This window comes from Microcebus murinus, chromosome 24, assembly GCF_040939455.1.
Source record: "Microcebus murinus isolate Inina chromosome 24, M.murinus_Inina_mat1.0, whole genome shotgun sequence".
In the NCBI taxonomy this organism is placed as follows: Eukaryota; Metazoa; Chordata; class Mammalia; order Primates; family Cheirogaleidae; genus Microcebus; species Microcebus murinus.
In genome coordinates, this window is record NC_134127.1 from 31,705,919 (window position 1) to 31,766,866 (window position 60,948).

Below are 60,948 nucleotides of genomic sequence, written 5' to 3' on the forward strand. Positions count from 1 at the left end.
CCGGCCTCCATCACCTACCCGCTGCCCACCCCCAGCCCGTCGCCACCGCTGACTGCCCACAGCGCGCCGTGCCAGATGCTCGCCCTTTGACCCCAGCCAGGGGCCGCCCTCCCCCACAACCCCTTTCAGCTGCGCCCCCCCCTCGCCCTGTGGGTGGGCTGCCGCCTATTCCCCCGGGCCAGGGCTGGGGCACAGCGCAAGGGGGAGGGGAGCCAGTGTATGGGGACTCTCTCTGGGGATGTGTCCCATGGGTGGGGTGGGGTGGGGTGGCGTGGTTTGTGGGGCGCTGAAGAAATCAGTCCCCTCCATCTCCTACCTCTGGAAAACGCCCAAGCCCGTGGAGAACTGCCGGCACCGCTTCCTGGGGGCTGGGACCCTCCTCTGTGTCCTCCTGTGGCCCGGTCCAAGGGGCCTGGGCCTGGCCGGGGCTGCATTGGACCCCGACCACCCTGGCGTGTGGACTCGCTAAAAATCGGCGATTAGATATTGGATTCCAGCTTCATTGAGGTCATTTCACTAATGAGTGCACCGGAAAGAGTTTCCTAATCCATCTCTGAGGGTGGCAACTGAAAGAGAATTTTAAAGCTGACAGAATAGGCGAGGAAAGGCATAGGAGATTTCCACACCCAAAAAGGAAGACTTTCCCGAAATGGAAGAAAGAAACGAGCAAACAGAGACACAGTTAGCCCCCCGGATCAGAGTCTGCCCCTGAGAGAAAGTACCCTGACCAGGTTCACCTGTGGGTGGGTCGCCAGCTGGCGGCATTCAGAAGAGCGAGGCCCGCAGTCTGTGCGGAAGACACCGGCACTCGGGTGTGTGTGGCGGCACAATTCACAAGCAGCTCCAGATGTTAAGCCAAGGAGAAGCCAGGGAGTTCCCAACCCCCCAGGTGTCCTCAGCCCACGACTGGCTGCTGGGGGAATGCGAAGCCCGGCTCCTTGTCTCAGAGCGGGGTTCCCAGGAGGATCAGGCTGAAGCTGGGACTTGGCCTGAAAGTGTCCCCTCGCATGGCCACCCCCTTCCCCTTCCTGCTCCTCTACTCCTGGTGCCCCTCCATCCAGGGGCCAGACCTTAAAGAGTCACCCGCAAGAGAATCCTGGTCCCAAAAGAGCCTTCTGGGGGACCCGTGCTGAGAGAGGTTGTGGGCATGGCCCGCTGGGGCTCTGCCTGACCCAGGGCTGAGAGATGCAACCTCCCAGCTCTGGGTCCCTGCAGGGGAAGCGTTGGCAAGCACAGGGCCAGTCCTCCAAAGGCCCAGGTGCAGGGAGCCCAGGCCAAGCAGCCACATCCACCGGACCCTCAATCTCAGTTTTCGGATGTTTTTGCCACTCTAAGGACCCGCAGGCCAGCTGGGCCTTCTGGCAGGACAGAGAGCCCCGGAATCCGATGTGGAGAGCTGGGTGTACGTCCCCACGAGGAGGCGGTCCCCACCTCCGCGGCTCTCCCCTTGCGGGGGGAAAAGCAGCCGCGGGGCCTCAGAGAAGACACCAGGCTGGGCGCCCACGGCACAGCGGGGGCACGTCCCCCGCAGGCCACTTAGCCATGGCCGCCACCAAAGATTCCTACGTGTAGCCCATAGAACCCCAAAAGCAACGGGACGAGTTCTGGTCACATACTCCCTCAAAATGACATCCTGGCCTTCTTCTGGAACTCCCTCCCCTCTCAGACTCTCAAGGTTTCCTCCAGCATGTCGGTTCCCACAGAGCAGACCTTTGGTCTGAGACCTGACAGTCCAGAAGCCACGCGTGCTGCCGCGTGACGGCGGTGTCGCGGCTTGGGACAAGAGGAGGCCCCACGGTGCGGGCTGGGGCGCCAGGCACCGCGGCGGGCCCTCAGGGTGGGGGTGACCCCCACCCCGGGCCGCCGCCTCGCTCCCAGAAAGGGGACAGAACAAGAGGCAAAACAACAACAACAAAAAAGAAGCAGCCTACGGCACCCGGTATTCCCAGGCGGTCTCCCATCCAAGTACTAACCAGGCCAGACCCTGCTTAGCTCCCGAGATCAGACGAGGTCGGGCGCGTTCAGGGTGGTGTGGCCCTAGACGGCGGAGGGCGCCCCTGCCCCGCTCAAGAAGCCGAGCCTCTCTGCGCTTCCCCACCGCCTCCTCCCACCCCAGGCCCCGCGCCGGGCCAGTCTGTTGAGTTCACAGGCCAGGTCCGGCGGGCTCTGAGGGACGGGGGTGACAGGCGGGGAGGGGCGGGGCAGGCAGGGAGCGGCGGACCGGGGTGGGGGGCTGTCTCTCTCTATACACACACACACACACACACTCACACTCACTCACTCACACTCACATAAGATGCGCCTCCACGGCTGGACTCGCCAAGGTGGAGACCTTCCAGCCCCCTTCCTCTCCTCGCCTGGCCTCCTTCACCTACCCGCCCCCCACCCCCAGCTCCTGGCCGCCGCCACCGCCAATTGCGCACGCGCGGGTCGCCCGCCCTTTGACCTCAGGCAGGGGCCGCCCTCCCCCACAACCCCTTTCAGCTGCGCCCCCAACCCTGTGGGTGGGCTGCCGCCTATTCTCCATGGCCAGGGCTGGGGCACAGCACATAGGGGAGGGGAGCGAGTGTATGGGACGTCTCTCTCTCTCTCTAGGGATGTGTCCCATGGGTGGGGTGGCGTGGTTTGTGGGGCGTGGTTTGTGGGGCTGCATTGGACCCCTCAGCTTCGTTGAGGTCATTTCACTAATGAGTGCACCGGAAAGAGTTTCCTAATCCATCTGTGAGGGTGGCAACTGAAAGAGAATTTAAAAGCTGACAGAATAGGCGAAGAAAGGCATAGGAGATTTCCACACCCAGTAAGGAAGCCTTTCCCGAATTGGAAGAAAGAAACGAGCAAACAGAAACACCGGTAGCCCGCCAGGATCAGAGTCTGCCCCCGAGAGAAAGTACCCTGACCAGGTTCACCCGTGGGTGGGTGGCGAGCTAGCGGCATTCAGAAGAGCGAGGCCCGCAGTCTGTGCAGAAGACACCTGCACTCGGGTGTGTGTGGCGGCATGATTCACAAGCAGCTCCAGATGTTAAGCCAAGGAGAAGCCAGGGAGTTCCCAACGCCCCAGGTGTCCTCAGCCCACGACTGGCTGCTGGGGGAATGCGAAGCCCGGCTCCTTGTCTCAGAGCGGGACAACCAGGAGGTGTGACGTACACCCCGGGGTTCCCAGGAGGATCAGGCTGAAGCTGGGACTTGGCCTCAAAGTGTCCCCTCGCATGGCCACCCCCTTCCCCTTCCTGCTCCTCTACTCCTGGTGCCCCTCCATCCAGGGGCCAGACCTTAAAGAGTCACCCGCAAGAGAATCCTGGTCCCAAAGGAGCCTTCTGGGGGACCCGTGCTGAGAGAGGTTGTGGGCATGGCCCGCTGGGGCTCTGCCTGACCCAGGGCTGAGAGATGCAACCTCCCAGCTCTGGGTCCCTGCAGGGGAAGCGTTGGCAAGCACAGGGCCAGTCCTCCAAAGGCCCAGGTGCAGGGAGCCCAGGCCAAGCAGCCTGTGGAAGAAGCCACCCCGGGAACACGACTGCAGGCCATGGCCCTTCCCACCTCCTCCTCCTCCTCCTCCTGCTCCTCCACCCCCCCCCCCGACCTCCCACCCCCCCCCCGACATGGCGCAGGGCTCAGAGACACCTCAGACACTTGCTACCCAAAGTGCAAAGGGCATCAGTTGCTCCTCCAAACCCCCCCCCCTGCCCAGCAGACCGCGTTGTCCAGCCAGCCCCCGGGCCTCCCTGGGGTGCCCAGCACAGAAGTGCAGACAACCACCGGACCCACAATCTCAGTTTTCGGATGTTTTTGCCACTCTAAGGACCCGCAGGCCAGCTGGGCCTTCTGGCAGGACAGAGAGCCCCGGAATCCGACATGGAGAGCTGGGTGTACGTCCCCACGAGGAGGCGGTCCCCACCTCCGCGGCGCTCCCCTTGCGGGGGGGAAAAGCAGCCACGGGGCCTCATAGAAGACACCAGGCTGGGCGCCCGCCCCAAAGTGGGGGCACGTCCCCCGCAGGCCACTTAGCGACGGCCGCCGGCCGGCGGACGGTTGGGTGGCGCGAGACGCTGCGGCCGCCCTGCTACCGGGTTCCTGGGAGGGCGTCCTGGAACCAGCGTCCACACCAAGCCCTTGGAAGGCCCAGGCGACGGAGGAGCCCCGTCAGGCAGGGGCCGAGGACGGTGACGGCCCGGGCGGGGAGGAGCGTGTCAGGCATGGGCAGAGGACGGTGACAGGAGACAGCCGGGCGGGAAGGAGTCAGTCAGGCAGGGGCCGAGGAGGAGACGGGCTGGGTAAGGGTTAGGGTTAGACTCAGGGCACAAGTCACAATCGCAAAGACCTGGAAGCGATCCGAGTGCCCATCGACCCACGAGTGCGTAAATGAAATGTGGCGCGTGGACACCACGGAGTGCTATTCAGCTAGGAGGAGCAGCGGTGAGAGGGCACCTCTCGTGGTTCTCCTGGCCAGAGCTGGAACCCGTTCCAGTAAGCCAGGTAGCCCAAGAATGGACACACGAGCACCACGTGCTCGTGCTCACCAGCAAATGGGTACGAATCGATGGACACCTAAGTGGACACAGAGGAATCACCTTCATCGGGTGGGTGTCGGGCGGGTGGGGGGAGGGGATGGGCATACACCTCCATTAGGAATGGGGTGAGTGCGCACCGACTGGGGGATTGGCGCACTTGAGGCTCTGACCCGAGGGGGGAGGCTGGGAGAGGGCAACGTACCTGACCTTAACATTGGTACCCCCACAATACGCTGGAACAACATCAGAGGTAAATGAATAAGAACACAGGGGGGAGGGGGGCGCGGGCAACACATGTCACCTTCATACTTGGACTCCCATCATCTGCTTGAAAAGAGAGAGAAAAGAAAATGCAATCATAGAGATGTCGACGGAAAAAAGCCAAACTCTGTAAAATAATTTTAAAGAGATTTATTCTGAGCCAAATTTGAGGACCATGACCCGGAGCCACTGCCAAGAGGCCTTGGGCAAGTGGACTCGCTGTGGCTGGGCTACAGTTCAGTTTTATACATTTTCAGAGAGGCAGGGGTTACAGGCAAAGTCACAAATCAATACATGAGAGGCATACATTGGTTTGGACCAAAAAAGGTGGGACATCTCGAAGCGGGGGCTTACAGGTTATAGGTGGGTTTAAAGATTCTTTGGCTGGCAATTGGCTGAGAGAGTTAGTCTTTATCTAGAAGACCAGAAAAGATATGCTTACTTTAAGATAAGGGTATGAGCACTCTGGGAGGTCCAGACAGGAGGACACTTTAAATTTACAATAGGCGCCTGCTAGGATGTTTTAAGATGGTTTAAATTTAAGAATAGGCATCTGCTAGGATGCTTGAGTTAAGACAGGGGCTTCTTATTTTTTAGGTGATGTTAATGCCATACCAGAATCAGGTCAGGAAGTAAACCACTGCTTCGTTTGGTTAACAAAAGCCGCTTAGTGGGAATTTACTGTTTGTCAGCCTAACCCTGCTGGCCTCCTTACCATTTGCCAGCCTAACCCAGCTGGCCTCCTTAGGAAGGAGTTTTTAGCAAAAAATTAAAGTTCAGTCCTCAGTTCCCCCTGTTGGCCAAAGATCATTCCATGGAATGCATATGTAGGCCAATAACTAGCATGAGGTCCCATGGTGCTAGGAAGGCTCATTCCTAGAGATGTCTGGTCCCACGGTGCTAGGAAGGCTCATTCCTAGAGTTGTCTATCTGGTCGCATGGTGTTGTGAAATAGGCGGTGTTATATCTTAGGGGGGGGACATGACTCCACTTGATTTAATAGCCAATTGTTAAAGGGGGCCAGATAGAGTCAGGCCTCCGGCCTACTCTGAAAAAAAAACATCTTGAACCAGATCTGTTTTGCGAGCTATCATGATCTGGGCCTTTGATTGATTTTTTTCCTTTTCCTGTATCTGGTATAGCATTTACAGGAAACTTAATAAGAGTCATAGGTAGAATCAGAAGGTAACAAGCAGCCTAACCAGCCAAAAAAATCCTTTGCATGCATCATCATATTTTTTTTAATCAGACTTACAATGCGTTTACCCTCTGTATCAACAGTCAATTGAACTTTATGGTAAATTTTATTTGAGGATTACAAAACTGATACCAATTCAGAATCTAATAAATTTAATTTTTCCTCTGGACAATTAGTCTCCATAGGTATAACATCCTGAGGAGGGCATAAATTAAACTTGAGAAACATTTGATCTTTAATATTTTAAAGGCAAAGTTATAAAACTAATTTACCTACAACTTGTAGCAAAATATAAGCATTATTAACAATTAAGCTAAGGAGGAAATTTAGTAATTTATAGTAAGGTGGCTGATAAATTACTTATTATATTTCTTTTTGGATAAATCCATAACTGATAAAAATTATACTTAGTAAGTTCTAAGTCTATAGGAAGCAGAGAAAGACTTTTATGATTGGGATGGCTATCTGCAGCATGTGGCCTGAAAAGACGGAGTATCTTATTTAGTATTCCTTTAGGCTTTTGTGTGTCCCTCCTTCATCTGGAGGGTCTAAACTAATTCCATCCCTCAGAATTGGCCCTTACAATCTGGCACGCCCCCTCTTCCACGATATTCCCTGGGCTTAGAGGGAGGACATTTGAACAGGGCTTTGGCAGATTTCTATGGTTTTAAGGTCCCAGAGATCAGGTAAACTTGCTAATTACTTAAAATTTGTCAGGACTCTGGAAAACAAAATAAAAGAGTTAGTAATGTTTTAAATAAAGAGTCTTTATATGAAAATTTAGTTCCGTCTCATGAGGTTTGAATTAGCTATACTCATGGTCATATCAGATTTTTAATTAAAGTCTTGGAATTTCGTTTTCTTTTAGTCCAGTGGTATATATAATCTCCAAAGTTATTAGAAACCAGTATTTAAGTGGATTTGTCAGTCCTTTCCATGGCCTTTACTTGAAGAAGCCAATTTTAGACTTAGCCAGAAAGAATCATTTTCTGAGATGAATCAAAGTAAAATAATAACTTAAAAGATGATAAAACTTGACCAGCCATGGTTACAGAGAGTCCAAATTGGTTATTTTGTGACATATAGCAATTTACCTAATAACCATAATTATTACTGATAACACATACCAAGACATGTCAATATTTTACAATACTAGTATATTAATAATATACTTATAAGTACAGCCCAAAGAAAGTTAAACACCATTTTATATTTGATAATGTTCCCTGGATAGTTTTGACACATTAAAATAAATCTAAAGTCTGTCTTAGACTTTTGGTGATCCTAATGTGTAAAAAGCTAGTTTAAGGTCAAAAGGCTGGATTCAGAATTTAAGTTTTGGAAAGGTTGTCAAATATCAAAGGCTTAAAGCATTTGTGCATATATAATCACAAACCACTATAAAATAATTTAACAAAGAGATAGATATCAAATAAATCTAAAGGTGATAAAGTTATATGGATACAAATCTTAACCCTTTTTTAGTTTTTCTAGTTAGTCAAAACCTAATAAAGAGAGCACAGAGATTATCTGACAAAGTATAAAATGTTTTACCAAAGCATAAAATGCCAATTACCAAAATTAAACAAAAACCTTTTGTACTACACTACCTTTTATATTAAGAGGAAAAAAAACATGTTATAAAATCAAAATGAGTACACATCATGTTATTTCATTAAGAGTAAATTAATATTGACAGAAATCTTTGTTTTAGCCAAAATTTTTTAATAAATTTTTTATAAACTTCATCCTCACCTGCACGTACCACAAACCATTTACAAAACATACCTTAAAACTTTCGATTTTGTCCTAACATTCCCTTTTTCTAAATAACCATTCATTTTAGGACAAAAATTTCATGCAAGATCCTTTCTTTACATTATTCTTTCTGTTTAACCTTTCTTACCAAAATATATTTCTATATTCATTGTCCCTTTACATCTTTTTCTTACACAAGTGGAATTTTGTATTTTCTTTCTAAATTTATTTTGATTCAGCCCTTATTAGACAAAGTTACACATTTTAATAAGAACATTCTGTTTTATATTCTTTGGTACACCTTATATGTAGAATTACATACAATGACTAGAATTTTTATTTTTAGTAACTTTAAATTTTAGTGAAAACTTTAAAAAGTAGGAAGTCATGAATTGTTTATCCTAAGACACTTGTCATGAAACAAGATTGTAGGTTACTGTAAAATTATAGCCAAATTAATAATTCAAATATATATATATTTTTTTAAGTGCCAAAATCCTATTTTTTTAGAGAAAGGAGACTCAGTGTCTCAAACAAGTATAAGACCTAAATAGACAGACTGCAGTACAAGTTAATAAGGAAGCTGAATCTGTGTCTTTTTTGCAGTTTATTAAAAGATGAATAAAAAATCTTGTTATTCCTATTAATATCATATGACAATCTAGTTTAAAAGAGAAAGCCAAATTTCATTGTGTTAGTGTACTAATCATCAAAGTTAATTTTAATAAAATCTTATAAACAAATCAATCTAATTTTAACCTATAAGACTATAAGACTTTTATAAACCTTTTATAACCTTTAACTTTTATATCTACTTAATTTTTAATGATCATTTACATATTGGATAAGTAGTTTCAAAAAACCAATTAAACAAAATAATGGACTTAAACAGAACTCTAGAACAATTGGGCCTGACTTACATTTTATAGGACATTCTACCTCAAAACCACTGAATACACATTCTTCTCATTAACTCATAGGTCATTCTCTAAGATTGACCATATCCTAGGACAAAGCATATCTCAAACAATTTTTTTTTTTTTTAAAAATAGAAATTATACCGTGTCTTTTTTCAGATCACAATGGAGTAAATGTAGAGATCGACCCTAACAGGAACTCTCATTTTTACACAAAATCATGGAAACTAAACAACCTTCTACTAAATGATCACTTCATAAATGAGGAAATCAAGATGGAAATCAAAAGATTTTTTTTTTTTTAACACAAGTTATCAAACACAAGTTGTCAAAACCTGTGGGACACAGCTAAAGCAGTCCTGAGAGGAAAGTTTGTTTCCATAAATGCCTATAAACAAAATTATCTTTTAACAAACTAATACTTATGCTGTATAACATTTTTTTTTTTTTTTTTTTTTTTTTTTTTTTTTTTGAGACAGAGTCTCACTTTGTTGTCCAGGCTAGAGTGAGTGCCGTGGCGTCAGCCTAGCTCACAGCAACCTCAAACTCCTGGGCTTGAGTGATCCTTCTGCCTCAGCCCCCCGAGTGGCTGGGACTACAGGCATGCGCCACCATGCCCGGCTAATTTTTTATATATATATCAGTTGGCCAATTAATTTCTTTCTATTTATAGTAGAGACGGGGTCTCGCTCTTGCTCAGGCTGGTTTTGAACTCCTGACCTCGAGCAATCCGCCCGCCTCGGCCTCCCAAGAGCTAGGATTACAGGCGTGAGCCACAGCGCCCGGCCGCTGTATAACATTTTATTAAAAGAATTTTTGTACAGAGTTGTTCTTCTTTTATCTAGAAGTTTTAATTACACGTACTAATCATAATGTCAACTCTTAGAAAAACTTAGGAAGTTAAATTAACTTTGAACTATTAGTCACCAATTGTATTAGTATTCCTAAATATAAGGCTATGAAGGTATAAACTTAAACTTATATTTAAGAACTGATGTTCTAGTACTTTACCTTATAAATGACCCATTTCTAAGGGACATATAATGACATTTTATGATTATTTTTTAACTTAACATGACTTTAAGATTTATTTGTATTTATTGCATTTGTATTTACGTAATTCATCTATATTAGCAGCTTACTTAGATCCTAGCTATTAAAAGTTTAAGTTACTTTATTAACCATTTTTATACCCTGTAAATTAGATATATATAACAGAACACGGATTAAAATACAAACTCAAATCTTATCAGAAACAATAAGCATTTAAATAAGACTTGTTATTTTAAACAAAATATAACATCACTTCTAAATTTTGTAAACATAGTAGTCATTTTAGAATATCTTGTTTAAAGGTATTTGCTAATTAGATCCTTCCAAAACATCACATCCCCAAACAAAATCTATTGGCATCATAGGGGAATGTCTCTGGCACCCAAAGTTTGGGAGCAAAGGCCACTGTTCTCCTAAAGGCTTGCTGAAAATCTACTGACATTAAAAGTAATAGGATTAATAAGAGAAGGACTTAAAACTTATACATGGACGTTTTTAGAATGAACACAAAGATGCAGGGGAAATTGTCCATTTTTTATGTTTAAAGTATGGACAGCTGTGTAGAAAGATGATTGGACAAAAAGGATATGAGCTAATTCTAACAGGCTTAGTGGCAGAACCAGCAAGGCATTTTATATTTAGATTTTGCTTGGCCTCTTGAGTGTGCATTTTTCCCTTTTGGGTGTAGGACAAAGCCCTTTCTGGCATGGGGTTTTACAGTAAAACAAAGTAAAAACAAAGTAGGTCAGATAATTGCTTTATGGGCATTTTACATGAATAATTTTAGGTTTTATGGCTAGCTTTAGGGAAGAATTGGCACAAGAGGTGAGCAAGGTCAGAAAATTTTGCTTTTGAAGCCTTTATTTTAAGCTAGTTTTTTTTTTTTTTTTAAATCCCATCAACATAAGATCTCCTGGCTGTAGACTGAGGAAAAAAACTTTCAGCACCATTTGTTAGCACCTCAAACAATGATACAAAGTGGTAACATGCTTTTTACATGAGGTTCAAGATTAAGCTGTTAAAAAAAACAAACTATCTAAATGATCTCAAAACAATGTTTAGTGCATAAACTTTAGCACATTTATAGAGTAAGATTACTTTGAGAGTCTCATGGATTTTAACCATCAGTCACTTTTTATCTTAAATTGCTATATAAAAATTAATAATTTAGAATTTTTTTTTAGGCAAAAACTCTATTACAGTAACACAATGTAATCATAACCAGCTAGATTGTAAAGAGTAGGACAAAAATGGACAAGACCAAGGTAAAACTAAAGCTTTCAATTTAAGTTCTTTACAACTTTCAGGACAACTTTGAATTCCTAACAGTACTGTTAAATGAGTTGAACACACCTTGTGCACCTCTCTACAGGCATTGAATGAGTGGAGGTAAACTATTTCTGCAGTTAGGATTAAAAGACCAAAACCAAAATGTTTTTTTTTTTATACACCTTTAACAATTAAATTTGGATTTTTTTTTCCTATACTTGGTGTTTTATTTATTCTAATTTGTTGACTCAGGTACATTTGCATTTTTACCTTAAAGTTAAACACATAAGTATTTTTGTTGGTAACCCAGATTCAGTTAATATCATTTGACCAAATATTAAATTTACTTAACAAAAATCACCCATTACATTTTTATCAAACCTTTACACCTCAAGAACTTAAAAATGTCCAGTAAAAGCCAGGCAAAAACAAATGTATGCTGACAGTTTGAAAGCATTTTTACTATTACTTTACTAATAACACCTTATTTATTAATAATAACACAGCTTATTTACCAACAGTTACTAAATTCACATGAAGCATTTGGGTTTAATTTATGAGCGCTTCCTTAATTTTAAAACAGTCTGAAACCTATAAGCACAAACATGTGATACATGGACAGACATAAAACATACCCAAACATATACACTCTCTCAGACGCATACATACACACAAAGTTTCTGATAAATTTTACCTTAGAATGTTAGCCATGAAATGGTAACACAAACTCACCAGTCTGTAACAGAAAGCTGGATCTAAATTTCTTCTGATGAGACTGGAACTTGTACACCTGGCAAACTTTAGTTGACCTGATAGGTAACTTAATTAGACCTGTGGATCAAAGTTTTGGGTAAAGCAGTTTCTATGGCAGTTTGATTTTTTTCTTCAGTGCAAAATGAGTATTCTGTGTTAGCATTTTAGCTAGAACTGGCTGCAAGGTCTCCAGGCAGCCTTTCAATTGTAAATACCACAAACAATGAGTTATCTTAACATCACTAGAAAAAGTTAGCAGATTTTAGAGTAGCCAGAAAGGAAGAGAGATAGCTTGAGACATTTTAATAGTGGGGGGTCGACCATTTCAGCTCTGAATTTTTCTTGATGTAATTTTGCCCTTTCTTAAAACCTTGTGCACAAGAATTAGCTATAACCAGCTGGAGCCCTAGAAAACCTGGCATGCCTTTGAATCTTTTTGTTTACAAAAATACTTGCAAGTAGAGGTACCACAAACCAACTGGGGTGCCCCCAAAAGAGTCATTTTCCTTGCCCTTCCTCTTCTTTTTTTTTTCTTCAAGGAACTGAACTGCGGTCTAGGGTTTGGTGTCCTGGATCACAGTGTGCTGCTTGTGGGTGGGGCTCCTCAATGTTTCACCATTGAGTCGGTCCCACCCTCTTAGGTCCCACCCTCTTACGTGTCTCAGTTTCTCTCTCGGGGGTCTAGTACCTCCGAGAGGGCTCAAAACGCTGAGTGATCAGCTCTTATGTGCGTTTCCTGAACGAGCCTTTTTTTAATTAATTTGTTGGGGGGTTCCCTGTGGGGCTACTCACGCCTTGGGGAATCGCCCCAGGCAACTCCCATTCAGGGCCCTGGTCACCCAGAGCTGCCTTAGGTCTGGGAGGAGAAAGCTGCCCCTTTTCTTCGGAGCTGAGAAACTCAGTCTCTCATCTATCTACAAATAGGACAGTTGGGTTCCTTGCCAAATGCGCAGACAAGCCAATTGAAACTAGTTTTGAGAGGAAAAAAAAAGGCAACGGAGAAAGCCCTTTAGAGTGCACCTCCAAACCTAAATTAGGATCCCAAACAACAATTCCTAGGAAAAGAACCAGCTCAGAATAAACCAAGACCATCAACCAAAAGCGGGAGGTCCGGATCTTAGGAGGACTTACCAGTCCCGCTGAAGGAGAAGCTCGGAGTCGGAGGCCTAAAAGGGCCGTGCCGGTACCTGGCGCCGAGTCCGCGCTGCTCCTTAGGCGGTCCTGAGTCTTCTCTGAGATCCTGCCGGCTACGCCAAAATTGTCGACGGAAAAAAGCCAAACTCTGTAAAATAATTTTAAAGAGATTTATTCTGAGCCAAATTTGAGGACCATGACCCGGAGCCACTGCCAAGAGGCCTTGGGCAAGTGGACTCGCTGTGGCTGGGCTACAGTTCAGTTTTATACATTTTCAGAGAGGCAGGGGTTACAGGCAAAGTCACAAATCAATACATGAGAGGCATACATTGGTTTGGCCCAAAAAAGGTGGGACATCTCGAAGCGGGGGCTTACAGGTTATAGGTGGGTTTAAAGATTCTTTGGCTGGCAATTGGCTGAGAGAGTTAGTCTTTATCTAGAAGACCAGAAAAGATATGCTTACTTTAAGATAAGGGTATGAGCACTCTGGGAGGTCCAGACAGGAGGACACTTTAAATTTACAATAGGCGCCTGCTAGGATGTTTTAAGATGGTTTAAATTTAAGAATAGGCATCTGCTAGGATGCTTGAGTTAAGACAGGGGCTTCTTATTTTTTAGGTGATGTTAATGCCATACCAGAATCAGGTCAGGAAGTAAACCACTGCTTCGTTTGGTTAACAAAAGCCGCTTAGTGGGAATTTACTGTTTGTCAGCCTAACCCTGCTGGCCTCCTTACCATTTGCCAGCCTAACCCAGCTGGCCTCCTTAGGAAGGAGTTTTTAGCAAAAAATTAGAGTTCAGTCCTCAGAGATAAGAGACACTTTTAAAAAATAATGAATCCGAAGAGAAAAGTAAAAGGAGGCCTGTGGAGCAGGTCTGGGTGTGACTCCGGATCCCCCAACATCAGGTGCCACCACCAAAGATTCCTAGGTGTAGCCCATAGAACCCCAAAAGCAACGGGACGAGTTCTGGTCACATACTCCCTCAAAATGACATCCTGGCCTTCTTCTGGAACTCCCTCCCCTCTCAGACTCTCAAGGTTTCCTCCAGTGTGTCGGTTCCCACAGAGCAGACCTTTGGTCTGAGACCTGACAGTCCAGAAGCCACGCATGCTGCCGCGTGACGGCGGTGTCGCAGCTTGGGACAAGAGGAGGCCCCACGGTGCGGGCTGGGGCGCCAGGCACCACGGCGGGCGCTGAGGGTGGGGGTGACCCCCACCCCGGGCCGCCGCCTCGCTCCCAGAGAGGGGACAGAACAAGAGGCAAAACAAAAAAAAAAAAAAAAGAAGACGCCTACGGCACCCGGTATTCCCAGGCGGTCTCCCATCCAAGTACTAACCAGGCCCGACCCTGCTTAGCTTCCGAGATCAGACGAGATCGGGCGCGTTCAGGGTGGTGTGGCCCTAGACGGCGGAGGGCGCCCCTGCCCCGCTCAAGAAGCCGAGCCTCTCTGCACTTCCCCGCCGCCTCCTCCCGCCCCAGGCCCCGCGCCAGCGCTGACCCGCACCGGGCGGGCCTGTTGAGTTCACCGGCCGGGTCCGGCGGGCTCCGAGGGACGGGGGGTGACAGGCGGGGCGGGGCGGGGCGGGCAGGGAGCGGCGGGCCGGGGTGGGGGGCTGTCTCTCTATACACACACACACACACACACACACACTCACACTCACACTCACTCACTCACACTCACACAAGATGCGCCTCCACGGCTGGACTCACCGAGGTGGAGACATTCCAGCCCCCTTCCTCTCCTCGCCTGGCCTCCTTCACCTACCCGCCCCCCACCCCCAGCTCGTGGCCGCTGCCGCCGCCGCCGCCCCGATTGCGCATGCGCGGGTCGCCCGCCCTTTGACCCCAGGCAGGGGCCGCCCTCCCCGACAACCCCTTTCAGCTGCGCCCCCCACCCTGTGGGTGGGATGCTGCCTATTCCCTCGGGCCCGGGCTGGGGCACAGCGCATGGGGGAGGGGAGCGAGTGTATGGGGCGTCTCTCTCTCTCTCTAGGGATGTGTCCCATGGGTGTGGTGGCGTGGTTTGTGGGGCGCAGAAGAAATCAGTCCCCTCCATCTCCTAACTCTGGAAAACGCCCAAGCCCTTGGAGAACTGCCGGCAACGCGACCGTGGGGGCCGGGACCCTCCTCTGTGTCCTCCTGTGGCCCAGTCCAAGGGGCCTGGGCCTGGCCGGGGCTGCATTGGACCCCGACCACCCTGGCGTGTGGACTCGCTAAAAATCGGCGATTAGATATTGGATTCCAGCTTCATTGAGGTCATTTCACTAATGAGTGCACCGGAAAGAGTTTCCTAATCCATCTGTGAGGGTGGCAACTGAAAGAGAATTTTAAAGCTGACAGAATAGGCGAGGAAAGGCATAGGAGATTTCCACACCCAGTAAGGAAGCCTTTCCCGAAATGGAAGAAAGAAACGAGCAAACAGAGACACCGGTAGCCCGCCAGGATCAGAGTCTGCCCCCGAGAGAAAGTACCCTGACCAGGTTCACCCGTGGGTGGGTGGCGAGCTAGCGGCATTCAGAAGAGCGAGGCCCGCAGTCTGTGCAGAAGACACCTGCACTCGGGTGTGTGTGGCGGCACGATTCACAAGCAGCTCCAGATGTTAAGCCAAGGAGAAGCCAGGGAGTTCCCAACGCCCCAGGTGTCCTCAGCCCACGACTGGCTGCTGGGGGAATGCGAAGCCCGGCTCCTTGTCTCAGAGCGGGACAACCAGGAGGTGTGACGTACACCCCGGGGTTCCCAGGAGGATCAGGCTGAAGCTGGGACTTGGCCTGAAAGTGTCCCCTCGCACGGCCACCCCCTTCCCCTTCCTGCTCCTCTACTCCTGGTGCCCCTCCATCCAGGGGCAAGACCTTAAAGAGTCACCCGCAAGAGAATCCTGGTCCCAAAGGAGCCTTCTGGGGGACCCGTGCTGAGAGAGGTTGTGGGCATGGCCCGCTGGGGCTCTGCCCGACCCAGGGCTGAGAGATGCAACCTCCCAGCTCTGGGTCCCTGCAGGGGAAGCGTTGGCAAGCACAGGGCCAGTCCTCCAAAGGCCCAGGTGCAGGGAGCCCAGGCCAAGCAGCCTGTGGAAGAAGCCACCCCGGGAACACGACTGCAGGCCACGGCCCTTCCCACCTCCTCCTCCTCCTCCTGCTCCTCCACCCCCCCCCGACCTCCCACCCCCACCCCCGACATGGCGCAGGGCTCAGAGACACCTCAGACACTTGCTACCCAAAGTGCAAAGGGCATCAGTTGCTCCTCCAAACCCCCCCCCCCCGCCCAGCAGACCGCGTTGTCCAGCCAGCCCCCGGGCCTCCCTGGGGTGCCCAGCACAAAAGTGCAGACAACCACCGGACCCTCAATCTCAGTTTTCGGATGTTTTTGCCACTCTAAGGACCCGCAGGCCAGCTGGGCCTTCTGGCAGGACAGAGAGCCCCGGAATCCGACATGGAGAGCTGGGTGTACGTCCCCACGAGGAGGCGGTCCCCACCTCCGCGGCTCTCCCCTTGCGGGGGGGAAAAGCAGCCACGGGGCCTCAGAGAAGACACCAGGCTGGGCGCCCGCCCCACAGTGGGGGCACGTCCCCCGCAGGCCACTTAGCGACGGCCGCCGGCCGGCGGACGGTTGGGTGGCGCGAGACGCTGCGGCCGCCCTGCTACCGGGTTCCTGGGAGGGCGTCCTGGAACCAGCGTCCACACCAAGCCCTTGGAAGGCCCAGGCGACGGAGGAGCCCCGTCAGGCAGGGGCCGAGGACGGTGACGGCCCGGGCGGGGAGGAGCGTGTCAGGCAGGGGCAGAGGACGGTGACAGGAGACAGCCGGGCGGGAAGGAGTCAGTCAGGCAGGGGCCGAGGAGGAGACGGGCTGGGTAAGGGTTAGGGTTAGACTCAGGGCACAAGTCACAATCGCAAAGACCTGGAAGCGACCCGAGTGCCCATCGACCCACGAGTGCGTAAATGAAATGTGGCGCGTGGACACCACGGAGTGCTATTCAGCTAGGAGGAGCAGCGGTGAGAGGGCACCTCTCGTGGTTCTCCTGGCCAGAGCTGGAACCCGTTCCAGTAAGCCAGGTAGCCCAAGAATGGACACACGAGCACCACGTGCTCGTGCTCACCAGCAAATGGGTACGAACCGATGGACACCTAAGTGGACACAGAGGAATCACCTTCATCGGGTGGGTGTCGGGCGGGTGGGGGGAGGGGATGGGCATACACCTCCATTAGGAATGGGGTGAGTGCGCACCGACTGGGGGATTGGCGAACTTGAGGCTCTGACCCGAGGGGGGAGGCTGGGAGAGGGCAACGTACCCGACCTTAACATTGGTACCCCCACAATACGCTGGAACAACATCAGAGGTAAATGAATAAGAACACTGGGGGGAGGGGGGCGCGGGCAACACATGTCACCTTCATACTTGGACTCCCATCATCTGCTTGAAAAGAGAGAGAAAAGAAAATGCAATCATAGAGATAAGAGACACTTTTAAAAAATAATGAATCCGAAGAGAAAAGTAAAAGGAGGCCTGTGGAGCAGGTCTGGATGTGACTCCGGATCCCCCAACATCAGGTGCCACCACCAAAGATTCCTAGGTGTAGCCCATAGAACCCCAAAAGCAACGGGACGAGTTCTGGTCACATACTCCCTCAAAATGACATCCTGGCCTTCTTCTGGAACTCCCTCCCCTCTCAGACTCTCAAGGTTTCCTCCAGCGTGTCGGTTCCCACAGAGCAGACCTTTGGTCTGAGACCTGACAGTCCAGAAGCCACGCATGCTGCCGCGTGACGGCGGTGTCGCGGCTTGGGACAAGAGGAGGCCCCACGGTGCGGGCTGGGGCGCCAGGCACCGCGGCGGGCGCTGAGGGTGGGGGTGACCCCCGCCCCGGGCCGCCGCCTCGCTCCCAGAGAGAGGACAGAACAAGAGGCAAAACAAAAAAAAAAAAAGAAGAAGCCTACGGCACCCGGTATTCCCAGGCGGTCTCCCATCCAAGTACTAACCAGGCCCGACCCTGCTTAGCTTCCGAGATCAGACGAGATCGGGCGCGTTCAGGGTGGTGTGGCCCTAGACGGCGGAGGGCGCCCCTGCCCCGCTCAAGAAGCCGAGCCTCTCTGCGCTTCCCCGCCGCCTCCTCCCGCCCCAGGCCCCGCGCCGGCACTGACCCGCACCGGGCGGGCCTGTTGAGTTCACCGGCCGGGTCCGGCGGGCTCCGAGGGACGGGGGTGACAGGCGGGGCGGGGCGGGGCGGGCAGGGAGCGGCGGGCCGGGGTGGGGGGCTGTCTCTCTATACACACACACACACACACTCACACTCACACTCACTCACTCACACTCACACAAGATGCGCCTCCACGGCTGGACTCGCCAAGGTGGAGACCTTCCAGCCCCCTTCCTCTCCTCGCCTGGCCCACCCCCAGCTCGTGGCCGTCCCCGCCGCCACCGCCGCCGCCGCCGCCGATTGCGCACGCGCGGGTCGCCCGCCCTTTGACCCCAGGCAGGGGCCGCCCTCCCCGACAACCCCTTTCAGCTGCGCCCCCCACCCTGTGGGTGGGCTGCCGCCTATTCCCCCGGGCCCGGGCTGGGGCACAGCGCATGGGGGAGGGGAGCGAGTGTATGGGGCGTCTCTCTCTCTCTCTCTAGGGATGTGTCCCATGGGTGGGGTGGCGTGGTTAGTGGGGCGCTGAAGAAATCAGTCCCCTCCATCTCCTACCTCTGGAAAACGCCCAAGCCCTTGGAGAACTGCCGGCAACGCGACCGTGGGGGCCGGGACCCTCCTCTGTGTCCTCCTGTGGCCCAGTCCAAGGGGCCTGGGCCTGGCCGGGGCTGCATTGGACCCCGACCACCCTGGCGTGTGGACTCGCTAAAAATCGGCCATTAGATATTGGATTCCAGCTTCATTGAGGTCATTTCACTAATGAGTGCACCGGAAAGAGTTTCCTAATCCATCTGTGAGGGTGGCAACTGAAAGAGAATTTTAAAGCTGACAGAATAGGCGAGGAAAGGCATAGGAGATTTCCACACCCAGTAAGGAAGCCTTTCCCGAAATGGAAGAAAGAAACGAGCAAACAGAGACACCGGTAGCCCGCCAGGATCAGAGTCTGCCCCCGAGAGAAAGTACCCTGACCAGGTTCACCCGTGGGTGGGTGGCGAGCTAGCGGCATTCAGAAGAGCGAGGCCCGCAGTCTGTGCAGAAGACACCTGCACTCGGGTGTGTGTGGCGGCACGATTCACAAGCAGCTCCAGATGTTAAGCCAAGGAGAAGCCAGGGAGTTCCCAACGCCCAAGGTGTCCTCAGCCCACGACTGGCTGCTGGGGGAATGCGAAGCCTGGCTCCTTGTCCCTTGTCTCAGAGCGGGACAGCCAGGAGGTGTGACGTACACCCCGGGGTTCCCAGGAGGATCAGGCTGAAGCTGGGACTTGGCCTGAAAGTGTCCCCTCGCACGGCCACCCCCTTCCCCTTCCTGCTCCTCCACTCCTGGTGCCCCTCCATCCAGGGGCCAGACCTTAAAGAGTCACCCGCAAGAGAATCCTGGTCCCAAAGGAGCCTTCTGGGGGACCCGTGCTGAGAGACGTTGTGGGCATGGCCCGCTGGGGCTCTGCCCGACCCAGGGCTGAGAGATGCAACCTCCCAGCTCTGGGTCCCTGCAGGGGAAGCGTTGGCAAGCACAGGGCCAGTCCTCCAAAGGCCCAGGTGCAGGGAGCCCAGGCCAAGCAGCCTGTGGAAGAAGCCACCCCGGGAACACGACTGCAGGCCACGGCCCTTCCCACCTCCTCCTCCTCCTCCTCCTCCTGCTCCTCCACCCCCCCCCGACCTCCCACCCCCACCCCCGACATGGCGCAGGACTCAGAGACACCTCAGACACTTGCTACCCAAAGTGCAAAGGGCATCAGTTGCTCCTCCAAACCCCCCCCCCCGCCCAGCAGACCGCATTGTCCAGCCAGCCCCCGGGCCTCCCTGGGGTGCCCAGCACAAAAGTGCAGACAACCACCGGACCCTCAATCTCAGTTTTCGGATGTTTTTGCCACTCTAAGGACCCGCAGGCCAGCTGGGCCTTCTGGCAGGACAGAGAGCCCCGGAATCCGACGTGGAGAGCTGGGTGTACGTCCCCACGAGGAGGCGGTCCCCACCTCCGCGGCTCTCCCCTTGCGGGGGGGGGAAAAGCAGCCACGGGGCCTCAGAGAAGACACCAGGCTGGGCGCCCGCCCCACAGTGGGGGCACGTCCCCCGCAGGCCACTTAGCGACGGCCGCCGGCCGGCGGACGGTTGGGTGGCGCGAGACGCTGCGGCCGCCCTGCTACCGGGTTCCTGGGAGGGCGTCCTGGAACCAGCGTCCACACCAAGCCCTTGGAAGGCCCAGGCGACGGAGGAGCCCCGTCAGGCAGGGGCCGAGGACGGTGACGGCCCGGGCGGGGAGGAGCGTGTCAGGCAGGGGCAGAGGACGGTGACAGGTGACAGGCCGGGCGGGAAGGAGTCAGTCAGGCAGGGGCCGAGGAGGAGACGGGGCTGGGTAAGGGTTAGGGTTAGAGTCAGGGCACAAGTCACAATCGCAAAGACCTGGAAGCGACCCGAGTGCCCATCGACCCACGAGTGCGTAAATGAAATGTGGCGCGTGGACACCACGGAGTGCTATTCAGCTAGGAGGAGCAGCGGTGAGAGGGCACCTCTCGTGGTTCTCCTGGCCAGAGCTGGAACCCGTTCCAGTAAGCCAGGTAGCCCAAGAATGGACACACGAGCACCACGTGCTCGCGCTCACCAGCAAATGGGTACGAACCGACGGACACCCAAGTGGACACAGAGGAATCACCTTCATCGGGTGGGTGTCGGGCGGGTGGGGAGAGGGGATGGGCATACACCTCCATTAGGAATGGGGTGGGTGCGCACCGACTGGGGGATGGGCGCACTTGAGGCTCTGACCCGAGGGGGGAGGCTGGGAGAGGGCAACGTACCCGACCTTAACATTGGTACCCCCACAATACGCTGGAACAACATCAGAGGTTAATGAATAAGAACACAGGGGGGAGGGGGGCACGGGCAACACATGTCACCTTAATACTTGGACTCCCATCATCTGCTTGAAAACAGAGAGAAAAGAAAATGCAATCATAGAGATAAGAGACACTTTTTAAACATAATGAATCCGAAGAGAAAAGTAAAAGGAGGCCTGTGGGGCAGGTCTGGGTGTGACTCCGGATCCCCCAACATCAGGTGCCACCACCAAAGATTCCTACGTGTAGCCCATAGAACCCCAAAAGCAACGGGACGAGTTCTGGTCACATACTCCCTCAAAATGACATCCTGGCCTTCTTCTGGAACTCCCTCCCCTCTCAGACTCTCAAGGTTTCCTCCAGCGTGTCGGTTCCCACAGAGCAGACCTTTGGTCTGAGACCTGACAGTCCGGAAGCCACGCATGCTGCCGCGTGACGGCGGTGTCGCGGCTTGGGACAAGAGGAGGCCCCACGGTGCGGGCTGGGGCGCCAGGCACCGCGGCGGGCGCTGAGGGTGGGGGTGACCCCCGCCCCTTGCCGCCGCCTCGCTCCCAGAGAGGGGACAGAACAAGAGGCAAAACAAAAAAAAAAAAAAAAAAAAAAAGAAGCCTACGGCACCCGGTATTCCCAGGCGGTCTCCCATCCAAGTACTAACCGGGCCCGACCCTGCTTAGCTTCCGAGACCAGACGAGATCGGGGGCGTTCAGGGTGGTGTGGCCCTAGACGGCGGCGGAGGGCGCCCCTGCCCCGCTCAAGAAGCCGAGCCTCTCTGGGCTTCCCCGCCGCCGCCTCCCGCCCCAGGCCCCGCGCCGGGCCGGGCCGGGCCGGTTGAGTTCGCCGGCCGGGTCCCGCGGGCTCCCAGGGACGGGGGTGATGGGCGGGGCGGGGCGGGGCGGGGGGCTGTCTCTGTATACACACACACACACACTCACACTCACTCACACTCACACAAGATGCGCCTCCACGGCTGGACTCGCCAAGGTGGAGCCCTCCCAGGCCCCCTCGTCTCCTCGCCCGGCCTCCTTCACCTACCCGCTGCCCACCCCCAGCGCGTCGCTGCCTGCCACTGACTGCGCACGCGCGGGACGCTCGCCCTTTGACCCCAGCCAGGGGCCGCCCTCCCCCACAACCCCTTTCAGCTGCGCCCCCCCCTCGCCCTGTGGGTGGGCTGCCGCCTATTCCCCCGGGCCAGGGCTGGGGCACAGCCAGTGTCTGGGGCGTCTCTCTCTGGGGATGTGTCCCATGGGTGGGGTGGGGTGGCGTGGTTTGGGGGGCGCTGAAGAAATCAGTCCCCTCCATCTCCTACCTCTGGAAAACGCCCAAGCCCGTGGAGAACTGCCGGCACCGCTTCGTGGGGGCCGGGACCCTCCTCCGTGTCCTCCTGTGGCCCAGTCCAAGGGGCCTGGGCCTGGCCGGGGCTGCATTGGACCCCGACCACCCTGGCGTGTGGACTCGCTAAAAATCGGCCATTAGATATTGGATTCCAGCTTCCTGGAGGTCATTTCACTAATGAGTGCACCGGAAAGAGTTTCCTAATCCATCTGTGAGGGTGGCAACTGAAAGAGAATTTGAAAGCTGACAGAATAGGCGAGGGAAGGCATAGGAGATTTCCACACCCAGCAAGGAAGACTTTCCCGAAATGGAAGAAAGAAACGAGCAAACAGAGACACCGGTAGCCCGCCCGGAAAAGAGTCTGCCCCTTAGAGAAAGCACCCTGACCAGGTTCACCCGTGGGTGGGTGGCGAGCTAGCGGCATTCAGAAGAGCGAGGCCCGCAGTCTGTGCGGAAGACACCTGCGCTCGGGTGTGTGTGGCGGCGCGATTCACAAGCAGCTCTAGACGTTAAACCAAGGAGAAGCCAGGGAGTTCCCAACGCCCCAGGTGTCCTCAGCCCACGACTGGCTGCTGTGGGAATGCGAAGCCCGGCTCCTGGTCTCAGAGCGGGGTTCCCAGGAGGATCAGGCTGAAGCTGGGACTCGGCCTCAAAGTGTCCCCTCGCATGGCCACCCCCTTCCCCTTCCTGCTCCTCTACGCCTGGTGCCCCTCCATCCAGGGGCCAGACCTTAAAGAGTCACCGCAAGAGAATCCTGGTCCCAAAGGAGCCTTCTGGGGGACCGGTGCTGAGAGAGGTTGTGGGCATGGCCCGCTGGGGCTCTGCCCGACCCAGGGCTGAGAGATGCCACCTCCCAGCTCTGGGTCCCTGCAGGAAGTGTTGGCAAGCACAGGGCCGGTCCTCCAAAGGCCCAGGTGCAGGGAGCCCAGGCCAAGCAGCCTGTGGAAGAAGCCACTTGCCGTGCCACCCCGGGAACACGACTGCAGGCCCCGGCCCTTCCCACCTCCTCCTCCTCCTCCTCCTCCTCCTCCCCCCCCGGCCCCCCCCCACAGGGCACAGGGCTCAGAGACACCTCAGACTCTTGCTACCCAAAGTGCAAAGGGCATCAGTTGCTCCTCCACCCCCCCCCCCCGCCCAGCAGACCACGTTGTCCAGCCAGCCCCCGGGCCTCCCTGGGGTGCCCAGCACAAAAGTGCAGACACCCACCGGACCCTCAATCTCAGTTTTCGGATGTTTTTGCCACTCTAAGGACCCGCAGGCCAGCTGGGCCTTCGGGCAGGACAGAGAGCCCCGGAATCCGACGTGGAGAGCTGCGTGTACGTCCCCATCAGGAGGCGGTCCCCACCTCCGCGGCTCTCCCCTTGCGGGGAGCGGCAGCCCAGCCGGCAGCCGCAGGGCCTCAGGGAAGACACCAGGCTGGGCCCCCGCGGCACAGCGGGGGCACGTCCCCCGCACTCACGCGACTTAGGGACGGCTGCTGGAGACTGCTGCGGCCACCCTGCTGCCGGGTTTCTGGAGGGCTTCCTGGAAGCAGCGTCCACACCAAGCCCTTGGAAGGCCCAGGCGACGGAGGAGCCGGTCAGGCAGGGGCCGAGGACGGTGAGAGGCCGGGCGGGCGGGAAGGAGCATGTCAGGCAGGGGCAGAGGACGGTGACAGGCCGGGCGGGGAGGAGCCGGTCAGGCGGGGGCCCAGGACAGTGATGGGCCTGGCCGGGGAGGAGTGCGTCAGGCAGGGGCAGAGGAGACGTCAGGCAGGGGCAGAGGAGACGGGGGCTGGGTAAGGGTTAGGGTGACAGTTAGGGCACAATTCACAATCGCAAAGACGTGGAAGCGACCCGAGTGCCCATCCATCCAGGAGTGCATGAATAAAATGTGGCGCGTGGACACCACGGAGTGCCATTCGGCTGTGAGGAGCAGCGGTGAGAGGGCGCCTCTCGTGTTCTCCTGGCCAGAGCTGGAACCCGTTCCAGTAAGCCAGGTATCCCAAGAATGGACACACGAGCACCACGTGAGCGCGCTCACCAGCAAATTGGTACGAACGGATGGACGCCTAAGTGGACAGAGAGGAGTCACCTTCATCGGGTGGGTGTCGGGCGGGTGGGGGGAGGGGAGGGGCATACACATCCATTAGGCATGGGGTGGGTGCGCACCGACTGGGGGATGGGCGCACTTGAAGCTCTGACCCGAGGGGGGAGGCTTGGAGAGGGCAAGGCACCCGACCTTAACATTGGTACCCCCACAATACGCTGGAACAACATGAGAGGTATATGAATAAGAACACAGGGGGGGCCGGGCGCGGTAGCTCACGCCTGTAATCCTAGCTCTCTGGGAGGCCGAGGCGGGCGGATTGCTCCAGGTCAGGAGTTCGAAACCAGCCTGAGCAAGAGCGAGACCCCGTCTCTACTAAAAATAGAAAGAAATTAATTGGCCAACTAATATATATAGAAAAACAGAGCCGGGCGTGGTGGTGCATGCCTGTAGTCCCAACTACTCGGGAGGCTGAGGCAGCAGGATTGCTTGAGCCCGGAGATTGAGGTTGCTGTGAGCTAGGCTGACGCCATGGCACTCACTCTAGCCTGGGCAGCAAAACGAGACTCTGTCTCAAAAAAAAAAAAAAAAAGAACACAGGGGGGAGGGGGGCACGGGCAACACATGTCACCTGAATACTTGTACTCCCATCATCTGCTTGAAGAGAGAGAGAAAAGAAAATGCAATCCTAGAGGTAAGAGACACTTTTTAAAAATAATGAATCCGAAGAGAAAAGTAAAAGGAGGCCTGTGGAGCAGGTCTGGGTGTGACTCCGGATCCCCCAACATCAGGTGCCACCACCAAAGATTCCTGCGTGTAGCCCATAGAACCCCAAAAGCAACGGGACGAGTTCTGGTCACATACTCCCTCAAAATGACATCCTGGCCTTCTTCTGGAACTCCCTCCCCTCTCAGACTCTCAAGGTTTCCTCCAGCGTGTCGGTTCCCACAGAGCAGACCTTTGGTCTGAGACCTGACAGTCCAGATGCCACGCATGCTGCCGCGTGGCGGCGGTGTCGCGGCTTGGGACAAGAGGAGGCCCCACGGTGCGGGCTGGGGCGCCAGGCACCGCGGGCGGGCGCTGAGGGTGGGGGTGACCCCCACCCCGGGCCGCCGCCGCGCTCCCAGAAAGGGGACAGAACAAGAGGCAAAAAAAAAAAAAAAAAAAAGCAGCAGCCTGTGGCACCCGGTATTCCCAGGCGGTCTCCCATCCAAGTACTAACCGGGCCCGACCCTGCTTAGCTTCCGAGACCAGACGAGATCGGGGGCGTTCAGGGTGGTGTGGCCCTAGACGGCGGCGGAGGGCGCCCCTGCCCCGCTCAAGAAGCCGAGCCTCTCTGGGCTTCCCCGCCGCCGCCGCCTCCCGCCCCAGGCCCCGCGCCGGGCCGGGCCGGGCCGGTTGAGTTCGCCGGCCGGGTCCCGCGGGCTCCCAGGGACGGGGGTGATGGGCGGGGCGGGGCGGGGCGGGGGGCTGTCTCTGTATACACACACACACACACACTCACACTCACTCACACTCACACAAGATGCGCCTCCACGGCTGGACTCGCCAAGGTGGAGCCCTCCCAGCCCCCCTCGTCTCCTCGCCCGGCCTCCTTCACCTACCCGCTGCCCACCCCCAGCGCGTCGCTGCCTGCCGCTGACTGCGCACGCGCGGGACGCTCGCCCTTTGACCCCAGCCAGGGGCCGCCCTCCCCCACAACCCCTTTCAGCTGCGCCCCCCCCCTCGCCCTGTGGGTGGGCTGCCGCCTATTCCCCCGGGCCAGGGCTGGGGCACAGCCAGTGTCTGGGGCGTCTCTCTCTGGGGATGTGTCCCATGGGTGGGGTGGGGTGGCGTGGTTTGGGGGGCGCTGAAGAAATCAGTCCCCTCCATCTCCTACCTCTGGAAAACGCCCAAGCCCGTGGAGAACTGCCGGCACCGCTTCGTGGGGGCCGGGACCCTCCTCCGTGTCCTCCTGTGGCCCAGTCCAAGGGGCCTGGGCCTGGCCGGGGCTGCATTGGACCCCGACCACCCTGGCGTGTGGACTCGCTAAAAATCGGCCATTAGATATTGGATTCCAGCTTCCTGGAGGTCATTTCACTAATGAGTGCACCGGAAAGAGTTTCCTAATCCATCTGTGAGGGTGGCAACTGAAAGAGAATTTGAAAGCTGACAGAATAGGCGAGGGAAGGCATAGGAGATTTCCACACCCAGCAAGGAAGACTTTCCCGAAATGGAAGAAAGAAACGAGCAAACAGAGACACCGGTAGCCCGCCCGGAAAAGAGTCTGCCCCTTAGAGAAAGCACCCTGACCAGGTTCACCCGTGGGTGGGTGGCGAGCTAGCGGCATTCAGAAGAGCGAGGCCCGCAGTCTGTGCGGAAGACACCTGCGCTCGGGTGTGTGTGGCGGCGCGATTCACAAGCAGCTCTAGACGTTAAACCAAGGAGAAGCCAGGGAGTTCCCAACGCCCCAGGTGTCCTCAGCCCACGACTGGCTGCTGTGGGAATGCGAAGCCCGGCTCCTGGTCTCAGAGCGGGGTTCCCAGGAGGATCAGGCTGAAGCTGGGACTCGGCCTCAAAGTGTCCCCTCGCATGGCCACCCCCTTCCCCTTCCTGCTCCTCTACGCCTGGTGCCCCTCCATCCAGGGGCCAGACCTTAAAGAGTCACCGCAAGAGAATCCTGGTCCCAAAGGAGCCTTCTGGGGGACCGGTGCTGAGAGAGGTTGTGGGCATGGCCCGCTGGGGCTCTGCCCGACCCAGGGCTGAGAGATGCCACCTCCCAGCTCTGGGTCCCTGCAGGAAGTGTTGGCAAGCACAGGGCCGGTCCTCCAAAGGCCCAGGTGCAGGGAGCCCAGGCCAAGCAGCCTGTGGAAGAAGCCACTTGCCGTGCCACCCCGGGAACACGACTGCAGGCCCCGGCCCTTCCCACCTCCTCCTCCTCCTCCTCCTCCTCCTCCCCCCCCGGCCCCCCCCCACAGGGCACAGGGCTCAGAGACACCTCAGACTCTTGCTACCCAAAGTGCAAAGGGCATCAGTTGCTCCTCCACCCCCCCCCCCCGCCCAGCAGACCACGTTGTCCAGCCAGCCCCCGGGCCTCCCTGGGGTGCCCAGCACAAAAGTGCAGACACCCACCGGACCCTCAATCTCAGTTTTCGGATGTTTTTGCCACTCTAAGGACCCGCAGGCCAGCTGGGCCTTCGGGCAGGACAGAGAGCCCCGGAATCCGACGTGGAGAGCTGCGTGTACGTCCCCATCAGGAGGCGGTCCCCACCTCCGCGGCTCTCCCCTTGCGGGGAGCGGCAGCCCAGCCGGCAGCCGCAGGGCCTCAGGGAAGACACCAGGCTGGGCCCCCGCGGCACAGCGGGGGCACGTCCCCCGCACTCACGCGACTTAGGGACGGCTGCTGGAGACTGCTGCGGCCACCCTGCTGCCGGGTTTCTGGAGGGCTTCCTGGAAGCAGCGTCCACACCAAGCCCTTGGAAGGCCCAGGCGACGGAGGAGCCGGTCAGGCAGGGGCCGAGGACGGTGAGAGGCCGGGCGGGCGGGAAGGAGCATGTCAGGCAGGGGCAGAGGACGGTGACAGGCCGGGCGGGGAGGAGCCGGTCAGGCGGGGGCCCAGGACAGTGATGGGCCTGGCCGGGGAGGAGTGCGTCAGGCAGGGGCAGAGGAGACGTCAGGCAGGGGCAGAGGAGACGGGGGCTGGGTAAGGGTTAGGGTGACAGTTAGGGCACAATTCACAATCGCAAAGACGTGGAAGCGACCCGAGTGCCCATCCATCCAGGAGTGCATGAATAAAATGTGGCGCGTGGACACCACGGAGTGCCATTCGGCTGTGAGGAGCAGCGGTGAGAGGGCGCCTCTCGTGTTCTCCTGGCCAGAGCTGGAACCCGTTCCAGTAAGCCAGGTATCCCAAGAATGGACACACGAGCACCACGTGAGCGCGCTCACCAGCAAATTGGTACGAACGGATGGACGCCTAAGTGGACAGAGAGGAGTCACCTTCATCGGGTGGGTGTCGGGCGGGTGGGGGGAGGGGAGGGGCATACACATCCATTAGGCATGGGGTGGGTGCGCACCGACTGGGGGATGGGCGCACTTGAAGCTCTGACCCGAGGGGGGAGGCTTGGAGAGGGCAAGGCACCCGACCTTAACATTGGTACCCCCACAATACGCTGGAACAACATGAGAGGTATATGAATAAGAACACAGGGGGGGCCGGGCGCGGTAGCTCACGCCTGTAATCCTAGCTCTCTGGGAGGCCGAGGCGGGCGGATTGCTCCAGGTCAGGAGTTCGAAACCAGCCTGAGCAAGAGCGAGACCCCGTCTCTACTAAAAATAGAAAGAAATTAATTGGCCAACTAATATATATAGAAAAACAGAGCCGGGCGTGGTGGTGCATGCCTGTAGTCCCAACTACTCGGGAGGCTGAGGCAGCAGGATTGCTTGAGCCCGGAGATTGAGGTTGCTGTGAGCTAGGCTGACGCCATGGCACTCACTCTAGCCTGGGCAGCAAAACGAGACTCTGTCTCAAAAAAAAAAAAAAAAAGAACACAGGGGGGAGGGGGGCACGGGCAACACATGTCACCTGAATACTTGTACTCCCATCATCTGCTTGAAGAGAGAGAGAAAAGAAAATGCAATCCTAGAGGTAAGAGACACTTTTTAAAAATAATGAATCCGAAGAGAAAAGTAAAAGGAGGCCTGTGGAGCAGGTCTGGGTGTGACTCCGGATCCCCCAACATCAGGTGCCACCACCAAAGATTCCTGCGTGTAGCCCATAGAACCCCAAAAGCAACGGGACGAGTTCTGGTCACATACTCCCTCAAAATGACATCCTGGCCTTCTTCTGGAACTCCCTCCCCTCTCAGACTCTCAAGGTTTCCTCCAGCGTGTCGGTTCCCACAGAGCAGACCTTTGGTCTGAGACCTGACAGTCCAGATGCCACGCATGCTGCCGCGTGGCGGCGGTGTCGCGGCTTGGGACAAGAGGAGGCCCCACGGTGCGGGCTGGGGCGCCAGGCACCGCGGGCGGGCGCTGAGGGTGGGGGTGACCCCCACCCCGGGCCGCCGCCGCGCTCCCAGAAAGGGGACAGAACAAGAGGCAAAAAAAAAAAAAAAAAAAAGCAGCAGCCTGTGGCACCCGGTATTCCCAGGCGGTCTCCCATCCAAGTACTAACCGGGCCCGACCCTGCTTAGCTTCCGAGACCAGACGAGATCGGGGGCGTTCAGGGTGGTGTGGCCCTAGACGGCGGCGGAGGGCGCCCCTGCCCCGCTCAAGAAGCCGAGCCTCTCTGGGCTTCCCCGCCGCCGCCGCCTCCCGCCCCAGGCCCCGCGCCGGGCCGGGCCGGGCCGGTTGAGTTCGCCGGCCGGGTCCCGCGGGCTCCCAGGGACGGGGGTGATGGGCGGGGCGGGGCGGGGCGGGGGGCTGTCTCTGTATACACACACACACACACTCACACTCACTCACACTCACACAAGATGCGCCTCCACGGCTGGACTCGCCAAGGTGGAGCCCTCCCAGCCCCCCTCGTCTCCTCGCCCGGCCTCCTTCACCTACCCGCTGCCCACCCCCAGCGCGTCGCTGCCTGCCGCTGACTGCGCACGCGCGGGACGCTCGCCCTTTGACCCCAGCCAGGGGCCGCCCTCCCCCACAACCCCTTTCAGCTGCGCCCCCCCCCTCGCCCTGTGGGTGGGCTGCCGCCTATTCCCCCGGGCCAGGGCTGGGGCACAGCCAGTGTCTGGGGCGTCTCTCTCTGGGGATGTGTCCCATGGGTGGGGTGGGGTGGCGTGGTTTGGGGGGCGCTGAAGAAATCAGTCCCCTCCATCTCCTACCTCTGGAAAACGCCCAAGCCCGTGGAGAACTGCCGGCACCGCTTCGTGGGGGCCGGGACCCTCCTCCGTGTCCTCCTGTGGCCCAGTCCAAGGGGCCTGGGCCTGGCCGGGGCTGCATTGGACCCCGACCACCCTGGCGTGTGGACTCGCTAAAAATCGGCCATTAGATATTGGATTCCAGCTTCCTGGAGGTCATTTCACTAATGAGTGCACCGGAAAGAGTTTCCTAATCCATCTGTGAGGGTGGCAACTGAAAGAGAATTTGAAAGCTGACAGAATAGGCGAGGGAAGGCATAGGAGATTTCCACACCCAGCAAGGAAGACTTTCCCGAAATGGAAGAAAGAAACGAGCAAACAGAGACACCGGTAGCCCGCCCGGAAAAGAGTCTGCCCCTTAGAGAAAGCACCCTGACCAGGTTCACCCGTGGGTGGGTGGCGAGCTAGCGGCATTCAGAAGAGCGAGGCCCGCAGTCTGTGCGGAAGACACCTGCGCTCGGGTGTGTGTGGCGGCGCGATTCACAAGCAGCTCTAGACGTTAAACCAAGGAGAAGCCAGGGAGTTCCCAACGCCCCAGGTGTCCTCAGCCCACGACTGGCTGCTGTGGGAATGCGAAGCCCGGCTCCTGGTCTCAGAGCGGGGTTCCCAGGAGGATCAGGCTGAAGCTGGGACTCGGCCTCAAAGTGTCCCCTCGCATGGCCACCCCCTTCCCCTTCCTGCTCCTCTACGCCTGGTGCCCCTCCATCCAGGGGCCAGACCTTAAAGAGTCACCGCAAGAGAATCCTGGTCCCAAAGGAGCCTTCTGGGGGACCGGTGCTGAGAGAGGTTGTGGGCATGGCCCGCTGGGGCTCTGCCCGACCCAGGGCTGAGAGATGCCACCTCCCAGCTCTGGGTCCCTGCAGGAAGTGTTGGCAAGCACAGGGCCGGTCCTCCAAAGGCCCAGGTGCAGGGAGCCCAGGCCAAGCAGCCTGTGGAAGAAGCCACTTGCCGTGCCACCCCGGGAACACGACTGCAGGCCCCGGCCCTTCCCACCTCCTCCTCCTCCTCCTCCTCCTCCTCCTCCTCCCCCCCCGGCCCCCCCCCCACAGGGCACAGGGCTCAGAGACACCTCAGACTCTTGCTACCCAAAGTGCAAAGGGCATCAGTTGCTCCTCCAACCCCCCCCCCCGCCCAGCAGACCACGTTGTCCAGCCAGCCCCCGGGCCTCCCTGGGGTGCCCAGCACAAAAGTGCAGACACCCACCGGACCCTCAATCTCAGTTTTCGGATGTTTTTGCCACTCTAAGGACCCGCAGGCCAGCTGGGCCTTCGGGCAGGACAGAGAGCCCCGGAATCCGACGTGGAGAGCTGCGTGTACGTCCCCATCAGGAGGCGGTCCCCACCTCCGCGGCTCTCCCCTTGCGGGGAGCGGCAGCCCAGCCGGCAGCCGCAGGGCCTCAGGGAAGACACCAGGCTGGGCCCCCGCGGCACAGCGGGGGCACGTCCCCCGCACTCACGCGACTTAGGGACGGCTGCTGGAGACTGCTGCGGCCACCCTGCTGCCGGGTTTCTGGAGGGCTTCCTGGAAGCAGCGTCCACACCAAGCCCTTGGAAGGCCCAGGCGACGGAGGAGCCGGTCAGGCAGGGGCCGAGGACGGTGAGAGGCCGGGCGGGCGGGAAGGAGCATGTCAGGCAGGGGCAGAGGACGGTGACAGGCCGGGCGGGGAGGAGCCGGTCAGGCGGGGGCCCAGGACAGTGACGGGCCTGGCCGGGGAGGAGTGCGTCAGGCAGGGGCAGAGGAGACGGGGGCTGGGTAAGGGTTAGGGTGACAGTTAGGGCACAATTCACAATCGCAAAGACGTGGAAGCGACCCGAGTGCCCATCCATCCAGGAGTGCATGAATAAAATGTGGCGCGTGGACACCACGGAGTGCCATTCGGCTGTGAGGAGCAGCGGTGAGAGGGCGCCTCTCGTGTTCTCCTGGCCAGAGCTGGAACCCGTTCCAGTAAGCCAGGTATCCCAAGAATGGACACACGAGCACCACGTGAGCGCGCTCACCAGCAAATTGGTACGAACGGATGGACGCCTAAGTGGACAGAGAGGAGTCACCTTCATCGGGTGGGTGTCGGGCGGGTGGGGGGAGGGGAGGGGCATACACATCCATTAGGCATGGGGTGGGTGCGCACCGACTGGGGGATGGGCGCACTTGAAGCTCTGACCCGAGGGGGGAGGCTTGGAGAGGGCAAGGCACCCGACCTTAACATTGGTACCCCCACAATACGCTGGAACAACATGAGAGGTATATGAATAAGAACACAGGGGGGGCCGGGCGCGGTAGCTCACGCCTGTAATCCTAGCTCTCTGGGAGGCCGAGGCGGGCGGATTGCTCCAGGTCAGGAGTTCGAAACCAGCCTGAGCAAGAGCGAGACCCCGTCTCTACTAAAAATAGAAAGAAATTAATTGGCCAACTAATATATATAGAAAAACAGAGCCGGGCGTGGTGGTGCATGCCTGTAGTCCCAACTACTCGGGAGGCTGAGGCAGCAGGATTGCTTGAGCCCGGAGATTGAGGTTGCTGTGAGCTAGGCTGACGCCATGGCACTCACTCTAGCCTGGGCAGCAAAACGAGACTCTGTCTCAAAAAAAAAAAAAAAAGAACACAGGGGGGAGGGGGGCACGGGCAACACATGTCACCTGAATACTTGTACTCCCATCATCTGCTTGAAGAGAGAGAGAAAAGAAAATGCAATCCTAGAGGTAAGAGACACTTTTTAAAAATAATGAATCCGAAGAGAAAAGTAAAAGGAGGCCTGTGGAGCAGGTCTGGGTGTGACTCCGGATCCCCCAACATCAGGTGCCACCACCAAAGATTCCTGCGTGTAGCCCATAGAACCCCAAAAGCAACGGGACGAGTTCTGGTCACATACTCCCTCAAAATGACATCCTGGCCTTCTTCTGGAACTCCCTCCCCTCTCAGACTCTCAAGGTTTCCTCCAGCGTGTCGGTTCCCACAGAGCAGACCTTTGGTCTGAGACCTGACAGTCCAGATGCCACGCATGCTGCCGCGTGGCGGCGGTGTCGCGGCTTGGGACAAGAGGAGGCCCCACGGTGCGGGCTGGGGCGCCAGGCACCGCGGGCGGGCGCTGAGGGTGGGGGTGACCCCCACCCCGGGCCGCCGCCGCGCTCCCAGAAAGGGGACAGAACAAGAGGCAAAAAAAAAAAAAAAAAAAAGCAGCAGCCTGTGGCACCCGGTATTCCCAGGCGGTCTCCCATCCAAGTACTAACCGGGCCCGACCCTGCTTAGCTTCCGAGACCAGACGAGATCGGGGGCGTTCAGGGTGGTGTGGCCCTAGACGGCGGCGGAGGGCGCCCCTGCCCCGCTCAAGAAGCCGAGCCTCTCTGGGCTTCCCCGCCGCCGCCTCCCGCCCCAGGCCCCGCGCCGGGCCGGGCCGGGCCGGTTGAGTTCGCCGGCCGGGTCCCGCGGGCTCCCAGGGACGGGGGTGATGGGCGGGGCGGGGCGGGGCGGGGGGCTGTCTCTGTATACACACACACACACACACTCACACTCACTCACACTCACACAAGATGCGCCTCCACGGCTGGACTCGCCAAGGTGGAGCCCTCCCAGCCCCCCTCGTCTCCTCGCCCGGCCTCCTTCACCTACCCGCTGCCCACCCCCAGCGCGTCGCTGCCTGCCGCTGACTGCGCACGCGCGGGACGCTCGCCCTTTGACCCCAGCCAGGGGCCGCCCTCCCCCACAACCCCTTTCAGCTGCGCCCCCCCCCTCGCCCTGTGGGTGGGCTGCCGCCTATTCCCCCGGGCCAGGGCTGGGGCACAGCCAGTGTCTGGGGCGTCTCTCTCTGGGGATGTGTCCCATGGGTGGGGTGGGGTGGCGTGGTTTGGGGGGCGCTGAAGAAATCAGTCCCCTCCATCTCCTACCTCTGGAAAACGCCCAAGCCCGTGGAGAACTGCCGGCACCGCTTCGTGGGGGCCGGGACCCTCCTCCGTGTCCTCCTGTGGCCCAGTCCAAGGGGCCTGGGCCTGGCCGGGGCTGCATTGGACCCCGACCACCCTGGCGTGTGGACTCGCTAAAAATCGGCCATTAGATATTGGATTCCAGCTTCCTGGAGGTCATTTCACTAATGAGTGCACCGCAAAGAGTTTCCTAATCCATCTGTGAGGGTGGCAACTGAAAGAGAATTTGAAAGCTGACAGAATAGGCGAGGGAAGGCATAGGAGATTTCCACACCCAGCAAGGAAGACTTTCCCGAAATGGAAGAAAGAAACGAGCAAACAGAGACACCGGTAGCCCGCCCGGAAAAGAGTCTGCCCCTTAGAGAAAGCACCCTGACCAGGTTCACCCGTGGGTGGGTGGCGAGCTAGCGGCATTCAGAAGAGCGAGGCCCGCAGTCTGTGCGGAAGACACCTGCGCTCGGGTGTGTGTGGCGGCGCGATTCACAAGCAGCTCTAGACGTTAAACCAAGGAGAAGCCAGGGAGTTCCCAACGCCCCAGGTGTCCTCAGCCCACGACTGGCTGCTGTGGGAATGCGAAGCCCGGCTCCTGGTCTCAGAGCGGGGTTCCCAGGAGGATCAGGCTGAAGCTGGGACTCGGCCTCAAAGTGTCCCCTCGCATGGCCACCCCCTTCCCCTTCCTGCTCCTCTACGCCTGGTGCCCCTCCATCCAGGGGCCAGACCTTAAAGAGTCACCGCAAGAGAATCCTGGTCCCAAAGGAGCCTTCTGGGGGACCGGTGCTGAGAGAGGTTGTGGGCATGGCCCGCTGGGGCTCTGCCCGACCCAGGGCTGAGAGATGCCACCTCCCAGCTCTGGGTCCCTGCAGGAAGTGTTGGCAAGCACAGGGCCGGTCCTCCAAAGGCCCAGGTGCAGGGAGCCCAGGCCAAGCAGCCTGTGGAAGAAGCCACTTGCCGTGCCACCCCGGGAACACGACTGCAGGCCCCGGCCCTTCCCACCTCCTCCTCCTCCTCCTCCTCCTCCTCCCCCCCCGGCCCCCCCCCCACAGGGCACAGGGCTCAGAGACACCTCAGACTCTTGCTACCCAAAGTGCAAAGGGCATCAGTTGCTCCTCCAACCCCCCCCCCCCCGCCCAGCAGACCACGTTGTCCAGCCAGCCCCCGGGCCTCCCTGGGGTGCCCAGCACAAAAGTGCAGACACCCACCGGACCCTCAATCTCAGTTTTCGGATGTTTTTGCCACTCTAAGGACCCGCAGGCCAGCTGGGCCTTCGGGCAGGACAGAGAGCCCCGGAATCCGACGTGGAGAGCTGCGTGTACGTCCCCATCAGGAGGCGGTCCCCACCTCCGCGGCTCTCCCCTTGCGGGGAGCGGCAGCCCAGCCGGCAGCCGCAGGGCCTCAGGGAAGACACCAGGCTGGGCCCCCGCGGCACAGCGGGGGCACGTCCCCCGCACTCACGCGACTTAGGGACGGCTGCTGGAGACTGCTGCGGCCACCCTGCTGCCGGGTTTCTGGAGGGCTTCCTGGAAGCAGCGTCCACACCAAGCCCTTGGAAGGCCCAGGCGACGGAGGAGCCGGTCAGGCAGGGGCCGAGGACGGTGAGAGGCCGGGCGGGCGGGAAGGAGCATGTCAGGCAGGGGCAGAGGACGGTGACAGGCCGGGCGGGGAGGAGCCGGTCAGGCGGGGGCCCAGGACAGTGACGGGCCTGGCCGGGGAGGAGTGCGTCAGGCAGGGGCAGAGGAGACGGGGGCTGGGTAAGGGTTAGGGTGACAGTTAGGGCACAATTCACAATCGCAAAGACGTGGAAGCGACCCGAGTGCCCATCCATCCAGGAGTGCATGAATAAAATGTGGCGCGTGGACACCACGGAGTGCCATTCGGCTGTGAGGAGCAGCGGTGAGAGGGCGCCTCTCGTGTTCTCCTGGCCAGAGCTGGAACCCGTTCCAGTAAGCCAGGTATCCCAAGAATGGACACACGAGCACCACGTGAGCGCGCTCACCAGCAAATTGGTACGAACGGATGGACGCCTAAGTGGACAGAGAGGAGTCACCTTCATCGGGTGGGTGTCGGGCGGGTGGGGGGAGGGGAGGGGCATACACATCCATTAGGCATGGGGTGGGTGCGCACCGACTGGGGGATGGGCGCACTTGAAGCTCTGACCCGAGGGGGGAGGCTTGGAGAGGGCAAGGCACCCGACCTTAACATTGGTACCCCCACAATACGCTGGAACAACATGAGAGGTATATGAATAAGAACACAGGGGGGGCCGGGCGCGGTAGCTCACGCCTGTAATCCTAGCTCTCTGGGAGGCCGAGGCGGGCGGATTGCTCCAGGTCAGGAGTTCGAAACCAGCCTGAGCAAGAGCGAGACCCCGTCTCTACTAAAAATAGAAAGAAATTAATTGGCCAACTAATATATATAGAAAAACAGAGCCGGGCGTGGTGGTGCATGCCTGTAGTCCCAACTACTCGGGAGGCTGAGGCAGCAGGATTGCTTGAGCCCGGAGATTGAGGTTGCTGTGAGCTAGGCTGACGCCATGGCACTCACTCTAGCCTGGGCAGCAAAACGAGACTCTGTCTCAAAAAAAAAAAAAAAAGAACACAGGGGGGAGGGGGGCACGGGCAACACATGTCACCTGAATACTTGTACTCCCATCATCTGCTTGAAGAGAGAGAGAAAAGAAAATGCAATCCTAGAGGTAAGAGACACTTTTTAAAAATAATGAATCCGAAGAGAAAAGTAAAAGGAGGCCTGTGGAGCAGGTCTGGGTGTGACTCCGGATCCCCCAACATCAGGTGCCACCACCAAAGATTCCTGCGTGTAGCCCATAGAACCCCAAAAGCAACGGGACGAGTTCTGGTCACATACTCCCTCAAAATGACATCCTGGCCTTCTTCTGGAACTCCCTCCCCTCTCAGACTCTCAAGGTTTCCTCCAGCGTGTCGGTTCCCACAGAGCAGACCTTTGGTCTGAGACCTGACAGTCCAGATGCCACGCATGCTGCCGCGTGGCGGCGGTGTCGCGGCTTGGGACAAGAGGAGGCCCCACGGTGCGGGCTGGGGCGCCAGGCACCGCGGGCGGGCGCTGAGGGTGGGGGTGACCCCCACCCCGGGCCGCCGCCGCGCTCCCAGAAAGGGGACAGAACAAGAGGCAAAAAAAAAAAAAAAAAAAAGCAGCAGCCTGTGGCACCCGGTATTCCCAGGCGGTCTCCCATCCAAGTACTAACCGGGCCCGACCCTGCTTAGCTTCCGAGACCAGACGAGATCGGGGGCGTTCAGGGTGGTGTGGCCCTAGACGGCGGCGGAGGGCGCCCCTGCCCTGCTCAAGAAGCCGAGCCTCTCTGGGCTTCCCCGCCGCCGCCGCCTCCCGCCCCAGGCCCCGCGCCGGGCCGGGCCGGGCCGGTTGAGTTCGCCGGCCGGGTCCCGCGGGCTCCCAGGGACGGGGGTGATGGGCGGGGCGGGGCGGGGCGGGGGGCTGTCTCTGTATACACACACACACACACACTCACACTCACTCACACTCACACAAGATGCGCCTCCACGGCTGGACTCGCCAAGGTGGAGCCCTCCCAGCCCCCCTCGTCTCCTCGCCCGGCCTCCTTCACCTACCCGCTGCCCACCCCCAGCGCGTCGCTGCCTGCCGCTGACTGCGCACGCGCGGGACGCTCGCCCTTTGACCCCAGCCAGGGGCCGCCCTCCCCCACAACCCCTTTCAGCTGCGCCCCCCCCCTCGCCCTGTGGGTGGGCTGCCGCCTATTCCCCCGGGCCAGGGCTGGGGCACAGCCAGTGTCTGGGGCGTCTCTCTCTGGGGATGTGTCCCATGGGTGGGGTGGGGTGGCGTGGTTTGGGGGGCGCTGAAGAAATCAGTCCCCTCCATCTCCTACCTCTGGAAAACGCCCAAGCCCGTGGAGAACTGCCGGCACCGCTTCGTGGGGGCCGGGACCCTCCTCCGTGTCCTCCTGTGGCCCAGTCCAAGGGGCCTGGGCCTGGCCGGGGCTGCATTGGACCCCGACCACCCTGGCGTGTGGACTCGCTAAAAATCGGCCATTAGATATTGGATTCCAGCTTCCTGGAGGTCATTTCACTAATGAGTGCACCGGAAAGAGTTTCCTAATCCATCTGTGAGGGTGGCAACTGAAAGAGAATTTGAAAGCTGACAGAATAGGCGAGGGAAGGCATAGGAGATTTCCACACCCAGCAAGGAAGACTTTCCCGAAATGGAAGAAAGAAACGAGCAAACAGAGACACCGGTAGCCCGCCCGGAAAAGAGTCTGCCCCTTAGAGAAAGCACCCTGACCAGGTTCACCCGTGGGTGGGTGGCGAGCTAGCGGCATTCAGAAGAGCGAGGCCCGCAGTCTGTGCGGAAGACACCTGCGCTCGGGTGTGTGTGGCGGCGCGATTCACAAGCAGCTCTAGACGTTAAACCAAGGAGAAGCCAGGGAGTTCCCAACGCCCCAGGTGTCCTCAGCCCACGACTGGCTGCTGTGGGAATGCGAAGCCCGGCTCCTGGTCTCAGAGCGGGGTTCCCAGGAGGATCAGGCTGAAGCTGGGACTCGGCCTCAAAGTGTCCCCTCGCATGGCCACCCCCTTCCCCTTCCTGCTCCTCTACGCCTGGTGCCCCTCCATCCAGGGGCCAGACCTTAAAGAGTCACCGCAAGAGAATCCTGGTCCCAAAGGAGCCTTCTGGGGGACCGGTGCTGAGAGAGGTTGTGGGCATGGCCCGCTGGGGCTCTGCCCGACCCAGGGCTGAGAGATGCCACCTCCCAGCTCTGGGTCCCTGCAGGAAGTGTTGGCAAGCACAGGGCCGGTCCTCCAAAGGCCCAGGTGCAGGGAGCCCAGGCCAAGCAGCCTGTGGAAGAAGCCACTTGCCGTGCCACCCCGGGAACACGACTGCAGGCCCCGGCCCTTCCCACCTCCTCCTCCTCCTCCTCCTCCTCCTCCTCCTCCCCCCCCGGCCCCCCCCCACAGGGCACAGGGCTCAGAGACACCTCAGACTCTTGCTACCCAAAGTGCAAAGGGCATCAGTTGCTCCTCCAACCCCCCCCCCCGCCCAGCAGACCACGTTGTCCAGCCAGCCCCCGGGCCTCCCTGGGGTGCCCAGCACAAAAGTGCAGACACCCACCGGACCCTCAATCTCAGTTTTCGGATGTTTTTGCCACTCTAAGGACCCGCAGGCCAGCTGGGCCTTCGGGCAGGACAGAGAGCCCCGGAATCCGACGTGGAGAGCTGCGTGTACGTCCCCATCAGGAGGCGGTCCCCACCTCCGCGGCTCTCCCCTTGCGGGGAGCGGCAGCCCAGCCGGCAGCCGCAGGGCCTCAGGGAAGACACCAGGCTGGGCCCCCGCGGCACAGCGGGGGCACGTCCCCCGCACTCACGCGACTTAGGGACGGCTGCTGGAGACTGCTGCGGCCACCCTGCTGCCGGGTTTCTGGAGGGCTTCCTGGAAGCAGCGTCCACACCAAGCCCTTGGAAGGCCCAGGCGACGGAGGAGCCGGTCAGGCAGGGGCCGAGGACGGTGAGAGGCCGGGCGGGCGGGAAGGAGCATGTCAGGCAGGGGCAGAGGACGGTGACAGGCCGGGCGGGGAGGAGCCGGTCAGGCGGGGGCCCAGGACAGTGACGGGCCTGGCCGGGGAGGAGTGCGTCAGGCAGGGGCAGAGGAGACGGGGGCTGGGTAAGGGTTAGGGTGACAGTTAGGGCACAATTCACAATCGCAAAGACGTGGAAGCGACCCGAGTGCCCATCCATCCAGGAGTGCATGAATAAAATGTGGCGCGTGGACACCACGGAGTGCCATTCGGCTGTGAGGAGCAGCGGTGAGAGGGCGCCTCTCGTGTTCTCCTGGCCAGAGCTGGAACCCGTTCCAGTAAGCCAGGTATCCCAAGAATGGACACACGAGCACCACGTGAGCGCGCTCACCAGCAAATTGGTACGAACGGATGGACGCCTAAGTGGACAGAGAGGAGTCACCTTCATCGGGTGGGTGTCGGGCGGGTGGGGGGAGGGGAGGGGCATACACATCCATTAGGCATGGGGTGGGTGCGCACCGACTGGGGGATGGGCGCACTTGAAGCTCTGACCCGAGGGGGGAGGCTTGGAGAGGGCAAGGCACCCGACCTTAACATTGGTACCCCCACAATACGCTGGAACAACATGAGAGGTATATGAATAAGAACACAGGGGGGGCCGGGCGCGGTAGCTCACGCCTGTAATCCTAGCTCTCTGGGAGGCCGAGGCGGGCGGATTGCTCCAGGTCAGGAGTTCGAAACCAGCCTGAGCAAGAGCGAGACCCCGTCTCTACTAAAAATAGAAAGAAATTAATTGGCCAACTAATATATATAGAAAAACAGAGCCGGGCGTGGTGGTGCATGCCTGTAGTCCCAACTACTCGGGAGGCTGAGGCAGCAGGATTGCTTGAGCCCGGAGATTGAGGTTGCTGTGAGCTAGGCTGACGCCATGGCACTCACTCTAGCCTGGGCAGCAAAACGAGACTCTGTCTCAAAAAAAAAAAAAAAAGAACACAGGGGGGAGGGGGGCACGGGCAACACATGTCACCTGAATACTTGTACTCCCATCATCTGCTTGAAGAGAGAGAGAAAAGAAAATGCAATCCTAGAGGTAAGAGACACTTTTTAAAAATAATGAATCCGAAGAGAAAAGTAAAAGGAGGCCTGTGGAGCAGGTCTGGGTGTGACTCCGGATCCCCCAACATCAGGTGCCACCACCAAAGATTCCTGCGTGTAGCCCATAGAACCCCAAAAGCAACGGGACGAGTTCTGGTCACATACTCCCTCAAAATGACATCCTGGCCTTCTTCTGGAACTCCCTCCCCTCTCAGACTCTCAAGGTTTCCTCCAGCGTGTCGGTTCCCACAGAGCAGACCTTTGGTCTGAGACCTGACAGTCCAGATGCCACGCATGCTGCCGCGTGGCGGCGGTGTCGCGGCTTGGGACAAGAGGAGGCCCCACGGTGCGGGCTGGGGCGCCAGGCACCGCGGGCGGGCGCTGAGGGTGGGGGTGACCCCCACCCCGGGCCGCCGCCGCGCTCCCAGAAAGGGGACAGAACAAGAGGCAAAAAAAAAAAAAAAAAAAAGCAGCAGCCTGTGGCACCCGGTATTCCCAGGCGGTCTCCCATCCAAGTACTAACCGGGCCCGACCCTGCTTAGCTTCCGAGACCAGACGAGATCGGGGGCGTTCAGGGTGGTGTGGCCCTAGACGGCGGCGGAGGGCGCCCCTGCCCCGCTCAAGAAGCCGAGCCTCTCTGGGCTTCCCCGCCGCCGCCGCCTCCCGCCCCAGGCCCCGCGCCGGGCCGGGCCGGGCCGGTTGAGTTCGCCGGCCGGGTCCCGCGGGCTCCCAGGGACGGGGGTGATGGGCGGGGCGGGGCGGGGCGGGGGGCTGTCTCTGTATACACACACACACACACACTCACACTCACTCACACTCACACAAGATGCGCCTCCACGGCTGGACTCGCCAAGGTGGAGCCCTCCCAGCCCCCCTCGTCTCCTCGCCCGGCCTCCTTCACCTACCCGCTGCCCACCCCCAGCGCGTCGCTGCCTGCCGCTGACTGCGCACGCGCGGGACGCTCGCCCTTTGACCCCAGCCAGGGGCCGCCCTCCCCCACAACCCCTTTCAGCTGCGCCCCCCCCCTCGCCCTGTGGGTGGGCTGCCGCCTATTCCCCCGGGCCAGGGCTGGGGCACAGCCAGTGTCTGGGGCGTCTCTCTCTGGGGATGTGTCCCATGGGTGGGGTGGGGTGGCGTGGTTTGGGGGGCGCTGAAGAAATCAGTCCCCTCCATCTCCTACCTCTGGAAAACGCCCAAGCCCGTGGAGAACTGCCGGCACCGCTTCGTGGGGGCCGGGACCCTCCTCCGTGTCCTCCTGTGGCCCAGTCCAAGGGGCCTGGGCCTGGCCGGGGCTGCATTGGACCCCGACCACCCTGGCGTGTGGACTCGCTAAAAATCGGCCATTAGATATTGGATTCCAGCTTCCTGGAGGTCATTTCACTAATGAGTGCACCGGAAAGAGTTTCCTAATCCATCTGTGAGGGTGGCAACTGAAAGAGAATTTGAAAGCTGACAGAATAGGCGAGGGAAGGCATAGGAGATTTCCACACCCAGCAAGGAAGACTTTCCCGAAATGGAAGAAAGAAACGAGCAAACAGAGACACCGGTAGCCCGCCCGGAAAAGAGTCTGCCCCTTAGAGAAAGCACCCTGACCAGGTTCACCCGTGGGTGGGTGGCGAGCTAGCGGCATTCAGAAGAGCGAGGCCCGCAGTCTGTGCGGAAGACACCTGCGCTCGGGTGTGTGTGGCGGCGCGATTCACAAGCAGCTCTAGACGTTAAACCAAGGAGAAGCCAGGGAGTTCCCAACGCCCCAGGTGTCCTCAGCCCACGACTGGCTGCTGTGGGAATGCGAAGCCCGGCTCCTGGTCTCAGAGCGGGGTTCCCAGGAGGATCAGGCTGAAGCTGGGACTCGGCCTCAAAGTGTCCCCTCGCATGGCCACCCCCTTCCCCTTCCTGCTCCTCTACGCCTGGTGCCCCTCCATCCAGGGGCCAGACCTTAAAGAGTCACCGCAAGAGAATCCTGGTCCCAAAGGAGCCTTCTGGGGGACCGGTGCTGAGAGAGGTTGTGGGCATGGCCCGCTGGGGCTCTGCCCGACCCAGGGCTGAGAGATGCCACCTCCCAGCTCTGGGTCCCTGCAGGAAGTGTTGGCAAGCACAGGGCCGGTCCTCCAAAGGCCCAGGTGCAGGGAGCCCAGGCCAAGCAGCCTGTGGAAGAAGCCACTTGCCGTGCCACCCCGGGAACACGACTGCAGGCCCCGGCCCTTCCCACCTCCTCCTCCTCCTCCTCCTCCTCCTCCCCCCCCGGCCCCCCCCCACAGGGCACAGGGCTCAGAGACACCTCAGACTCTTGCTACCCAAAGTGCAAAGGGCATCAGTTGCTCCTCCAACCCCCCCCCCCGCCCAGCAGACCACGTTGTCCAGCCAGCCCCCGGGCCTCCCTGGGGTGCCCAGCACAAAAGTGCAGACACCCACCGGACCCTCAATCTCAGTTTTCGGATGTTTTTGCCACTCTAAGGACCCGCAGGCCAGCTGGGCCTTCGGGCAGGACAGAGAGCCCCGGAATCCGACGTGGAGAGCTGCGTGTACGTCCCCATCAGGAGGCGGTCCCCACCTCCGCGGCTCTCCCCTTGCGGGGAGCGGCAGCCCAGCCGGCAGCCGCAGGGCCTCAGGGAAGACACCAGGCTGGGCCCCCGCGGCACAGCGGGGGCACGTCCCCCGCACTCACGCGACTTAGGGACGGCTGCTGGAGACTGCTGCGGCCACCCTGCTGCCGGGTTTCTGGAGGGCTTCCTGGAAGCAGCGTCCACACCAAGCCCTTGGAAGGCCCAGGCGACGGAGGAGCCGGTCAGGCAGGGGCCAAGGACGGTGAGAGGCCGGGCGGGCGGGAAGGAGCATGTCAGGCAGGGGCAGAGGACGGTGACAGGCCGGGCGGGGAGGAGCCGGTCAGGCGGGGGCCCAGGACAGTGACGGGCCTGGCCGGGGAGGAGTGCGTCAGGCAGGGGCAGAGGAGACGGGGGCTGGGTAAGGGTTAGGGTGACAGTTAGGGCACAATTCACAATCGCAAAGACGTGGAAGCGACCCGAGTGCCCATCCATCCAGGAGTGCATGAATAAAATGTGGCGCGTGGACACCACGGAGTGCCATTCGGCTGTGAGGAGCAGCGGTGAGAGGGCGCCTCTCGTGTTCTCCTGGCCAGAGCTGGAACCCGTTCCAGTAAGCCAGGTATCCCAAGAATGGACACACGAGCACCACGTGAGCGCGCTCACCAGCAAATTGGTACGAACGGATGGACGCCTAAGTGGACAGAGAGGAGTCACCTTCATCGGGTGGGTGTCGGGCGGGTGGGGGGAGGGGAGGGGCATACACATCCATTAGGCATGGGGTGGGTGCGCACCGACTGGGGGATGGGCGCACTTGAAGCTCTGACCCGAGGGGGGAGGCTTGGAGAGGGCAAGGCACCCGACCTTAACATTGGTACCCCCACAATACGCTGGAACAACATGAGAGGTATATGAATAAGAACACAGGGGGGGCCGGGCGCGGTAGCTCACGCCTGTAATCCTAGCTCTCTGGGAGGCCGAGGCGGGCGGATTGCTCCAGGTCAGGAGTTCGAAACCAGCCTGAGCAAGAGCGAGACCCCGTCTCTACTAAAAATAGAAAGAAATTAATTGGCCAACTAATATATATAGAAAAACAGAGCCGGGCGTGGTGGTGCATGCCTGTAGTCCCAACTACTCGGGAGGCTGAGGCAGCAGGATTGCTTGAGCCCGGAGATTGAGGTTGCTGTGAGCTAGGCTGACGCCATGGCACTCACTCTAGCCTGGGCAGCAAAACGAGACTCTGTCTCAAAAAAAAAAAAAAAAAAAACACAGGGGGGAGGGGGGCACGGGCAACACATGTCACCTGAATACTTGTACTCCCATCATCTGCTTGAAGAGAGAGAGAAAAGAAAATGCAATCCTAGAGGTAAGAGACACTTTTTAAAAATAATGAATCCGAAGAGAAAAGTAAAAGGAGGCCTGTGGAGCAGGTCTGGGTGTGACTCCGGATCCCCCAACATCAGGTGCCACCACCAAAGATTCCTGCGTGTAGCCCATAGAACCCCAAAAGCAACGGGACGAGTTCTGGTCACATACTCCCTCAAAATGACATCCTGGCCTTCTTCTGGAACTCCCTCCCCTCTCAGACTCTCAAGGTTTCCTCCAGCGTGTCGGTTCCCACAGAGCAGACCTTTGGTCTGAGACCTGACAGTCCAGATGCCACGCATGCTGCCGCGTGGCGGCGGTGTCGCGGCTTGGGACAAGAGGAGGCCCCACGGTGCGGGCTGGGGCGCCAGGCACCGCGGGCGGGCGCTGAGGGTGGGGGTGACCCCCACCCCGGGCCGCCGCCGCGCTCCCAGAAAGGGGACAGAACAAGAGGCAAAAAAAAAAAAAAAAAAAGCAGCAGCCTGTGGCACCCGGTATTCCCAGGCGGTCTCCCATCCAAGTACTAACCGGGCCCGACCCTGCTTAGCTTCCGAGACCAGACGAGATCGGGGGCGTTCAGGGTGGTGTGGCCCTAGACGGCGGCGGAGGGCGCCCCTGCCCCGCTCAAGAAGCCGAGCCTCTCTGGGCTTCCCCGCCGCCGCCTCCCGCCCCAGGCCCCGCGCCGGGCCGGGCCGGGCCGGTTGAGTTCGCCGGCCGGGTCCCGCGGGCTCCCAGGGACGGGGGTGATGGGCGGGGCGGGGCGGGGCGGGGGGCTGTCTCTGTATACACACACACACACACTCACACTCACTCACACTCACACAAGATGCGCCTCCACGGCTGGACTCGCCAAGGTGGAGCCCTCCCAGCCCCCCTCGTCTCCTCGCCCGGCCTCCTTCACCTACCCGCTGCCCACCCCCAGCGCGTCGCTGCCTGCCGCTGACTGCGCACGCGCGGGACGCTCGCCCTTTGACCCCAGCCAGGGGCCGCCCTCCCCCACAACCCCTTTCAGCTGCGCCCCCCCCCTCGCCCTGTGGGTGGGCTGCCGCCTATTCCCCCGGGCCAGGGCTGGGGCACAGCCAGTGTCTGGGGCGTCTCTCTCTGGGGATGTGTCCCATGGGTGGGGTGGGGTGGCGTGGTTTGGGGGGCGCTGAAGAAATCAGTCCCCTCCATCTCCTACCTCTGGAAAACGCCCAAGCCCGTGGAGAACTGCCGGCACCGCTTCGTGGGGGCCGGGACCCTCCTCCGTGTCCTCCTGTGGCCCAGTCCAAGGGGCCTGGGCCTGGCCGGGGCTGCATTGGACCCCGACCACCCTGGCGTGTGGACTCGCTAAAAATCGGCCATTAGATATTGGATTCCAGCTTCCTGGAGGTCATTTCACTAATGAGTGCACCGCAAAGAGTTTCCTAATCCATCTGTGAGGGTGGCAACTGAAAGAGAATTTGAAAGCTGACAGAATAGGCGAGGGAAGGCATAGGAGATTTCCACACCCAGCAAGGAAGACTTTCCCGAAATGGAAGAAAGAAACGAGCAAACAGAGACACCGGTAGCCCGCCCGGAAAAGAGTCTGCCCCTTAGAGAAAGCACCCTGACCAGGTTCACCCGTGGGTGGGTGGCGAGCTAGCGGCATTCAGAAGAGCGAGGCCCGCAGTCTGTGCGGAAGACACCTGCGCTCGGGTGTGTGTGGCGGCGCGATTCACAAGCAGCTCTAGACGTTAAACCAAGGAGAAGCCAGGGAGTTCCCAACGCCCCAGGTGTCCTCAGCCCACGACTGGCTGCTGTGGGAATGCGAAGCCCGGCTCCTGGTCTCAGAGCGGGGTTCCCAGGAGGATCAGGCTGAAGCTGGGACTCGGCCTCAAAGTGTCCCCTCGCATGGCCACCCCCTTCCCCTTCCTGCTCCTCTACGCCTGGTGCCCCTCCATCCAGGGGCCAGACCTTAAAGAGTCACCGCAAGAGAATCCTGGTCCCAAAGGAGCCTTCTGGGGGACCGGTGCTGAGAGAGGTTGTGGGCATGGCCCGCTGGGGCTCTGCCCGACCCAGGGCTGAGAGATGCCACCTCCCAGCTCTGGGTCCCTGCAGGAAGTGTTGGCAAGCACAGGGCCGGTCCTCCAAAGGCCCAGGTGCAGGGAGCCCAGGCCAAGCAGCCTGTGGAAGAAGCCACTTGCCGTGCCACCCCGGGAACACGACTGCAGGCCCCGGCCCTTCCCACCTCCTCCTCCTCCTCCTCCTCCTCCTCCCCCCCCGGCCCCCCCCCACAGGGCACAGGGCTCAGAGACACCTCAGACTCTTGCTACCCAAAGTGCAAAGGGCATCAGTTGCTCCTCCAACCCCCCCCCCGCCCAGCAGACCACGTTGTCCAGCCAGCCCCCGGGCCTCCCTGGGGTGCCCAGCACAAAAGTGCAGACACCCACCGGACCCTCAATCTCAGTTTTCGGATGTTTTTGCCACTCTAAGGACCCGCAGGCCAGCTGGGCCTTCGGGCAGGACAGAGAGCCCCGGAATCCGACGTGGAGAGCTGCGTGTACGTCCCCATCAGGAGGCGGTCCCCACCTCCGCGGCTCTCCCCTTGCGGGGAGCGGCAGCCCAGCCGGCAGCCGCAGGGCCTCAGGGAAGACACCAGGCTGGGCCCCCGCGGCACAGCGGGGGCACGTCCCCCGCACTCACGCGACTTAGGGACGGCTGCTGGAGACTGCTGCGGCCACCCTGCTGCCGGGTTTCTGGAGGGCTTCCTGGAAGCAGCGTCCACACCAAGCCCTTGGAAGGCCCAGGCGACGGAGGAGCCGGTCAGGCAGGGGCCGAGGACGGTGAGAGGCCGGGCGGGCGGGAAGGAGCATGTCAGGCAGGGGCAGAGGACGGTGACAGGCCGGGCGGGGAGGAGCCGGTCAGGCGGGGGCCCAGGACAGTGACGGGCCTGGCCGGGGAGGAGTGCGTCAGGCAGGGGCAGAGGAGACGGGGGCTGGGTAAGGGTTAGGGTGACAGTTAGGGCACAATTCACAATCGCAAAGACGTGGAAGCGACCCGAGTGCCCATCCATCCAGGAGTGCATGAATAAAATGTGGCGCGTGGACACCACGGAGTGCCATTCGGCTGTGAGGAGCAGCGGTGAGAGGGCGCCTCTCGTGTTCTCCTGGCCAGAGCTGGAACCCGTTCCAGTAAGCCAGGTATCCCAAGAATGGACACACGAGCACCACGTGAGCGCGCTCACCAGCAAATTGGTACGAACGGATGGACGCCTAAGTGGACAGAGAGGAGTCACCTTCATCGGGTGGGTGTCGGGCGGGTGGGGGGAGGGGAGGGGCATACACATCCATTAGGCATGGGGTGGGTGCGCACCGACTGGGGGATGGGCGCACTTGAAGCTCTGACCCGAGGGGGGAGGCTTGGAGAGGGCAAGGCACCCGACCTTAACATTGGTACCCCCACAATACGCTGGAACAACATGAGAGGTATATGAATAAGAACACAGGGGGGGCCGGGCGCGGTAGCTCACGCCTGTAATCCTAGCTCTCTGGGAGGCCGAGGCGGGCGGATTGCTCCAGGTCAGGAGTTCGAAACCAGCCTGAGCAAGAGCGAGACCCCGTCTCTACTAAAAATAGAAAGAAATTAATTGGCCAACTAATATATATAGAAAAACAGAGCCGGGCGTGGTGGTGCATGCCTGTAGTCCCAACTACTCGGGAGGCTGAGGCAGCAGGATTGCTTGAGCCCGGAGATTGAGGTTGCTGTGAGCTAGGCTGACGCCATGGCACTCACTCTAGCCTGGGCAGCAAAACGAGACTCTGTCTCAAAAAAAAAAAAAAAAGAACACAGGGGGGAGGGGGGCACGGGCAACACATGTCACCTGAATACTTGTACTCCCATCATCTGCTTGAAGAGAGAGAGAAAAGAAAATGCAATCCTAGAGGTAAGAGACACTTTTTAAAAATAATGAATCCGAAGAGAAAAGTAAAAGGAGGCCTGTGGAGCAGGTCTGGGTGTGACTCCGGATCCCCCAACATCAGGTGCCACCACCAAAGATTCCTGCGTGTAGCCCATAGAACCCCAAAAGCAACGGGACGAGTTCTGGTCACATACTCCCTCAAAATGACATCCTGGCCTTCTTCTGGAACTCCCTCCCCTCTCAGACTCTCAAGGTTTCCTCCAGCGTGTCGGTTCCCACAGAGCAGACCTTTGGTCTGAGACCTGACAGTCCAGATGCCACGCATGCTGCCGCGTGGCGGCGGTGTCGCGGCTTGGGACAAGAGGAGGCCCCACGGTGCGGGCTGGGGCGCCAGGCACCGCGGGCGGGCGCTGAGGGTGGGGGTGACCCCCACCCCGGGCCGCCGCCGCGCTCCCAGAAAGGGGACAGAACAAGAGGCAAAAAAAAAAAAAAAAAAAAGCAGCAGCCTGTGGCACCCGGTATTCCCAGGCGGTCTCCCATCCAAGTACTAACCGGGCCCGACCCTGCTTAGCTTCCGAGACCAGACGAGATCGGGGGCGTTCAGGGTGGTGTGGCCCTAGACGGCGGCGGAGGGCGCCCCTGCCCCGCTCAAGAAGCCGAGCCTCTCTGGGCTTCCCCGCCGCCGCCGCCTCCCGCCCCAGGCCCCGCGCCGGGCCGGGCCGGGCCGGTTGAGTTCGCCGGCCGGGTCCCGCGGGCTCCCAGGGACGGGGGTGATGGGCGGGGCGGGGCGGGGCGGGGGGCTGTCTCTGTATACACACACACACACACTCACACTCACTCACACTCACACAAGATGCGCCTCCACGGCTGGACTCGCCAAGGTGGAGCCCTCCCAGCCCCCCTCGTCTCCTCGCCCGGCCTCCTTCACCTACCCGCTGCCCACCCCCAGCGCGTCGCTGCCTGCCGCTGACTGCGCACGCGCGGGACGCTCGCCCTTTGACCCCAGCCAGGGGCCGCCCTCCCCCACAACCCCTTTCAGCTGCGCCCCCCCCTCGCCCTGTGGGTGGGCTGCCGCCTATTCCCCCGGGCCAGGGCTGGGGCACAGCCAGTGTCTGGGGCGTCTCTCTCTGGGGATGTGTCCCATGGGTGGGGTGGGGTGGCGTGGTTTGGGGGGCGCTGAAGAAATCAGTCCCCTCCATCTCCTACCTCTGGAAAACGCCCAAGCCCGTGGAGAACTGCCGGCACCGCTTCGTGGGGGCCGGGACCCTCCTCCGTGTCCTCCTGTGGCCCAGTCCAAGGGGCCTGGGCCTGGCCGGGGCTGCATTGGACCCCGACCACCCTGGCGTGTGGACTCGCTAAAAATCGGCCATTAGATATTGGATTCCAGCTTCCTGGAGGTCATTTCACTAATGAGTGCACCGCAAAGAGTTTCCTAATCCATCTGTGAGGGTGGCAACTGAAAGAGAATTTGAAAGCTGACAGAATAGGCGAGGGAAGGCATAGGAGATTTCCACACCCAGCAAGGAAGACTTTCCCGAAATGGAAGAAAGAAACGAGCAAACAGAGACACCGGTAGCCCGCCCGGAAAAGAGTCTGCCCCTTAGAGAAAGCACCCTGACCAGGTTCACCCGTGGGTGGGTGGCGAGCTAGCGGCATTCAGAAGAGCGAGGCCCACAGTCTGTGCGGAAGACACCTGCGCTCGGGTGTGTGTGGCGGCGCGATTCACAAGCAGCTCTAGACGTTAAACCAAGGAGAAGCCAGGGAGTTCCCAACGCCCCAGGTGTCCTCAGCCCACGACTGGCTGCTGTGGGAATGCGAAGCCCGGCTCCTGGTCTCAGAGCGGGGTTCCCAGGAGGATCAGGCTGAAGCTGGGACTCGGCCTCAAAGTGTCCCCTCGCATGGCCACCCCCTTCCCCTTCCTGCTCCTCTACGCCTGGTGCCCCTCCATCCAGGGGCCAGACCTTAAAGAGTCACCGCAAGAGAATCCTGGTCCCAAAGGAGCCTTCTGGGGGACCGGTGCTGAGAGAGGTTGTGGGCATGGCCCGCTGGGGCTCTGCCCGACCCAGGGCTGAGAGATGCCACCTCCCAGCTCTGGGTCCCTGCAGGAAGTGTTGGCAAGCACAGGGCCGGTCCTCCAAAGGCCCAGGTGCAGGGAGCCCAGGCCAAGCAGCCTGTGGAAGAAGCCACTTGCCGTGCCACCCCGGGAACACGACTGCAGGCCCCGGCCCTTCCCACCTCCTCCTCCTCCTCCTCCTCCTCCTCCTCCTCCCCCCCCGGCCCCCCCCCCACAGGGCACAGGGCTCAGAGACACCTCAGACTCTTGCTACCCAAAGTGCAAAGGGCATCAGTTGCTCCTCCAACCCCCCCCCCCCGCCCAGCAGACCACGTTGTCCAGCCAGCCCCCGGGCCTCCCTGGGGTGCCCAGCACAAAAGTGCAGACACCCACCGGACCCTCAATCTCAGTTTTCGGATGTTTTTGCCACTCTAAGGACCCGCAGGCCAGCTGGGCCTTCGGGCAGGACAGAGAGCCCCGGAATCCGACGTGGAGAGCTGCGTGTACGTCCCCATCAGGAGGCGGTCCCCACCTCCGCGGCTCTCCCCTTGCGGGGAGCGGCAGCCCAGCCGGCAGCCGCAGGGCCTCAGGGAAGACACCAGGCTGGGCCCCCGCGGCACAGCGGGGGCACGTCCCCCGCACTCACGCGACTTAGGGACGGCTGCTGGAGACTGCTGCGGCCACCCTGCTGCCGGGTTTCTGGAGGGCTTCCTGGAAGCAGCGTCCACACCAAGCCCTTGGAAGGCCCAGGCGACGGAGGAGCCGGTCAGGCAGGGGCCGAGGACGGTGAGAGGCCGGGCGGGCGGGAAGGAGCATGTCAGGCAGGGGCAGAGGACGGTGACAGGCCGGGCGGGGAGGAGCCGGTCAGGCGGGGGCCCAGGACAGTGACGGGCCTGGCCGGGGAGGAGTGCGTCAGGCAGGGGCAGAGGAGACGGGGGCTGGGTAAGGGTTAGGGTGACAGTTAGGGCACAATTCACAATCGCAAAGACGTGGAAGCGACCCGAGTGCCCATCCATCCAGGAGTGCATGAATAAAATGTGGCGCGTGGACACCACGGAGTGCCATTCGGCTGTGAGGAGCAGCGGTGAGAGGGCGCCTCTCGTGTTCTCCTGGCCAGAGCTGGAACCCGTTCCAGTAAGCCAGGTATCCCAAGAATGGACACACGAGCACCACGTGAGCGCGCTCACCAGCAAATTGGTACGAACGGATGGACGCCTAAGTGGACAGAGAGGAGTCACCTTCATCGGGTGGGTGTCGGGCGGGTGGGGGGAGGGGAGGGGCATACACATCCATTAGGCATGGGGTGGGTGCGCACCGACTGGGGGATGGGCGCACTTGAAGCTCTGACCCGAGGGGGGAGGCTTGGAGAGGGCAAGGCACCCGACCTTAACATTGGTACCCCCACAATACGCTGGAACAACATGAGAGGTATATGAATAAGAACACAGGGGGGGCCGGGCGCGGTAGCTCACGCCTGTAATCCTAGCTCTCTGGGAGGCCGAGGCGGGCGGATTGCTCCAGGTCAGGAGTTCGAAACCAGCCTGAGCAAGAGCGAGACCCCGTCTCTACTAAAAATAGAAAGAAATTAATTGGCCAACTAATATATATAGAAAAACAGAGCCGGGCGTGGTGGTGCATGCCTGTAGTCCCAACTACTCGGGAGGCTGAGGCAGCAGGATTGCTTGAGCCCGGAGATTGAGGTTGCTGTGAGCTAGGCTGACGCCATGGCACTCACTCTAGCCTGGGCAGCAAAACGAGACTCTGTCTCAAAAAAAAAAAAAAAAAGAACACAGGGGGGAGGGGGGCACGGGCAACACATGTCACCTGAATACTTGTACTCCCATCATCTGCTTGAAGAGAGAGAGAAAAGAAAATGCAATCCTAGAGGTAAGAGACACTTTTTAAAAATAATGAATCCGAAGAGAAAAGTAAAAGGAGGCCTGTGGAGCAGGTCTGGGTGTGACTCCGGATCCCCCAACATCAGGTGCCACCACCAAAGATTCCTGCGTGTAGCCCATAGAACCCCAAAAGCAACGGGACGAGTTCTGGTCACATACTCCCTCAAAATGACATCCTGGCCTTCTTCTGGAACTCCCTCCCCTCTCAGACTCTCAAGGTTTCCTCCAGCGTGTCGGTTCCCACAGAGCAGACCTTTGGTCTGAGACCTGACAGTCCAGATGCCACGCATGCTGCCGCGTGGCGGCGGTGTCGCGGCTTGGGACAAGAGGAGGCCCCACGGTGCGGGCTGGGGCGCCAGGCACCGCGGGCGGGCGCTGAGGGTGGGGGTGACCCCCACCCCGGGCCGCCGCCGCGCTCCCAGAAAGGGGACAGAACAAGAGGCAAAAAAAAAAAAAAAAAAAAGCAGCAGCCTGTGGCACCCGGTATTCCCAGGCGGTCTCCCATCCAAGTACTAACCGGGCCCGACCCTGCTTAGCTTCCGAGACCAGACGAGATCGGGGGCGTTCAGGGTGGTGTGGCCCTAGACGGCGGCGGAGGGCGCCCCTGCCCCGCTCAAGAAGCCGAGCCTCTCTGGGCTTCCCCGCCGCCGCCGCCTCCCGCCCCAGGCCCCGCGCCGGGCCGGGCCGGGCCGGTTGAGTTCGCCGGCCGGGTCCCGCGGGCTCCCAGGGACGGGGGTGATGGGCGGGGCGGGGCGGGGCGGGGGGCTGTCTCTGTATACACACACACACACACTCACACTCACTCACACTCACACAAGATGCGCCTCCACGGCTGGACTCGCCAAGGTGGAGCCCTCCCAGCCCCCCTCGTCTCCTCGCCCGGCCTCCTTCACCTACCCGCTGCCCACCCCCAGCGCGTCGCTGCCTGCCGCTGACTGCGCACGCGCGGGACGCTCGCCCTTTGACCCCAGCCAGGGGCCGCCCTCCCCCACAACCCCTTTCAGCTGCGCCCCCCCCCTCGCCCTGTGGGTGGGCTGCCGCCTATTCCCCCGGGCCAGGGCTGGGGCACAGCCAGTGTCTGGGGCGTCTCTCTCTGGGGATGTGTCCCATGGGTGGGGTGGGGTGGCGTGGTTTGGGGGGCGCTGAAGAAATCAGTCCCCTCCATCTCCTACCTCTGGAAAACGCCCAAGCCCGTGGAGAACTGCCGGCACCGCTTCGTGGGGGCCGGGACCCTCCTCCGTGTCCTCCTGTGGCCCAGTCCAAGGGGCCTGGGCCTGGCCGGGGCTGCATTGGACCCCGACCACCCTGGCGTGTGGACTCGCTAAAAATCGGCCATTAGATATTGGATTCCAGCTTCCTGGAGGTCATTTCACTAATGAGTGCACCGGAAAGAGTTTCCTAATCCATCTGTGAGGGTGGCAACTGAAAGAGAATTTGAAAGCTGACAGAATAGGCGAGGGAAGGCATAGGAGATTTCCACACCCAGCAAGGAAGACTTTCCCGAAATGGAAGAAAGAAACGAGCAAACAGAGACACCGGTAGCCCGCCCGGAAAAGAGTCTGCCCCTTAGAGAAAGCACCCTGACCAGGTTCACCCGTGGGTGGGTGGCGAGCTAGCGGCATTCAGAAGAGCGAGGCCCGCAGTCTGTGCGGAAGACACCTGCGCTCGGGTGTGTGTGGCGGCGCGATTCACAAGCAGCTCTAGACGTTAAACCAAGGAGAAGCCAGGGAGTTCCCAACGCCCCAGGTGTCCTCAGCCCACGACTGGCTGCTGTGGGAATGCGAAGCCCGGCTCCTGGTCTCAGAGCGGGGTTCCCAGGAGGATCAGGCTGAAGCTGGGACTCGGCCTCAAAGTGTCCCCTCGCATGGCCACCCCCTTCCCCTTCCTGCTCCTCTACGCCTGGTGCCCCTCCATCCAGGGGCCAGACCTTAAAGAGTCACCGCAAGAGAATCCTGGTCCCAAAGGAGCCTTCTGGGGGACCGGTGCTGAGAGAGGTTGTGGGCATGGCCCGCTGGGGCTCTGCCCGACCCAGGGCTGAGAGATGCCACCTCCCAGCTCTGGGTCCCTGCAGGAAGTGTTGGCAAGCACAGGGCCGGTCCTCCAAAGGCCCAGGTGCAGGGAGCCCAGGCCAAGCAGCCTGTGGAAGAAGCCACTTGCCGTGCCACCCCGGGAACACGACTGCAGGCCCCGGCCCTTCCCACCTCCTCCTCCTCCTCCTCCTCCTCCTCCTCCTCCCCCCCCGGCCCCCCCCCCACAGGGCACAGGGCTCAGAGACACCTCAGACTCTTGCTACCCAAAGTGCAAAGGGCATCAGTTGCTCCTCCAACCCCCCCCCCCCGCCCAGCAGACCACGTTGTCCAGCCAGCCCCCGGGCCTCCCTGGGGTGCCCAGCACAAAAGTGCAGACACCCACCGGACCCTCAATCTCAGTTTTCGGATGTTTTTGCCACTCTAAGGACCCGCAGGCCAGCTGGGCCTTCGGGCAGGACAGAGAGCCCCGGAATCCGACGTGGAGAGCTGCGTGTACGTCCCCATCAGGAGGCGGTCCCCACCTCCGCGGCTCTCCCCTTGCGGGGAGCGGCAGCCCAGCCGGCAGCCGCAGGGCCTCAGGGAAGACACCAGGCTGGGCCCCCGCGGCACAGCGGGGGCACGTCCCCCGCACTCACGCGACTTAGGGACGGCTGCTGGAGACTGCTGCGGCCACCCTGCTGCCGGGTTTCTGGAGGGCTTCCTGGAAGCAGCGTCCACACCAAGCCCTTGGAAGGCCCAGGCGACGGAGGAGCCGGTCAGGCAGGGGCCGAGGACGGTGAGAGGCCGGGCGGGCGGGAAGGAGCATGTCAGGCAGGGGCAGAGGACGGTGACAGGCCGGGCGGGGAGGAGCCGGTCAGGCGGGGGCCCAGGACAGTGACGGGCCTGGCCGGGGAGGAGTGCGTCAGGCAGGGGCAGAGGAGACGGGGGCTGGGTAAGGGTTAGGGTGACAGTTAGGGCACAATTCACAATCGCAAAGACGTGGAAGCGACCCGAGTGCCCATCCATCCAGGAGTGCATGAATAAAATGTGGCGCGTGGACACCACGGAGTGCCATTCGGCTGTGAGGAGCAGCGGTGAGAGGGCGCCTCTCGTGTTCTCCTGGCCAGAGCTGGAACCCGTTCCAGTAAGCCAGGTATCCCAAGAATGGACACACGAGCACCACGTGAGCGCGCTCACCAGCAAATTGGTACGAACGGATGGACGCCTAAGTGGACAGAGAGGAGTCACCTTCATCGGGTGGGTGTCGGGCGGGTGGGGGGAGGGGAGGGGCATACACATCCATTAGGCATGGGGTGGGTGCGCACCGACTGGGGGATGGGCGCACTTGAAGCTCTGACCCGAGGGGGGAGGCTTGGAGAGGGCAAGGCACCCGACCTTAACATTGGTACCCCCACAATACGCTGGAACAACATGAGAGGTATATGAATAAGAACACAGGGGGGGCCGGGCGCGGTAGCTCACGCCTGTAATCCTAGCTCTCTGGGAGGCCGAGGCGGGCGGATTGCTCCAGGTCAGGAGTTCGAAACCAGCCTGAGCAAGAGCGAGACCCCGTCTCTACTAAAAATAGAAAGAAATTAATTGGCCAACTAATATATATAGAAAAACAGAGCCGGGCGTGGTGGTGCATGCCTGTAGTCCCAACTACTCGGGAGGCTGAGGCAGCAGGATTGCTTGAGCCCGGAGATTGAGGTTGCTGTGAGCTAGGCTGACGCCATGGCACTCACTCTAGCCTGGGCAGCAAAACGAGACTCTGTCTCAAAAAAAAAAAAAAAAGAACACAGGGGGGAGGGGGGCACGGGCAACACATGTCACCTGAATACTTGTACTCCCATCATCTGCTTGAAGAGAGAGAGAAAAGAAAATGCAATCCTAGAGGTAAGAGACACTTTTTAAAAATAATGAATCCGAAGAGAAAAGTAAAAGGAGGCCTGTGGAGCAGGTCTGGGTGTGACTCCGGATCCCCCAACATCAGGTGCCACCACCAAAGATTCCTGCGTGTAGCCCATAGAACCCCAAAAGCAACGGGACGAGTTCTGGTCACATACTCCCTCAAAATGACATCCTGGCCTTCTTCTGGAACTCCCTCCCCTCTCAGACTCTCAAGGTTTCCTCCAGCGTGTCGGTTCCCACAGAGCAGACCTTTGGTCTGAGACCTGACAGTCCAGATGCCACGCATGCTGCCGCGTGGCGGCGGTGTCGCGGCTTGGGACAAGAGGAGGCCCCACGGTGCGGGCTGGGGCGCCAGGCACCGCGGGCGGGCGCTGAGGGTGGGGGTGACCCCCACCCCGGGCCGCCGCCGCGCTCCCAGAAAGGGGACAGAACAAGAGGCAAAAAAAAAAAAAAAAAAAAGCAGCAGCCTGTGGCACCCGGTATTCCCAGGCGGTCTCCCATCCAAGTACTAACCGGGCCCGACCCTGCTTAGCTTCCGAGACCAGACGAGATCGGGGGCGTTCAGGGTGGTGTGGCCCTAGACGGCGGCGGAGGGCGCCCCTGCCCCGCTCAAGAAGCCGAGCCTCTCTGGGCTTCCCCGCCGCCGCCGCCTCCCGCCCCAGGCCCCGCGCCGGGCCGGGCCGGGCCGGTTGAGTTCGCCGGCCGGGTCCCGCGGGCTCCCAGGGACGGGGGTGATGGGCGGGGCGGGGCGGGGCGGGGGGCTGTCTCTGTATACACACACACACACACTCACACTCACTCACACTCACACAAGATGCGCCTCCACGGCTGGACTCGCCAAGGTGGAGCCCTCCCAGCCCCCCTCGTCTCCTCGCCCGGCCTCCTTCACCTACCCGCTGCCCACCCCCAGCGCGTCGCTGCCTGCCGCTGACTGCGCACGCGCGGGACGCTCGCCCTTTGACCCCAGCCAGGGGCCGCCCTCCCCCACAACCCCTTTCAGCTGCGCCCCCCCCCTCGCCCTGTGGGTGGGCTGCCGCCTATTCCCCCGGGCCAGGGCTGGGGCACAGCCAGTGTCTGGGGCGTCTCTCTCTGGGGATGTGTCCCATGGGTGGGGTGGGGTGGCGTGGTTTGGGGGGCGCTGAAGAAATCAGTCCCCTCCATCTCCTACCTCTGGAAAACGCCCAAGCCCGTGGAGAACTGCCGGCACCGCTTCGTGGGGGCCGGGACCCTCCTCCGTGTCCTCCTGTGGCCCAGTCCAAGGGGCCTGGGCCTGGCCGGGGCTGCATTGGACCCCGACCACCCTGGCGTGTGGACTCGCTAAAAATCGGCCATTAGATATTGGATTCCAGCTTCCTGGAGGTCATTTCACTAATGAGTGCACCGGAAAGAGTTTCCTAATCCATCTGTGAGGGTGGCAACTGAAAGAGAATTTGAAAGCTGACAGAATAGGCGAGGGAAGGCATAGGAGATTTCCACACCCAGCAAGGAAGACTTTCCCGAAATGGAAGAAAGAAACGAGCAAACAGAGACACCGGTAGCCCGCCCGGAAAAGAGTCTGCCCCTTAGAGAAAGCACCCTGACCAGGTTCACCCGTGGGTGGGTGGCGAGCTAGCGGCATTCAGAAGAGCGAGGCCCGCAGTCTGTGCGGAAGACACCTGCGCTCGGGTGTGTGTGGCGGCGCGATTCACAAGCAGCTCTAGACGTTAAACCAAGGAGAAGCCAGGGAGTTCCCAACGCCCCAGGTGTCCTCAGCCCACGACTGGCTGCTGTGGGAATGCGAAGCCCGGCTCCTGGTCTCAGAGCGGGGTTCCCAGGAGGATCAGGCTGAAGCTGGGACTCGGCCTCAAAGTGTCCCCTCGCATGGCCACCCCCTTCCCCTTCCTGCTCCTCTACGCCTGGTGCCCCTCCATCCAGGGGCCAGACCTTAAAGAGTCACCGCAAGAGAATCCTGGTCCCAAAGGAGCCTTCTGGGGGACCGGTGCTGAGAGAGGTTGTGGGCATGGCCCGCTGGGGCTCTGCCCGACCCAGGGCTGAGAGATGCCACCTCCCAGCTCTGGGTCCCTGCAGGAAGTGTTGGCAAGCACAGGGCCGGTCCTCCAAAGGCCCAGGTGCAGGGAGCCCAGGCCAAGCAGCCTGTGGAAGAAGCCACTTGCCGTGCCACCCCGGGAACACGACTGCAGGCCCCGGCCCTTCCCACCTCCTCCTCCTCCTCCTCCTCCTCCTCCTCCTCCCCCCCCGGCCCCCCCCCCACAGGGCACAGGGCTCAGAGACACCTCAGACTCTTGCTACCCAAAGTGCAAAGGGCATCAGTTGCTCCTCCAACCCCCCCCCCCGCCCAGCAGACCACGTTGTCCAGCCAGCCCCCGGGCCTCCCTGGGGTGCCCAGCACAAAAGTGCAGACACCCACCGGACCCTCAATCTCAGTTTTCGGATGTTTTTGCCACTCTAAGGACCCGCAGGCCAGCTGGGCCTTCGGGCAGGACAGAGAGCCCCGGAATCCGACGTGGAGAGCTGCGTGTACGTCCCCATCAGGAGGCGGTCCCCACCTCCGCGGCTCTCCCCTTGCGGGGAGCGGCAGCCCAGCCGGCAGCCGCAGGGCCTCAGGGAAGACACCAGGCTGGGCCCCCGCGGCACAGCGGGGGCACGTCCCCCGCACTCACGCGACTTAGGGACGGCTGCTGGAGACTGCTGCGGCCACCCTGCTGCCGGGTTTCTGGAGGGCTTCCTGGAAGCAGCGTCCACACCAAGCCCTTGGAAGGCCCAGGCGACGGAGGAGCCGGTCAGGCAGGGGCCGAGGACGGTGAGAGGCCGGGCGGGCGGGAAGGAGCATGTCAGGCAGGGGCAGAGGACGGTGACAGGCCGGGCGGGGAGGAGCCGGTCAGGCGGGGGCCCAGGACAGTGACGGGCCTGGCCGGGGAGGAGTGCGTCAGGCAGGGGCAGAGGAGACGGGGGCTGGGTAAGGGTTAGGGTGACAGTTAGGGCACAATTCACAATCGCAAAGACGTGGAAGCGACCCGAGTGCCCATCCATCCAGGAGTGCATGAATAAAATGTGGCGCGTGGACACCACGGAGTGCCATTCGGCTGTGAGGAGCAGCGGTGAGAGGGCGCCTCTCGTGTTCTCCTGGCCAGAGCTGGAACCCGTTCCAGTAAGCCAGGTATCCCAAGAATGGACACACGAGCACCACGTGAGCGCGCTCACCAGCAAATTGGTACGAACGGATGGACGCCTAAGTGGACAGAGAGGAGTCACCTTCATCGGGTGGGTGTCGGGCGGGTGGGGGGAGGGGAGGGGCATACACATCCATTAGGCATGGGGTGGGTGCGCACCGACTGGGGGATGGGCGCACTTGAAGCTCTGACCCGAGGGGGGAGGCTTGGAGAGGGCAAGGCACCCGACCTTAACATTGGTACCCCCACAATACGCTGGAACAACATGAGAGGTATATGAATAAGAACACAGGGGGGGCCGGGCGCGGTAGCTCACGCCTGTAATCCTAGCTCTCTGGGAGGCCGAGGCGGGCGGATTGCTCCAGGTCAGGAGTTCGAAACCAGCCTGAGCAAGAGCGAGACCCCGTCTCTACTAAAAATAGAAAGAAATTAATTGGCCAACTAATATATATAGAAAAACAGAGCCGGGCGTGGTGGTGCATGCCTGTAGTCCCAACTACTCGGGAGGCTGAGGCAGCAGGATTGCTTGAGCCCGGAGATTGAGGTTGCTGTGAGCTAGGCTGACGCCATGGCACTCACTCTAGCCTGGGCAGCAAAACGAGACTCTGTCTCAAAAAAAAAAAAAAAAGAACACAGGGGGGAGGGGGGCACGGGCAACACATGTCACCTGAATACTTGTACTCCCATCATCTGCTTGAAGAGAGAGAGAAAAGAAAATGCAATCCTAGAGGTAAGAGACACTTTTTAAAAATAATGAATCCGAAGAGAAAAGTAAAAGGAGGCCTGTGGAGCAGGTCTGGGTGTGACTCCGGATCCCCCAACATCAGGTGCCACCACCAAAGATTCCTGCGTGTAGCCCATAGAACCCCAAAAGCAACGGGACGAGTTCTGGTCACATACTCCCTCAAAATGACATCCTGGCCTTCTTCTGGAACTCCCTCCCCTCTCAGACTCTCAAGGTTTCCTCCAGCGTGTCGGTTCCCACAGAGCAGACCTTTGGTCTGAGACCTGACAGTCCAGATGCCACGCATGCTGCCGCGTGGCGGCGGTGTCGCGGCTTGGGACAAGAGGAGGCCCCACGGTGCGGGCTGGGGCGCCAGGCACCGCGGGCGGGCGCTGAGGGTGGGGGTGACCCCCACCCCGGGCCGCCGCCGCGCTCCCAGAAAGGGGACAGAACAAGAGGCAAAAAAAAAAAAAAAAAAAAGCAGCAGCCTGTGGCACCCGGTATTCCCAGGCGGTCTCCCATCCAAGTACTAACCGGGCCCGACCCTGCTTAGCTTCCGAGACCAGACGAGATCGGGGGCGTTCAGGGTGGTGTGGCCCTAGACGGCGGCGGAGGGCGCCCCTGCCCCGCTCAAGAAGCCGAGCCTCTCTGGGCTTCCCCGCCGCCGCCGCCTCCCGCCCCAGGCCCCGCGCCGGGCCGGGCCGGGCCGGTTGAGTTCGCCGGCCGGGTCCCGCGGGCTCCCAGGGACGGGGGTGATGGGCGGGGCGGGGCGGGGCGGGGGGCTGTCTCTGTATACACACACACACACACTCACACTCACTCACACTCACACAAGATGCGCCTCCACGGCTGGACTCG

The 60,948-nt window shown here is 59.3% G+C and overlaps 14 non-coding genes across 14 annotated transcripts; all 14 read right to left on the reverse strand.

Moving 5' to 3' along the window:
- Positions 1-1,924: 1,924 nt before the first annotated feature.
- LOC142864208 (5S ribosomal RNA) lies at positions 1,925-2,043 on the reverse strand. Its single transcript, XR_012914793.1, has one exon. It is a non-coding gene; the product is annotated as a 5S ribosomal RNA (ribosomal RNA).
- A 12,094-nt stretch (positions 2,044-14,137) lies between these two features.
- On the reverse strand, positions 14,138-14,256 carry LOC142864263 (5S ribosomal RNA). Its single transcript, XR_012914799.1, has one exon. It is a non-coding gene; the product is annotated as a 5S ribosomal RNA (ribosomal RNA).
- Positions 14,257-17,772: 3,516 nt separating this feature from the next.
- On the reverse strand, positions 17,773-17,891 carry LOC142864152 (5S ribosomal RNA). Its single transcript, XR_012914737.1, has one exon. It is a non-coding gene; the product is annotated as a 5S ribosomal RNA (ribosomal RNA).
- Positions 17,892-21,413: 3,522 nt separating this feature from the next.
- On the reverse strand, positions 21,414-21,532 carry LOC142864314 (5S ribosomal RNA). The gene has a single exon (XR_012914839.1). It is a non-coding gene; the product is annotated as a 5S ribosomal RNA (ribosomal RNA).
- Positions 21,533-25,340: 3,808 nt separating this feature from the next.
- On the reverse strand, positions 25,341-25,459 carry LOC142864160 (5S ribosomal RNA). The gene has a single exon (XR_012914745.1). It is a non-coding gene; the product is annotated as a 5S ribosomal RNA (ribosomal RNA).
- Positions 25,460-29,273: 3,814 nt separating this feature from the next.
- On the reverse strand, positions 29,274-29,392 carry LOC142864161 (5S ribosomal RNA). Its single transcript, XR_012914746.1, has one exon. It is a non-coding gene; the product is annotated as a 5S ribosomal RNA (ribosomal RNA).
- A 3,796-nt stretch (positions 29,393-33,188) lies between these two features.
- LOC142864162 (5S ribosomal RNA) lies at positions 33,189-33,307 on the reverse strand. Its single transcript, XR_012914747.1, has one exon. It is a non-coding gene; the product is annotated as a 5S ribosomal RNA (ribosomal RNA).
- Positions 33,308-37,098: 3,791 nt separating this feature from the next.
- On the reverse strand, positions 37,099-37,217 carry LOC142864163 (5S ribosomal RNA). Its single transcript, XR_012914748.1, has one exon. It is a non-coding gene; the product is annotated as a 5S ribosomal RNA (ribosomal RNA).
- Positions 37,218-41,014: 3,797 nt separating this feature from the next.
- LOC142864164 (5S ribosomal RNA) lies at positions 41,015-41,133 on the reverse strand. Its single transcript, XR_012914749.1, has one exon. It is a non-coding gene; the product is annotated as a 5S ribosomal RNA (ribosomal RNA).
- A 3,791-nt stretch (positions 41,134-44,924) lies between these two features.
- On the reverse strand, positions 44,925-45,043 carry LOC142864165 (5S ribosomal RNA). The gene has a single exon (XR_012914750.1). It is a non-coding gene; the product is annotated as a 5S ribosomal RNA (ribosomal RNA).
- Positions 45,044-48,828: 3,785 nt separating this feature from the next.
- LOC142864166 (5S ribosomal RNA) lies at positions 48,829-48,947 on the reverse strand. The gene has a single exon (XR_012914751.1). It is a non-coding gene; the product is annotated as a 5S ribosomal RNA (ribosomal RNA).
- A 3,797-nt stretch (positions 48,948-52,744) lies between these two features.
- Positions 52,745-52,863, reverse strand: LOC142864167 (5S ribosomal RNA). The gene has a single exon (XR_012914752.1). It is a non-coding gene; the product is annotated as a 5S ribosomal RNA (ribosomal RNA).
- A 3,797-nt stretch (positions 52,864-56,660) lies between these two features.
- On the reverse strand, positions 56,661-56,779 carry LOC142864168 (5S ribosomal RNA). Its single transcript, XR_012914753.1, has one exon. It is a non-coding gene; the product is annotated as a 5S ribosomal RNA (ribosomal RNA).
- A 3,796-nt stretch (positions 56,780-60,575) lies between these two features.
- Positions 60,576-60,694, reverse strand: LOC142864170 (5S ribosomal RNA). The gene has a single exon (XR_012914755.1). It is a non-coding gene; the product is annotated as a 5S ribosomal RNA (ribosomal RNA).
- Positions 60,695-60,948: the final 254 nt, after the last annotated feature.